Here is a 72,089-nt window from a genome sequence, read left to right as displayed (position 1 = left end):
TGCATGTGATCTCCATTTCTGTGGTTCTGTTCCTGTTCTAGTTGTTGGCTTACTTTGCTTTTGTTTTTGTCTTAGGTGTGGTTGTTAATAACTGTGAGTTTGCTGTCATTTTTACTGTTTGTATTTTTTAAATCTTTTTCTTAGATAAATCCCTTCAACATTTCATATATTAAGGGCTTGGTGATGATGAACTCCTTTAACTTGACCTTATCTGAGAAGCACTTTATCTGCCCCTCCATTCTAAATGATAGCTTTGCTGGATACAGTAATCTTGGATGTAGGTCCTTGCCTTTCATGGCTTGGAATACTTCTTGCCAGCCCCTTCTTGCCTGTAAGGTCTCTTTGGAGAAATCAGCTGACAATCGTATGGGAACTCCTTTGTAGGTAACTGTGTCCTTTTCTCTTGCTGCTTCTAAGATTCTCTCCTTCTGTTTCATCTTGGCTAATGTAATTATGATGTGCCTTGGTGTGTTCCTCCTTGGGTCCACCTTCTTTGGGACTCTCTGAGCTTCCTGGACTTCCTGGAAGTATCTTTCCTTTGCCAGTCTGGGGAAGTTCTTCATTATTTGTTCAAATAAGTTTTCAATTTTTTGTTCTTCCTCTTCTCCTTCTGGCACCCCTATAATTCGGATGTTGGAACATTTCAAGATGTCATGGAGGTTCCTCATTTTTCCAAATTCTTGTTGCTTCATTCTTTTCTGGTTTGATGTTTCTTTCTTCCCTCTGGTCCACCCCATTGATTTGAGTCCCAGTTTCCTTCACATCACTATTGGTTCCCTGTACATTTTCCTTTGTTTCTCTTAGCATAGCCTTCATTTTTTCATCTAGTTTGTGACCAAAATCAACCAATTCTGTGAGCATCCTAATTACCAGTGTTTTGAACTGTGCATCTGATAGGTTGGCTATCTGTTCACTGCTTAGTTGAATTATTTCTGCGGCTTTTATCTGTTCTTTCATTTGGGCCTTTTTTTGTTTGTTTGTTTCAATGAGCCTGTTATGTAAAGGGACAGAGCCTTAGGTGTTCACCAAGGCGGGGTAATGCTGGTCGCTGTGCTGTGATGCTGTATGTGGGGGAGGGGTCGAGATGGAGCAATGGCGCCTGCTCCACTCTGCCAGATTTCAGTCACTCCCTCCACTACCCACAGTCAAATTGTGCCCCTCTGGTGCTGATTCCGAAGTAAGTGGGCTTGTGCACACTCTAGGCCCCCGTGGGTCTCTCCAATGACCTCTCCTGTGAGGCTGGGAGTTTCTCTTGCTGCCACCTCAACCCCCACAGGTGTTTTCAATCAGAGGTTTGAGGCTTTATTTCCCGGAGCTGGAGCCCTGGGGTGCAAGGTCTGTTTCGCTCCCCTGTCATCCCTACCAGTTTATCTATGAACAAATGTGGGGCCGTAAGGTCTGCTAGCAGTCACACTGCCTGCCCCATTTTTTCCACAATCTGCCAGTCTCTGGGTCCAGCCACGTTGCCACGAGTCCCATACACCCCAGCTGCCCGTCTCTGCCCCTCCTACCAGTCTGGACAAATGTTTCTTCTTTATGTCCTTGGTTGTCGGACTTCCTTGTGGTTCGATTTTCTGTCAGTTCTGGTTGTTTTTTTGTTTTTAAATTGTTGTCCTTCTGGTTGTGCGAGGAGGCACACTGTGTCTACCTACACCTCCATCTTAAATTCTCTTCTGAGTTCTTTATATATTTTGGATATCAGACCCTTGTCTGAGGCATCATGGGCAAATATGTTTTCCCATACTGTTTGTTCTCTTTTTATTTTAATGCTGTTTTCTTTAGCCATGGAGAAGCTTTTTATTTTGATGAGGTCCCATTTGTTTATTCGTTCCTTTATGTCCCTTGCTTTAGGAGACGAATCTGTGAAGATGTTGCTGCATAGAATATCTGAGATTTTTCCTGCCAATGTTTTCCTCTAGGACCTTTAGGGTGTCGTGACTTATATTTAAGTCTTTTATCCACCTTGAATTTATTTTTGCGTATGGTGTAAGTTGGTGATCGAGTTTCATTTTTTTGCATGTAGTTGTCCAGATCTCCCAACACCATTTGTTGAAGAGGCTACTTTTGCTCCATTTTATGCTTCTGACCCCTTTCTCAAGTATTAATTGACCACAGAGACTTGGGTTTATTTCTGGGCTCTCTGTTCTGTTCCATTGGTCTATATGTCTGTTCTTATGCCAATGACAGGCTCTTTTGATTACCATGGCCTTGTAATACAGTTTGATATCAGGTATTGTGATCCCTCCTACTTTGCTCTTCTTTCTCAATATTGCTGCAGCCATTCAGGGTCATTTATAGTTCCACATAAATTTTTGGAGTATTTGTTCTATATCTATGAAATATGTCATGGGTACTTTAATAGGGATTGCATTGAATCTATAACTTGCTTTGGGTGGTATGGACATTTTGATGATGTTAATTCTTCCAATCTATTAACATGGTACATGCTTCCATTTGTTTGCGTCTTCCTTAATTTCTTTCTTTAGTGTTGTATAGTTTTCGGAGTACAGGTCTTTTACCTCCTTGGTTAGGTTTCTTCCTGGGTACTTTATTTTTCTTGTTACTATATCAAATGGGATTTTTTCCCCTGATTTCTGTTTCTGATATTTCATTGTTGGTGTACAAAAATGCCTCTGGTTTCTGTACATTGACTTTGTATCCCAATGTTTTGCCAAATTCACTTACTAGGTTGAGAGTTTTTTCACACGATCTAAAAGATTATCTATGTACCCTATCATGTCATCTGCAGACAATGACAGCTTTTCTTCCTCCTTTCCAATTTGCATGCCTTTTATTTCCTTTTCTTGTCTGATTGCATAGGACTTCCAGTACTATGTTGAATAGGAGTGATCTAAACAGGCTCCTTGTCTTGTTCTTGATCTTAGTGGAAAGCTCTAAGGTTTTGCCCATTGAGTATGATGTTGGCTGTAGGTGTCTCATATATGGTCTTTATTATGATGAGGTATGCCACCTCTATTCCCACTTCGCTGAGTGTTTTTATCAGAAATAGGTGCTGTACCTTATCAAATGCTTTTTCAACATCTATTGATATGACCATGTGATTTTTGTCTGTCCTTTTGTTTATGTGGTGTATTACATTTATTAATTTGCAAAAATTGTACCATTGTTGCATTCCTGGGATGAATCCCACTTGATCATGGTGTAAGATCTTTTTAACATATTGCTGGATGCGGTTTCCCAATATTTTGTTGAGGATCTTAGCATCTATGTTGATCAGCAACATCAACCTGAAATTTTCTTTCTTTGTCTTTATCTGGTTTGGGTATTAGGATGATGCTGAATTCATAAAAATAGTTTGGGAGTATTCAGACTTTTTGGAATAGGCTGTGAAGGATAGGGGTTAGCCCTTCCTTAAATGTTTTATAAAATTCTCCTGTGAAACAGTCAGGTCCAGGGTTTTTGTGTGTTGCGAGTTTTTTCATTACTGCTTCAATTTCATCAGCTGTTGTTGCTCTGTTCAGGCCTTCTGCTTTATGTTCATTCAGGGGGTTTTGGGGGGGGGGGTTTGACAATAATAATTTTTTTTTATTTTTATTCAATTTCAGTTGTATGCCTTTTCTCCCCATCCCTCCACCCCACCCCAGGTGAACCCACCTCCCTCCCCCCTCTCCACCCTCCTCCTTGGTTTTGTCCATGTGTCCTTTATAGTAGTTCCTGTAATACCCTCTACCCACTGTCCCCGCCCCCACCCCCCACCACCGCCCTGGCTATTGTTAGATTGTTCTTAACTTCAATGTCTCTGGTTATATTTTGTTTGCTTTTTTCTTCTATTGCTTATGTTCCAGTTAGAGGTGAGATCATATGGTATTTGTCCCTCACTGCCTGGCTTATTTCACTTAGCATAATGCTCTCCAGTTTCATCCATGCTGTTGCAAAGGGTATAAGCTCCTTCTTTCTCTCTGCTGCATAGAATTCCATTGTGTAAATATACCATAGTTTTTGGATCCACTCATTTGCTGATGGGCACTTCGGTTGCTTCCAGTACTTGGCTATTGTAAATTGTGCTGCTATGAACATTGGGGTGCACAGGTTCTTTTGGATTGGTGTTTCAGGGTTCTTAGGGTATAATCCCAGCAGCGGAATTACTGGGTCAAAGGGCACTTCCATTTTTAGTTTTCTGAGGAAATTCCATATTGTTTCCACAGTGGCCTCACCAGTCTGCATTCCCACCAACAGAGCACGAGGGTTCCATTTTCTCCACATCCTCTCCAACATTTGTTTGTGGATTTGTTTATGTTGGCCATTCTGACTGGTGTGAGATGATACCTCATTGTGGTTTTAATTTGCATCTCTCTGATGGCTAGTGATGCTGAGCATCTTTTCATATGTCTCTGGGCCCTCTGTATGTCTTCCTTGGAGAAGTGTCTGTTCAAGTCCTTTGCCCATTTTTTAATTGGGTTGTTTGTCTTCCTGGAGTGGAGTCGTGTGAGTTCTTTATATATTATGGAGATCAGGCCCTTGTCTGAGGTATCATTGGCAAATATGTTTTCCCATACTGTTGGTTCTCTTTGTAATTTGGTGCTGTTTTCTTTAGCTATGCAGAAGCTTTTTATTTTGATGAGGTCCCATTTGTTTATGCTTTCCTTTATGTCCCTTGCTTTAGGGGATGTGTCTGTGAGGATGTTGCTGCGTGGAATGTCTGAGATTTTCCTGCCAATGTTTTCCTCTAGGACCTTTATGGTGTTACGGCTTATATTTAAGTCTTTTAACCATCTTGAGTTTATTTTCATGTATGGCGTAAGTTGGTGATCAAGTTTCATTTTTTTGCACTTAGCTGTCCAGATCTCCCAACACCATCTGTTGAAGAGGCTATTTTTCCTCCATTTTATGCTCCTGCCTCCTTTGTCAAATATTAATTGACCCTGAAGACTTGGGTTTATTTCTGGGTTCTTCTGTTCTGTTCCATTGGTCTATGTGCCTGTTTTTATGCCAGTACCAGGCTGTTTTGATTACAGTGGCCTTGTAATACAGGTTGATATCAGGTATTGTGATCCCTCCTGCTTTGTTCTTCTTTCTCAAAATTGCTGCTGCTATTCGAGGTCGTTTATGGTTCCATATGAATTTCTGAAATGTTTGTTCTATATCTGTGAAATATGTCATGGGTACTCTAATAGGGATTGCATTGAATCTATAAATTGCTTTGGGTAGTATGGCCATTTTGATGATGTTAATTCTTCCAATCCATGAACATGGTACATGCTTCCATTTGTTTGTATCTTCCTTAATTTCTTTCTTCAGTGTTGTATAGTTTTCTGAGTACAGGTCTTTTACCTCCTTGGTTAGCTTTATTCCTAGGTACTTTATTTTTCTTGTTGCTATATCGAATGGGATTTTTTTCCTCATTTCTGTTTCTGCAGTTTCATTGTTGGTGTACAGGAATGCCTTTGATTTCTGGGTATTGACTCTGTATCCAGCTGTTTTGCCAAATTCATTTATTAGGTCGAGTAGTTTTTGAGTGGAGTCTATAGGGTTTTCCATGTACACTATCATGTCGTCTGCAAACAGTGACAGTTACATTTCCTCCTTTCCAATTTGGATGCCTTTTATTTCTTTTTCTTGTCTGATTGCTGTGGCTAGGACTTCCAATACTATGTTGAATAGGAGTGGTGAGAGAGGGCATCCTTGTCTTCTTCCTGATCTTAGTGGGAAAGCTCTAAGTTTTTGTCCATTGAGTGTGATGTTGGATGTAGGTCTGTCATATATGGCCTTAATTATGTTGAGGACTGCTCCCTTTCTTCCCACTTTGCTGAGTGTTTTTATCAGAAATGGGTGCTGTATCTTATCGAATGCTTTTTCCGCATCTATTGATATGATCAAGTTCTTGTTGTCTTTGCTGTTGTTGATGTGATGTATTATGTTTATTTATTTGCGAATATTGTACCATCCTTGCATCCCTGGGATGAATCCCACTTGGTCGTGGTGGATGATCTTTTTAATATATTGCTGGATGCGGTTTGCTAATATTTTGTTGAGAATTTTAGCGTCTATGTTCATCAGCGATATTGGCCTGAAGTTTTCTTTCTTCGTTGTGTCTTTATCTGGTTTTGGGATTAGGATGATGTTGGCTTCATAAAAAGAGTTTGGGAGTCTTCCATCAGTTTGGATTTTTTCGAATAGTCTGTGAAGGATAGGGGTTAGTTCTTCCTTAAATGCTTTGTAGAAATCTCCTGTGAAACCATCTGGTCCAGGGCTTTTGTGTGATGGGAGTTTCTTGATGACTGCTTCAATTTCCTTTGCTGATATTGGTCTGTTCAGGTTTTCTGCTTCTTCTTCATTCAGTTTTGGAAGATTATATTTTTCTAGAAATGTGTCCATTTCATCTAGATTTTCAAATTTCTTAGCATACAGGTCTTCATAGTAATTTCTTACGATCCTTTGTATTTCTGTGGTATCAGTTGTAATCTCTCCACTTTCATTTCTAATTCTGTTTATTTGGATCCTCTCTCTTTTCTTCTTGATGAGCCTACTTAAAGGCTTGTCGATTTTGTTTATCTTTTCAAAGAACCAGCTCCTGGATTCATTGATGCTTAGAATTGTGCTTTTAGTGTCTATGTCATTTAACTCTGCTCTGATCTTGGTTATTTCCTTCCTTCTGCTTGCTCTGCGCTGTCTTTGTTGTTGTTCCTCCAGTTCTTCTAGGCATAGGGTTAGGTTGTCTGTTTGAACTGTTTCTAACTTCTTAAGGTAGGCCTGTATTGCTATGAACTTCCCTCTCAGGACTGCCTTTGCTGTGTCCCATAGGTTTTGGGTTGTTGTGAGTTCATTTTCATTTGTTTCCAGGAAGTTTTTAATTTCTTCCCTAATCTCGTTCTTGACCCATTCATTGTTTAATAGCATGCTATTCAGTCTCCATGATTTTGAGTGTTTTGGGTTTTTACCCTTGGCGTTGGTTTCTAGTTTCAGACCCTTGTGGTCAGAGAAGATGCTTGATATGATTTCAATTTTCTTGAATTTGTTGAGGCTTGCTTTGTGTCCTATCATGTGATCTATCTTTGAAAAAACCCATGTGCACTTGAAAAGAATGTGTATTTTGCTTCTTTGGGATGAAAAGCTCTGTATATATCAGTTAAGTCCATTTCCTCTAGGGTATTGTTAAGTGACACAATATCTTTGTTGATCTTTTGTTTGGAAGACCTGTCCATTTTTGATAGTGGGGTGTTAAAATCCCCTACTATAATTGTGTTGCTGTCAATATCTTTCTTGAAATCCTCCAAGATTTTCTTTATGTATTTGGGTGCTCCTATGTTGGGTGCATATATATTTACAATGTTTATGTATTCTTGGTGGATTCTTCCTTAGAGTATTATGAAGTGACCTTCTGGGTCTCTCTTTATGGGCCTTCTTTGGAAGTCTATTTTTTCTGATATGAGTATTGCTACCCCTGCTTTTTTTTCCTGTCCCTTTGCTTGGAAAATTTGTTTCCACTCCTTCACTTTCAGTCTGTGTAAGTCTTTTGTCCTGAGATGGGTCTCTTGTAGGCAGCATATGTGTGGGTCATGTTTTCTTATCCATTCAGCTGTTCTATGTCTTTTGATTGGAGCATTTAATCCATTTACGTTTAAGGTTATTATCGATAGGTAGTTATTCATTGCCATTATTTCCTACATGTGTTCCTCTGACTTTCTCTTTTCCTTCCTTTCCTTAAAGCAGTCCCTTTAGCATCTCTTGCAGAGCTGGTTTGGTGGAAGTGTATTCTTTTAGACTTCTTTTGTCTGGGAAACTCTTTATTTGGTCTTCTATCTTGATTGAGAGCCTTGTTGGGTAAAGTAGTCTTGGTTGCAGGCCTCTGGTTCTCATTACTTGGAATATTTTTTGCCATTCTCTTCTGGCTTGGAGCGTTTCCATTGAGAAGTCAGTTGCTAACCTTATTGGGGCTCCCTTGTATGTTACTTCCTTTTTCTCACTTACTGCCTTTAAGATCCTCTCTTTGTCTTGGAAATTTGCCATTTTAATTATGATGTGTCTTGCAGTGGGTCTCTTTGGGTTCCTCTTGCTTGGGACTCTCTGTGATTCCTTGATTTGGGTGACTTTTTGTCTCCTCAGATTAGGGAAATTTTCCATCATTACTTTTTCAAACAGGTTTTCTATCCCTTGCTCTTCTTCTTCTCCTTCTGGTATTCCTATTATACGGATATTGTTACGTTTCATGTTGTCCTGCATTTCCCTTATTGCCTCTTCATTCTTTCTGAGCCTCTTTTCCTTTTCTTGCTCTTTCTGGGTGTTTTTTCCTACTTTGTCCTCCAGCTCGCTGATCCGATCCTCTGCTTCATCAAGTCTGCTTTTAATTCCTTCTACTGTGTTCTTCAATTCAGAAATTGTATTCTTCATTTCCTCTTGGCTCTTGTTGATATTTTCTATTTCCTTTTTCATGTTGATATAGTTTGCAGTGAGTTCATTGTAGTTTCCTTGTAGTTTCTGGTAGTTCTCTTTGAGCTCAGAGAGCTCAGTGAGCTTCCTGATGACCATTGCTTTGAACTCAGTATCTGATAGTTTACTTGCCTCTTTTTCGGTTAGTATTCTCTCTGAGACTTCCTCCTTTCCTTTCAATTGGGAATTGTTTCTTTGTCTTCCCATTGTTTGTGAGGCTCTTCTTGTTGGCCTCTGCTTCTTAAATTGCTTTGTTCTGACTCCCTGGGTTTATGGTATGAACTTCTATGGTAGAATGCCAATGGGATTCGGTGGTGCTGTCTCCTTACTCTCCTGTGCTCACTGGTCTTGAGCTGACATTTGTGTGTTTAACACGGTCTAACTCTAGTCTTTTCAGCACTCCCGGTTTTGTTGTCTCACGGTCAGATCTTTCAATGTCCTCTATCTTTGGTCTCTGATCTTCGTATATGCTGGAATACTGTTGGCTGTTCGCTCTGCTCCTCAGATTAGCTAGGTATTTCCCTGCAGAGCCAAATTATTATGTTGCTGTAAATTGCATGGACTTGTTTTCGTTCTAGAAGTACAAAGTCCAGATGTCCGCCATTCATTCAGTTTTGAAAGATTATATGTTTCTAGAAACTTGTCCATTTCTCCTAGGTTTTCATATTACTTGGCATATAGTTCTCTATAGTAACTTCTTACAATCCTTTGTATTTCTGTGTATATCTTTGTATTCCTTTGTATTTCACTTGTAATCTCTCCTCTTTCATTTCTGATTGTGTTTACTTTGGTCCTCCCCCACCCCCTTTCTTTTATGAGTGTACTTAAAGGCTTGTTGTTTTTTTTTATATTTTCAAAGAACCAACTCCTGGATTTATTGATCCTTACAATTCTGCTTTTAGTCTCTATGTTGTTCAATTCTGCTCTGATCTTGATTATTTCCTTCCTTACACTTCCTCTGGCTGTCTTTTTTGTTGTTCTTGTAGTTCTTGTAGGTATAGGGTTTGATTGTTTATTTGAAATGTTTCTATCTTTTTTAGGTAGGCCTGTATTGCTATGAACTTCCCTCTCAGGACAGCCTTTGCTGTGTCCCATAGGTTTTGGGTTGTTGTGAGTTCATTTTCATTTGTGTCCAGAAACTGTTGGATTTCTTCCGTAATCTCATTCTTGACCCACTCCTTGTTTAATAGCATGCTTTTTAATCTCCATGATTTTGAGTGTTTTGGGTTTTTTTCCTTGAGATTGGTTTCTAGTTTCAGTCCCTTGTGGTCAGAGAAAATGCTTTATATGATTTCAATTTTCTTGAATTTGTTGAGGCTTGTTTTGTGCCCTGTCATGTGGTCTACCTTTTAAAATGCCCCATGTGCTTTTGAAAAGAATGTGTATTTTGCTTCTTCGGGATGAAAAGCTCTATATATATCAATTGAGTCCATTTCATCCAGGGCATTGTTCAATGCCACAATATCTTTGTTGATAAAATGTTTGGAAGATCTGTCCATTTTTGACAGTGGGTTGTTAAAATCCCCTACTATAATTGTTTTTCTGTCAATATCTTTCTTGAAGTCCTCCAAGATTTCTTTTATGTATTTGAATGCTCATATATTGGGTGCATATATATTTACAAAGTTTATATCTTCTTGATGGATTCTTCTGTTGAATATTATGAAGAGTCCTTCTGGACCTATTTTATGGCCCTTTTTGGAGGTATATTTTGTCTGATATGAGTTTTGCTACACCCGTTTTTTCTTCCCTGTCCATTTGCTTGGAATATTTGTTTTAGCCTGTTAGTTTCAGTCTGCGTAGGTCTTTTTTTCTGAAGTGGGTCTCTTGTAGGCTGCATATATGTGGGCCATGTTTTCTTATCCATTCAACTCTTCTATGTCTTTTGATGGAGGCATTTAATCCTTTTACATTTAAGGTTATTACTGATACGTAGTTATTAATTGACATTTTTTCGTGCCTGTGTTTTTCTCTCTCTCACTGTTTTTCTTCCTGTTCTTAAAGTAGACCCTTTAGCATCTCTTGCAGTGCTTGTTTGGCAGAGGTGCATTCTTTGAGGTTTCCTTTGTCTGGGAAGCTCCTTATTTCACCTTCCATTTTAATTGAGTGTCTCGCTTAGGTAGAATGGTCTTGGTTGCAGGCCTTTGTTTTTTCATTACTGGGAATATTCCTTGCCATTCCGTTATCCTTGGAGCCTTTCCATTGAGAAGTCAGCTGCTAGTCTTATTGGGGTTCCTTGGTATGTTACTTCCTGTTTCTCCCTTGGTGCCTTTAAAGTTCTGTCTTTGTCTTGCAATTTTGCCATTTTAAATGATATGTCTTGTAGTAAGCCTCTTTGGGTTCTTCTTGTTTGGGACCCGCTTTTCTTCCTGGATTTGTGTGACTTTTTCTCTCTCAATGAGGGAAGTTTTCCATCATTACTTTTTCAAACAGGTTTTTTTATCCCTTGCTCTTCTTCTTCTCCTTCTGGTATCCCTATTATATGAATATTATTATGTTTCATGTTGTCCTGCAGTTCCCTTAATACCTCTTTGTTCTTTCTTAGTCTTTTTTTCCTTTTCTTGCCCTTTCTGGATGTATTTTTCTGCCTCATTCTCTAACTTGTTGGTTTGATCCTCTGCTTCATCTAGCCTGCTTTTGATTCCTTCTGCTGTGCTCTACAATCCAGAAATTGTAATCTTCATTTCCTCTTGGCCCTTTTGATAGTTTCTATGTCCTTTTTATGTTGATGTAGTTTGCAATGTGTTCATCATAGAATTCCTGTAGTTTTTGGTAATTTCCAGTGAGCTCATTGAGCTTCCTGACAACCATTGCTTTGAAGTCAATATCTGATAGTGGACTTGACTCTATTTCATTTAGGATTACTTCTAAGGATTCCTCCTTTCCTTTCATTTGGGGTTTGTTTGGGTTTTTTTGTCTTCCCATTGTTTGTGAGAGTCTTCTGTTAGCCTCTGCTTCTTAAATTGATCTGTCCTGACTCCCTGGGTTTGTGGTGTGAACTTCTATGGCAGCACACCTGTGAGATCCATTGGTGAAGTGTCCATGATTTCCTGAACTTGCTGCTCTTAGGCTGTAATTTATGTTGGCTCTCTGGATGTATTTAGGTTTTGATTGTTGTTGGGTCTCTTTTTGGTGGGTCCTTCCTTCCTCCTGGTTAACTGAGGGTCATTCCACCCAACACATCTTGTATTCTGTTGTGCAGGTGCAGACAGGTTGTGTTGAAGCTGTTCTTCTGTCTTTCCTAGGTTTTGATGGTTCTCTCACTATTGGTCAGTTGTTTGTTTGGGTAATTTCTCCACCATTTAGTTGTAATTTCAGTGGTCCTGGGTGGAGGTTAGTATGGCTTCCACTCACTCCTCCACATTCTTCCTTTATTATATGTTGGTGGTTCCTTTGTTGGTGGGTTGTCTCTTCCAGCAAATATCTTGTTGTTCACAGCTCCCACCTCCCCTTTAAGTGGTCAGTGAGAAGGAGAAGGCAAAATGGATTAAGACTGCTGGAGTTATTCTATGGGATTTAAAGTACCAACCGGTAGAGAAGAGATAGGAGATCCTTTGGATAAGTATAGTGTTAACCGTGATATTTCACCTAACTAGCTACTTTTTAGAGGGGTGGAAAAAAGATAAGACTCTTGTTACAGGGTGAGAACATTGTGAGTTGCATCCAGAAAACAGTGAGTTTGTGGCAGGTCAGACTATGAGATATAGTGAGAGTAAAGGATAGAAAATGGGTGTAGTGTGTGACAGAATAGAGTTAACCACAACAGTAAGAAAGCTCTGGAAGACAGTGAAGTGGGCTAAGATCCAGGAGGGGTGTTGTATAGTATTTGCAATTGTATGGAACAACAATTATTTACAATAATACTGGAACAACTATCATATGACAGATGTATATGATCTGAATAACAAGAATAGGAAGTACAGGACCTACTGTAGTGTGCTATTGCAACACAAGTAAAGTGAAAGAAGGAAAATTAAAAATATATTATGAAAGAGAGAACAAGGAAAACCAGTCAAACAATGCGATTAAACAAATAAAACGAAGAAAACTAAACACAGAGAAATTTTAAAATGCTAATAAAATAAAAGAAGTAAAAATAATGAAATAATAATAATACAAATAAACAATAACGAGCAAGTGCTCTAGAATAAATAAGTGAAATTTGTCTCAGTTTCTCTATTGTTGGGATTAGCCTTGTAATTGTCTTTGGGTCTGACTCTGGACGTTTCACAGCTCCAGGTCTTATTGTCTCACTTGGAGAAAAAATATAAAAAGAAAAAGAAAAAATATATGTATATAGAAAAAAAGGCTCCTGCTGACTTTAAATGGCCAAGCGAGTTCTGCTGGTCTTTCTGGTGGCAGCAAGCTGAGGGGTGTTGGGTTTCACTTTTCTCCTTTCCTATGGTTTTACAAGTATGGGAGCCAGTTCTGGGCTACCCTCTTCACAGTTGCCCAGCCTCCAGCCCAGTTCTTCAGTTCACTGCTGGACCCCCAGTGTCCTTCTGTGCCAGGCCTGTGCCTTCAATCCACCAGTTGTGCTGTCCTTGAGCTGCACCAATTAGGGGCAATTCACACACCACCTTCTTGCCCCTCGCTGTCCTAGATGCTAGGCACTCTCAAAGTCTCTTCAGGGTAATTCAGTTCCTCCACTGAGTTTAGTCTTTCTGGGGACTGCTAACTCCCTGAGCCCTGCTGCTCTCCTCTGAGGGTGGGTGCCTCCTCCTTCCTCTTGGTGAGCCAGTCTGGATGGGTGGGGCGGGGGTGCTACTTTGGCTTATGGCAGCTGGGGTGGGGGTGCAGCAGTGGCAGTGGCAGTGGCTGGGTGGCAGGGGCGGGCATGTGCTCCTGAGGCTGTGGGGCGGTGGGAGTAGGAGGGGAGGGCATGGCCGCGGTCATGGTGTCAGGGGCTGCCGCTGTGCAAGTGTTCCCTAATCAGCCACCAAGAGCCTTTTTTTAAAATAAATAAAATCCTCTTGTTCAAGCCTCCTGCTCCTAACAAGTGCCCAGCCTCTCACACAGCCCAACTTTCCACCAGACCAGAAACTATCCAGGTCAGGGTCTGTCACAGCCCAACTCTTCTCCCTTCTCCAGGCATCACCTGGCACTCCAATTTCTCTGGTAATGACCCAGCCAGCGTCCACAGTCTCAGTGGGTGAATACTGCCCCTGCATGTCTGCCACTTTATTTTTATTTCCCCCAGTGACTTCAAGCATCCGGGTCCATCCTGGTACTGCTCTATCTTCCATGTTTGGCAGGGGAGGGAACCATTGACCTGGCTGTCTTTCAAGAATCCTTCCAGTAGGTGCTGGGCCTGGGGCTGTGGCAGTCCTGGTCCCCGCACTGGTCCCAGGGACCTTACTGTCCCAAAGCAATCTCCTTACTGCCTGATTTTTCAATGTCCTTTACAGTTTTGGCCTCCAACTTTCATATATGTTGGGATTCTGTTGGCTGTTCACTCTGTTCCTCAGAAGATCAGCTAGGTGTCCCACTTGTGCTCAGGGGAAAGTGGACTCCGCTACCACCTACCTCACCGCCATCTTTTGTAGATAGATTCTCCATAATATTCAATAATGTAAACAATTCTTGGTATTTCTATATACTGTATCATTTCCAAAACATTTTCACCTACCCAATATATGACATCTGTCTGGGAAAAAAATCCAGCTGTTATTAGTATAACAATGGTTTGAGTTACATTCATGTAAACTGGAAGCCAAGGAGAGTGGACTGGAATGCGCATGTGTGAACAATGATGACTTCACTGTACTAGTCAGTGGAGGTGGTAGACACCACTGAGTGAGCATGTGTATTATTTGGCCATCACATTCAAAATGTCTGAGCATGTAGAGCAATGAATCTACATCAAATTTGTGTTAAGCTTGAACACAAGCCCATATTTGGTGACTCCATGGAAACTATTCAGATGATTCGGAAGTCCACAGCTATGGGCAACTGGTTATTGACACCTTCATCATAACTATCTGTCCACTCATGCATCATGTCTCATGCAGAAACATCAAATTATCCATGTGACTCAGCCCCACTTCAGCCCATATTTGGTGGCCTACAACTTCTTGCTTTTCCCAAAACTAAAATCACCTTTGAAAAGGAAGAGATTTCAGGCCATTGATGAGATTCAGGAAAATATGATGAGGCAGCTAATTGCTATTGGAAGATCTGTGTAAGGTTCCAAGTTGCCTAATTGAAAGGCACTGAGGCATCACTGTCCTATGCACAATGTTTCTTGTATCTTGTATCTTCTTCAATAAATGTCTCTATTTTTCACATTACATAGCTGGATACCCTCTGGATAGATGCTGTATTTCCAAAACATTTTCATCTATCCAATAAGCAAAGTGGAGACTACGTTCCTCTCTCATAGTGCAATACTGAACAGAGCAGTCATTTTTCCTAAGCAGAGTAACTATAAGAATTCCATGTCCAATTAGAGTAGATAAGGAGAGCTTTGAGATTTTTTAATGATGGGAAGATGTTGGATCATCCTGCTTATATGAGATAAGGATGACTCTGACTTCAAAGCCTGCGCCACAGTCATGTTTGTGCAGTGACAGGGTCCCACATAGACATAAATGTAGGTTTGTCCTTACGCATAGATACATATACAAACACATACATATTTCAGTTAACTAGATACAGCCTTGTCTTGCTAGAGAGAGTGGTTTTGTCTCTTGAACTCTTACTCTTCCACCATGCAGAGAGAACCAGTAAATGTTGATTCATGAAAAAGAGAATGGCACTGAGAGAATGGTGGCTTATTTTGTGTTTCCAGACTGCTGGATGAAAACAAAAGTCATCCTCTAATTAGCTATACCTTCATAATAAGGTGAATGAGTTGTGAGAGGAAAGGAGACTAGCACTGTAGATAACCAGAGCTTTTATCCAGCCTTAAAGACAACTCCTGGTCCCACCACTGGTCCCCCAGTGATATCTGAGCCTCTGTAACTAGGCTCTTGACAGCATCTCCCTCCCCCTTCACCAGGAAATCAAGTTTATATCATTACCTAAAGCTGTTATCCTCCTTCCCATACACACATGCTTATGACACAGTTGCATGTCAGCTCTGGCCTCACTCCATCCACATCAGCCCAGTTTGTCTGTATGTCACACTTTGGTTTCTCAATGTGCCTTGAGAGAGCACAACAGCAGAGGCCACTTTGTAAAGGCAACACAGTTAGTATAATGGGAGAGGGGGGAAGATTTGGAGTATGAAAGGGAGTTGGAAACCTGGAGCACTAGGTATAGGCTGTGGGCTCTTAGAATGTAGAGCTGCAAACACCATGGTCCCTGCCAATGGGCCAAGAAGGGGAAGATAAAAACAGTGGGTCAAAGTTCTGGCCTGGAAATAAAATCTAAAACCACACCTGTGTGAAAGGTGGCCTATCCTCTCAGCCATGATGGTGCCCAAAAAACTGCCATTATTTATGCTTAGTTCTTATTACTCCCTTAAAGTAAGGGATTGTGAAACAAGAGCAAGAGAATCAACTGGGCAGAACTTACACTACAGACTGGGTGGACTCAGGTATAAAATGTGGATGATGATAAAATACAAATGACTTCTGCATCTGTGGAAACACTGTTTCATTTGGGCCAGTGGAACAAGCAATCCTACTAGGTCATGGGGAGACTCTCAGCCCCTAACCCGCTGAAGGTGCTGTTTCTCTTTGTTCCCCTCTGAGTTTCCTACCCTACCCGTGTGGCAGTGTCCAAAACTCAGTCACACACAGCTTTGCCCACTGCAGTTCACAGTTATCTTCCAGGTGGAAAGGCTTCTGCTCCAAATTGCTCCCTTTCCCCTCCTCCAGTGTATGACTATAAGGGTCACTGCTCCTTACTCTTATCCCCAGAGCTACTGAACTCCTGCATGGAGCAAAGAACACCAAAGAAGTGTCCCTCGCTAGAAGTGTAGGTGACAGTGCTCTGTGCCACCACATGCAGTATTGTTTTTATGTTCAAGGGCACATGGGAAGCTGGCATCTCCCAGACTCCTTCCAAAAGGAAAGAAAAAAACAGCAATTCTCTTATTAATCAGAGTAACAGACAAATCAGAGAATTCATCAAAACCACACCAAAGCTTGAATTATCATTAGTGAGAGGTTAGTATTCTATCTGACCACATCTAACAAAGTAATTGGATAATTTTTAAATGTTTATTTGTACTACTGGGCCAAGATCTAGAAAATATATAAATGAAAAATTCAGATCCATCTGAACTTGGCATTTTCAATTGATCTAATGGCTCATTTGTATTTAATCTACTCTAATTAGGAGACAGCAAAGAATTCTAAGTGATAATGTCCGTTGTATTTCAGAATGGTTATAGGGTTTCCAGATGGTATATGGAAAGGTATAGCAAACAGATGCAAGCCTGGAAATAAAATAAAACAAGGGTGTTTGAAGGTCAAAATTAGATATTGCACAGCCAGGTTTGGGTTAATAGCAGTGGTGGAAAACAAACAGTTCCTTGTGACCAGGCTGGGTTGAGAAAATAACCAGGTCACAGCAACTATTCCCAAAGGCCCTGGAGCAATCAGCAGCTGGGAGTGTGCTGGGAATCTGAGAGGCAGTAGCCTGCTGACATGGAAAGGCCAGTTTATGTGGCAGGATTGGGGGGATAAGTTCCTCTGCACTATCCACCCAGCTGCAGTGATGAGATGTCTCAGGAGGAGCTCAGGTGCACCTGGCCCAGGTGGAAAAGTTGATGTGAGGCAGTAGCACCTCTGACCACCACAAATGCCCTTTACCAAGAAGCTCTAGGCCCCTAGCCTCCAAGAGCCTCAAATCTGGGTCAATGCTCAGAGAGTCCATGTATGTAGTATGGGTGAAAACACATGTGCTTTTGAAGCAGGCAGACCTGTGTGTGGAAGCAGACATTCAGATCCCAGTGGTGCCTCTTTTTAGCTTTGTCACTTTCTAGTTGTGATGCTGATAAAGCCTCTCGATCTCTGTTAGTCTGAATGTCCTCATCTGTGAGGGCACAATGGCATCCACCTTGCAGAGGACCTGGAATAACCTAGCACCCAATAGCCTTAGCTGTTTGCATCCTCTCCTGTCCCTGCTTGCTCTCAAATTTCATAGCCTATCTCAGGGCCCCTGCCACCCTATGGCCACTGAAGACAGATCTGTGCCTCATCCCTCTCCTTATGCTCAGAGTAGCTCTGGGTGGGTGTTCTTAGAGAATCACTTTCTGTTCACACTGGCCTCAAATATTCTACACAAAGCTCCAGAGGCCACTAGAAAGCTCAAGGAATTTCCCCAAGAGCCACCTCCCACCCTCTGCTTCAAACCTAATGCCTGTCTGAATTTCCTAGATTCTAGCCACTGTAACTATCTCAAATCTCAAATCTCTTCTCTCCTCCCTCAATCCCTCCTTCTTTCTTTCCTTTAATTTGCACTTATTTTCCTTCCTTCCTTTCTTTTTTGTTCCCTTTCTCCCTCCCTCTCCCTCCTTGCCTTATTTATTCTTGTTGATGACTGTTTGCATGGCATTACAAGCTCTGATCTCATTTTACCCCCAAAGACACTGCCCATTACCTAATTGCCTTGCTCCCAAATTCTTCACTCAGAGCTCCGGGAAGTCTTGCCCTCCATCAGACCCTGCTCCCTTGCATCTAGACACTACCACACAGTTGGCAACTGTAATGGACATTTGTTACAAAAGTGAAGTGGGGGAGAGTATATTCTCTTAGTGAGATCCTAAATATCTGCCTGCTCCAGTCCTGGTTCATCAGCCCACCCTTCAATCCCATGGGCCAACTCACATCCTTCCAATGCATCCTCTCCTGTTCAAGTTACCAAAATAAGCCATTGTTGTTTCCAGCCAAAGAACTACATGGCACCTGTTAAAGAGGGATCAGGGGGCACTAGCCACAAGGGAATGAGACTATCCCAGTTGTCACAATGAGAAATGATCAGAGCCTAAGCCAAGGCAGGATCAATGAGTGTGCAGAGAAGAGGATGAATTAAAGAGCTAATGAATAAGAAGGTAAAGAAAGACACGAGGCTCAAATGTGGAAGATGAACCCACTGCCAGGCCCCTGGTTGGGTGTTGGACAAAAGATAAGATGGGACCCTAGCAAAGAGATCAGGTTTAGGAGAAGGAGATGACGTGATCTTTTATAGGCACAGAAGGACAGATATACCTGTGGAACACCTGGGGAAGGACATCCAGGAGGCAGTGGGTTGAATAGTTCTGGAAATCACCCTAAGAACAGATTATTCCCTAAAGCTGTTAAAGCTATTCCTGCCTGGTCATCTGAAGAGCAGACCCCTAGAGAGGAACTTCAGGGCTGAGGCTAGATTAGACATCAGAGTAATATGACAGAAACCTTAGAGGAGAAGTCTGAGACTTGGCCTCCATCAGGCCTCCCACCACCCTGTGTCCTCAAAGGTAAGCCACTTACTGTTTCTAAGCATCAATCTGTCCATCCATAGAATGAGGGTAAAATGCCTTCCTCATACTTCCATCATACCATCAGGGGGAATCGAAGGTGAGAGGGCTTATTGGCCACTTATAGGAATAGAGATTGATACTGCAGCCAAGGCAGGTCATGGGTGAGGATGGACCACTTTAAGTCAGGATCAAGGCCACAGGGATGAAGAGTAGGAAGTTGAGGGCCCTAACACAAGGTGATGTAATACCATTTTATTGAGGGTTGCCTCCCTTGAGCAACCTAGTACAGACTATTTCTTTTTCTTCTTAACCAAATGTGAAAGCCTCACCAAATACTTGCTGGCTTCCAGCAAGCCCTTGTGGATCCACTGTTTTCCTCTCCAGATTTTCAGATTTAAATCCAAGCTGTTAAAGGCAGGTATTTTCTGGTTCCTGGGATGCACCTGGGAACCAGGATTCAGAACAGCAACAAGGGCTCACAGAGGCTAGGGATGGTCCCTTCTGAAGCTGGATGTCTCGGGCTGAAAGACTTCCCTGTGTCTTCAAGAATATACAGTTCCAAGGCCCATACATGGCATGGGTACTCTGTGGAAGTCACAGAGTATGCAATGAACTAGATAACACCTCTTCCTTCAGCCACTGGAAAACAGAGCCATTGACCAGACCAAGGTAAATCTGCAGACACTCAAAGTGAATAAAAGGCATAATTTCATGTTGTTACCCCTGGAATGGTAGTGTTTTGTGTGTGGTGTCTCATTTTCAGAAAGTTAATGCATGTAATTCAGAACTAGTATAAGCATCTCCACAAGGACAATGAGGACACAGTCCTTGGTTTATCGGGGACCAGACTTAGGAACACTGACAACTTAAGAGATGCCACTGGATTCTGTAATACTGAGGCTGGAAAGACCCCACATCAAGACATCATCTGGACAACAAAGAGAGTGAGACTATCTGAACCAGAGGGAATACAGTATTTACTACACTGGGCTGCTGTACAGTCAGAGCCCCATCCACATGGCCAATGCCCACTTGCAAGACCTTCAACTTTGGGGAACTTACTTTGTCTTTTCCACACTCAGTTTCATTTGGTTCTTAGGGCTGGGATGCACGTAAAGCATTGACAAAGCACTGACACATAGTAAATGCTCAATAAATTGTAGCTCTTATTTTCCTATGGCTTTATACTCTCTTCCTTTCCTTTCTCTCCAGAGGTGATGCATTGCCTCACAACCTTCATCCCACACAACAGCAAAAGCCCAAATAGATGTGCTCCTCCCACTGCTCTCAGTGACCAGCAAAACTTACATGGGCACTTTACCTCTCCAGAGTGCAATTTCTCATCTGCCAGCAAGTTGTGAAAACAGATGATGTGGAGGGCCACTTATTGTAAAAGTCTATGGAACTGAAAATTCATGATTCTCAATATGTACTCATGTACCTATGTAGTTTCAATGCACTAGAAATTTCCCAGCTGGTTTGGTGTTATTACCTAGATATTCATTCTCATGATAAAGTCAGCTTCAGTTCTAAACTGCAATAGACTCCATGCTCAAAAATTCAGTACGAGAGAGGAAGCCCTAGACTCTCTGGGAAAGCATCATTTCCGAAAATATTAATGAATATTTTATTATGTATAAATAATAATGAAGGGAAATGTATGAGTGTCCTTGCTCTTCTGTTATTAGTACTTTAAAAGGCACAAAATAGAAAAAACTCATGAAACAGTCCTAAGTATCAATTTATTGCCTTTTAGTTTTGCTCATTGATGGCATTCACATTTCCATTAAAGTCTTCTTACAAGACTTCTCCATGTCATCTCCCTCAACTCACATTGATAATTTATGTCACCTGCTTCTCCCCTTGGCTTTGTGACATATTCTGGAATTCAGTCTTTGTAAGAGTCTGCCTTGAGAAGCATGATAGATAGTGTCTGACAAATCCATGGAGATGTACACTCACATCATGAGAATGCTGGTAAGGGGGAGGGGGTTCTTTTGCTTTACTTTTTTAAAATTTATTTTTCAATTATGGTATTTTTATCATAATTGAAAAATACTTATGGTATTATTCAATTATTTTTCAATTAATACTAATACAATATTATATTAGTTTCAGGTGCACAACCGATACTGTTTAGACATTTATGTAACTTATAAAGTGATCATCCCAATAAGTCTAGTAGCCATCTGAGATCATACACAATTATTACAATATTATTAATGCTATACTTTATGTCACTGTGATTATCTTTATAACTATCAATTTTCTACTTCTTACTCCCTGAACTTTTTCACAATGTCCATACTACCCCAAACAATCTATAGATTTAATGCAAACTGTATTAAACTACCAGTGGAATTTTTCACAGAACTAGAACAAATAATCCTAAAATTTATATGGAACTACAAAAGATCCCAAATAGCCTCAGCAACCTGCGAAAGAACAAAGTTGGAGGTATCATGCTACCTGATATCAAGCTATACTACAAGGCTATAGTAAACAAAAACAGCACAGTACTGGCATAAATACAGACACATAGATCAATGGATGAGAACAGAGAGCCCAGAAATAAACCCACAACTATATGGTCAATTAATCTATGACAAAAAAGGCAAGAATATACAATGGGGTAAAGACAGTCACTTCAGTAAATGATGTTGGGAAAGTGGACAGATAAATTAAAAAAAAAAAACAACAACTAGACTTCTTTCTTCCATGTACAAAAATAAACTCAAAATAGATTAAAGACATAAATGTAATGCCTGAAACCATAAAACTAGAAGAAAACACGGGCAGTAAACTCTTTTTTTTTTTGTCCTCTCCCAAAGACATGCTTATTGATTTTAGAGAGAGGGATAGAAAGGGAGAAAGAGAGAGAGGGAAACATCAATGTGAGGGAGAAACATCAAATGGTTGCCTTTCATAAGCACCCTAACCAGTAAGTGAACCTGCAACCTAGGCATGTGCCCTGACCAGTAATGGAACCCATGACATTTTGGTTTGCGGGACAACACCCAACCAATTGAGCCATACTGGCCAGAGCAGGAAACTCTTTGACATCGCTTTCAGCAGTATTTTTTTTTTTTGGATATGTCTCCTAAGGCAAGGAAAACAAAGGAAAAAATAAATAAATGTGACTTGTTTTAAGACAAGCATCAGCACATGTCACAAGGCTCAGAGGAAGGCTCTCTTGTCATTCTTCAGTCCTGACACTAGTAGGTGCCACCATTTAGAGGACGACTTAGAGTTATGTGCCCACAGAAAATAGAGGGGCAGTAGGAAAGGGTACCTAAGAGTCAATCTCTGTGATTTTTACTGATGTCACATATATAGTTCCAACTCAAGTTTTCCAATTCTCCAACACCAACTAGAGATCCAACCACACAATTCAATTCTGATACGAACTACCTGGAGGTAAAGCAGACCCAGAAGTTTAAGGGCTCTGTCCCAATTCAGATGCCTGCTGCAAATAGAGCGCCAAACAACCTTCACTTATGCCCAGCTGACCAAGTATTTGTTAAAAAGATTCACAAAACTCATGAAAGCACTCTACTTACAAGTACATTTTTATTATAAAGAATACAAATGAACAGCCAAATGGAAGAAATGCATAAGGCAAGGTATAGGGTGGGGGATGTGTATAGCTTCCATGCCCTCTTTAGTCACACCACCTTCCCTGCTCCTAGATGGGTTCACCAACTGGAAGTTCAGATAGCCTTACATTTCAGAGTTTTTAATCTAAGTTTCTTTTTTTTTTTTTAGGTAGACATAATTTATTAAATTGTGGTCATTGGTAACTGAAGTAAATCTCCAGTCCCACTCTCCTCCCAGAAAGTCAGGGTTAGGCTGACTTCAAGTTAGGCTGAAACTCTTAATCCTCTAATCCTCTGTTTGGTTCCTCTCCCAACCAGCCCCCATCATGAAGCTATCTAGGGGCCTGCCAAGAATTACATCATTCAAATTAACTGAGGTATGGTCTAAAGGGCTTCCTGATGACTAAAAAAGGACACCCCCATTACTCATGAAATTCCAAGGGCTTTAGGACTCCTCTGCCAGGAACCAATGACAAAGATCAAATATATCCAGAGCCAGGTTGAAATGTTGACACAGCCACCCATCACCAGCTGACTGAGTGAGGCACTTGCACTCCTGAAGCATCAGGTTCCTGATCTGTAAACATCCCAAGACATCCCTCATCCTACCTAACAGGTAGGTTGTGTGCATTCAGGAGAGTATGAAAGGTATCAAACAAGTATGTGTTAAAACTCTACACACATTGCCCTGACCAGCGTGGTTCACTTAGCTGGAGCAACATCTCATAATCTGAAAGGTTGTGAGTTCAATTCCCAGTCAGGGCACATGCCTAGGTTGAGGGTTTGAACCTGGTGGGGGCGTGTACAGGAGGCAACTGATCGATGCTTCTCTCTCATATTGATGTTTCTGTCCCTCTCCCTCTTCTTTCCTTCCCCTCTCTCTAGAATCAATAAGCATGTGCTTTGGAAAGGATTAAAAAAGAAAAAAGAAAAGAAAAGAAAAGAAAAGAAAAGAAAAGAAAAGAAAAGAAAAGAAAAGAAAAGAAAAGAAAAGAAAAGAAAAGAAAAGAAAGGAAAAGAAAAACCTCAATTTTTAAGAGGAGTTCCAGCCAAGATGGAGGTGTAGGTGGACACACTGCACCTCATCGCACAACCAAAAGAAGAACAAGAATTTGAAAACAAAAAACAAGCAGAACTGACAGAAAATCGAATTGTATGGAAGTCCGACAACCAAGGAGATAAAGAAGAAACATTCATCCAGACCGGTAGGAGGGGTGGAGAGAGGCAGCCGGGGCAGCCAGGGCGGAGAGGACTCACGGCAAGTCAGGGGCTGGTGGACCCAGTGAAGAGGCGGATTGTGGAATGGGGCATGCCAGGCTGCAGCTAGCAGACCCCACAAGGTGGTGGGGGGAAGACCCTGTGGACCCACATTCGCGCATAGATAAACCGAGAGGAACGGCAGGGGAGTTAAGCAGACCACACAACCCAGGACTCCAGCATGGGGAAATAAAGCCTGAAAACTCTGATTGAAAATGCCATGGGGGTTGAGGCAGCAGCAGGAGAAACTCCCAACCTCACAGGAGAGTTCATCGGAGAGACCCACAGGGTCCTAGAGCATGCACAAGCCCACCCACTCGGGAACCAGCACCAGAGGGGCCCAATTTGATTGTGGGTAGTGGAGGGAGTGACTGAAATCTGGCAGAGAGTGGAGCAAGCACCATTGCTCCCTCTCGGCCCCTCCCCCACATACAGCATCACAGTGCAGAGGCCAGCATTACCCTGCCCCAGTGAACACCTAAGGCTCCGCCCCTTTATATAACAGATGCGACAAGATAAAAAAAAAATGACCCAAATGAAAGAACAGATCAAAGCTCCAGAAAAAATACAACTAAGCAATGGAGAGAGAGCCAACCTATCAGATGCACAGTTCAAAACACTGGTAATCAGGATGCTCACAGAATTGGTTGAATTTGGTCTCAAATTAGATGAAAAAATGAAGGCTATGCTAAGAAAAACAAAGGAAAATGTACAGGGAACCAATAGTGATGGGAAGGAAACTGGGACTCAAATCAGTGATGTGGACCAGAAGGAAGAAAGAAACATCCAACCAGAAAAAAATGAAGAAACAAGAATTCAAAAAAATGAGAAGAGGCTTAGGAACCTCCAGGACATCTTTAAACGTTCCAACATCTGAATTATACGAGTGCCAGAAGGAGAAGAGGAAGAACAAAAATTGAAAACTTATTTGAACAAATAATGAAGGAGAACTTCCCTAATCTGGCAAAGGAAATAGACTTCCAGGAAGTCCAGGAAGCTCAGAGAGTCCCAAAGAAGCTGGACCCAAGGAGGAACACACCAAGGCACATCATAATTACATTACCCAAGATTAAACACAAGGAGAGAATCTTAGAAGCAGCAAGAGAAAAGGAGACTGTTACCTACAAAGGAGTTCCCATAAGACTGTCAGCTGATTTCTCCAAAGAGACCTTACAGGCAAGAAGGGGCTGGCAAGAAGTATTCCAAGTCATGAAAGGCAAGGGCCTACATCCAAGATTACTGTATCCAGCAAAGCTATCATTTAGAATGGAAGGGCAGATAAAGTGCTTCTCAGATAAGGTCAAGTTAAAGGAGTTCATCATCACCAAACCCTTATTATATGAAGTGATGAAGGAATTTATCTAAGAAAAAGATTTTAAAAATAAGAACAGTAAAAATGACAGCTAACTCACAGTTATTAACAACCATACCTACGCCAAAAACAAAAGCAAAGCCAACAACTAGAACAGGAACAGAACCACAGAAATGGAGATCACATGGAGGGTTATCAACAGGGGAGTAGAATGGGGAAAGAGGGGGGGAAGGTACAGAGAACAAGTAGCATAAATGGTAGGTGGAAAGTAGACAGGGGGAGGGTAAGAATAGTATAGGAAATGGAGAAGCCAAAGAACTTATATGTATGACCCATGGACGTGAACTATAGGGGGGGAATGTGGGAGGGAGGGGGGGAAATGGGACAACTGTAATAACATAATCAATAAATATATTTTTTATTTTTTTAATTAATAAAAAAAGGACACATGGACAAAACCAAAGGGGATAGGTTTAAGGGTGGGAGGTGGGGATGGGTGGGACAGGAGGCCATGGTGGGATGAAAATGGAGACAACTGTACTTGAAAACAGTAAGAAATAAAATGAATTAATGAAAGCCCACGATGTCCAAATTTGAGAGGCTGGGCTTCTTGGCGTAGCTCTCAGAACATATTTTAAGAACCACCAATCTAGCCAAACCCTCTCATTTATTGTCTACAACTTACTGAGACTAATAAATATTTTTGTGTCTCCCCAAGGTCACCAGTTAAAGTGACCTTTAACTGTTGGCATAGCAACTCCTGTCCCAAAGAATCATAGTGATTTCCCACATCACATGTCCAGAGACATGTCAGGAATAAAGGAAGTTTCCCATGTGACATGCATGGGTCTGAGCTAAAAATGTCTGGTCAGAATTGAAACCTGCCACAGACTCAAAAGATTTCTAATCCATCTATAATCAGAAAAATAGAAACTTAGAACTCATTTCAGAAGTTGTTTCTGCTAGCGGTTTAAAGACACATCTTTCTCTCCCACATATGCACAAACAGGGACCTGAATGCACACTGTCACCTCCAGACCCCATCAGCCTGAAGTCCAGGTGTAACTGTCTCTGCCCCACCCAGTAAGGAGGGGCCCTAGGCTGGCTGCTTGGCGGACTTCCTCCTCGCAGCCAAAAACAGTTAATTGCCAGCTCCAGGCTGCCTGCCTCCAGCCCAGCCTTAATCAGCCTGATCTCAGGCTGCCACTAGGGCCACAGCAGTGCCTCAAAGTAGTGGGAACATTCTTCCAAGGTAATGATTAAGCTCAGTGCCTGACAAGGGCACAGGCAGCCAAGCCAGGAAGGTGAGCCCTATTCACACCTGGGCCAGGCTACAGTGGCTGGGACTGGTTTGGGAAGGCAAGGCCTCAGGGAATGAGGGCCCCAAGCTGCCTCCCACTGCACACAGGACATCTGAGAGTGTCTCAGGCCAGAGCGTCTGCTGCCAGCTGTGCTGAGACCCTGCCCTTACTCCAGCACCATGAAGCTACAGGTGTTCTGGACTGGGCTGGAATACACCTGCCGGCTCCTGGGCATCACCACCGCAGCAGGTAAGACCCCACCTCCCTGTTGTAGTCTCCTGCACACTGGGCAGAGCAGACAGGTGGAAGGCTTCCTGACAGGTGGAAGCCAGCTGACCAGGGATGGACTGAAACATCTGACCATATCTGCCCTTCACTTTCTTTCCCAAGACCCCCCAAAACAATGTTCTGCAAGGCAGCACCCAGTACAAAGGAATCAAAAGACCTGGTATTAAATCTTTATTTGGCAACCTACCAACCTCCTCATCTTCTAAATGAGTGCAAGGATCTGCCCCACCTCCTGGAGGTCTGTTGTGAGGTGGGGGTGGGGGCTGAAGGTTAAGGTGTAAAAGTCTGATGTCTCACTGTACAGTTATGAAAATGGTCAACAGGGTGCATCCGGTTTATTCAAACCACAGTCCCCTATCTTGGGAGAGAATTCCCAGCATTCAGGCAGGCTGAGCTAGAGGCCTGGTCATGAAGATTTGGGGCTTCCCTTAGTGCACTGTGTGATGGGGGGAAATGGTTCCCTCTGCAGGGCTCCTCTCCCTCACTGGCCTGATCCCAGAGCTGCTATACTTGCCAGGAGGACAGATGGAGCAGAACCAGTGCAACTGTGATCCTGAGTGCTGCCTGCTTACTTCCCCAGGGCAAACCCTGACCCTGAGCTTCATGCCGCCCCCCATATGACCAGGATCTGTGTGGGGGGAGTGAGTAGGCAGCATTCTGAGCTCTTAGCTCTGGGCCACACTGTCCCTTGGGAACAAGGAGGAGACACCTACTGCTCCTCCAGTCCTTCTCCACCTCTGGAGAATGAGAAATGTCCCCCAGCTCAGACTCAAACAGTGATGCTTCCAGCCCCAGCCTGTCACTTGCTAATGTGTGACCTTGGAAGAGCCATCTGGGCCCTTTGGAGTTGAGCCATCTGGTCTGTACAATAGAGATAATTGGACCTGCTGGCCAGTTGTTTTGGAGGATCAAGGATGCGTGAACAGACCATAGCTAGCTGAAACTGGGGATAGAAAAACACTTAGGAGAAGCTCAAGAGATCCATACACTGGTCTGTGGGCTCTGAAGCACGTAGGCCCTGAGTTAGCACAGAAAGGACTGTTTGAGATGATCTACTCTTGCCTCTCCTGTTATAAGATGGAGCATCTAAGCTCAAATAGGGGAGTGACCTTAGCCAAGGTCACATTGCAGGTCAGAGGGACAGCCAACCTGGAGCCTTGGTCCCTTGACTTTCGAAAAGGCCAGGACCCTGGCCAAAGAGCTCTCTGCTTTACAGGGTAGGAAGCCACACCTAGAACACACCAAGAAGGGTCTAGAATTGCTCTGCTGAGAGCCCTGATTAAATGAGCTGGTGGGGGACCCACTTCCAGACTCTATCAAAAACACCTGTCCCCTACGCTATGGGAATGACTGCCAAAGTCCCCAACTACCCATCCTAGAGAAGGGAAGTTAACCCTAAATAGGTTTCTACATCTGGGTTCAAGTTCTGGTCTACAACTGTTGATCTTGACTCCACCCTGCCTCCTCTAAGCCTTGATTTCCAAATGTGGAAGCACACCCCTTTCAGCTCTCAGGTGTCACAGTGAGTCTCCCTGCCACACTCTGCCCAGAGTCGACACTCTGCCTCCTGTCTAGAAACTATTTTAAGATGTATCTGTCCTTCTAATGGATTAGATAGAGACAGTTTAAAAGTCTGATTTATCTCAGCCAGAGGAAGGGTCTGCAGCCATGTACATACATGCACATGTGAGCACTCCTCTTAACCACAACCGTTGTCTTTGTACAGAGGCTGGCTGTTAATGCAGAGGATAGGCCTCCAACTTGGTCTTAATATAGGATCTAGGCTAAAAATTGTCCATTAACTGTCTTCTATTGGCAAGGCTTTTCAATAATCTTGTTGGGGCTTTCTAAAGTGATAGGAGCAAGTAGGAAGCTAGAGAGAAAGGCTTTGGTGTTCTTGGGAATGAGTTTTCATCCAGTATCACTGAACTCCTGGCCTGTTTCCAGTGTATAAGATTTGCAAATTCTTTATTCCCTTAATCCTTTTTATGATGAAATTGCTGTTGCAAATTCCAGGCTTCATTGACAGGGTCATTGCTGTTAAGAAGTAAGACTTGAGACAGAGGCTCTTAATTTGCAGAAATCAGAGAGACCTCCAGTAGCCTTTGGTCCTGCTGTGGGGAGGAGTGTGATTCTCCAGAAGCTTGGAAAAGTATGTGACCCTACATCATCCAGAGAGTCACATGCAAGAACCAGGCAGCTCCCATCAGCTGGCTTCATCCCCTCTGCAGACAGGATCTGTGACTCTCAGAAGCTGCAAAGGTACAAGATCCCAGGGGACTCTACCAGGATGGCAAGGCCCAGCAGCTTGGCCACAGTGTGCCCTGCACAGGTGCTGGCTGAGTTCATCACTCCCTCTTCACCCAGGCCCATATGCATGAAGTTTCATTAGGATGCCCAGTGGTCCCACCGGCCATGCTGCCCCAACCCTTGTCCAGCCCCATACTACAAAGTGGACACAGACAGAACATTTCTACCAACAAATGGGAGTAAACAGGCCAGGGACAGACTGCACCCAGCCAGAAGTGTTTCAAAAATTAGAAAATTCTCTTCCTTTGCATCAATCATAAGGTTTCTAGGTCACCACAAACCCACTCTTCCCCACTAGTATTACACTTAGCTGGCTTCATTCATTTGCATGACCTCCCGGGGACTGTATGTATGTCCCTAGGTGTGACCTCTCAGAGCCTGTTATGGAGAAGCAGGACACACTAGGGAACTGAACACAGGTTGTGAGCACACCGCACTTCCTGCACAGATGCTGGACATCTACTTGTTTGTCCCTCAGAGCAGGTCTTCGATGTGTCTGCCTGAGAGAAGAACTGTGACAACCTGAGTTAGAAACTCAAGCTCCAGGGGAGCATTCACCATGCAAGTTGTTCTCTTTGTACACTAATCATCAAGAAAGGGAACCTGATAAAGGAGGTTTTTCTTTTTCACTTTTTTTTAATTGTTGTTTCAAGTACAGTTGTCTCCATTCTGACCCCCACTCCCCTCCAGCCCAGCCATTCCTACTTCCCACCCTTGATCCTACCTCCATTTGGTTTTGTCCATGTGTCCTTTATAGATGTTCCTGAAAATCTGGGAAAGGAGGGTTTAACTGAGATGGGAGCACAGAAGCCTGGGGCGTCCCTCCCCTATAGAAAGGTAAAGAGCTGGGCATGGGGATTGCTCCCCATTCCTGCTCTGGAAAGGCAGAGTGGTTTCTCTTTGAATTTCTGCAGTCCTCTCTAGCCCTGAGGTTGAGTCTCTATGCATTTACTCACCACTCCTCAGCCCTGCCCCAAGCCTGCGAGAAATGTAATGGGAAGAGTTCCCTGTGTCAGGGCAGATGTTGTACCTTGAAGGCCCCAGACTTGGGTGGGTGTGGGAAAAGAGGGAGGAGACTAATTTTCTTAGGCCCTTTCCTCATAGCTACATCCTTGCACATGATGGGCATGGGCTTCCCCAAAAGAGGAGATGCCAAGAAAATGTCTATGGGTCCTTTGCTGAGGCCTCCCAACTTTCCTCAGAGCAAAGGGGTTCAAGCTTGAGGCTCTTCACTACCAGCACTCAAGGGCATTTTTTGCTCTTCTAGCCTCTGCTCTGGGTGTAATAGCTGACAATGAACATTATTATTTGAGTAGTTACTGTAAGCCAAACTCTGTGCTACATGTTTTAAATGTAATGTCTCATTTTATCCTCATAACTACCCTTTGGAGCACCATTATGTTTGGAGCACCATTATGTTCATCCTCATTATATGTAGGGAAAACAGGTTTAGTGGGTAAAGCAATTTGCTCTAGTTCTCACCACCAAAATGAGGGGATGCAAGATTTGGACTGATGGTGGTCCACTCCTAACACTCAATTCTTAATCAATATGCCCTTTGCCTAAATCAATCTAAAGGGACACGTCCTTCCAGATCTTAGTGATCCCAGGATTTAGGATGCTAAACACGCAGAGTATACCAGTGAGGTCTAAGACCACCCATCAGTCTGCCTTAGTGCCCTGCCATCAGTCATCTCTGACAGGCAGAGGGACCATGGTGAGGATGGACATAGTTACAATGGAGCATAGTCAAGAATGAATAAACACTTCTTAAATCTAAAGACACTAACAAATGATACAGCCACTCATTCTGTCTCTGAGTGATTACATGATTTGACTGGTGCTACCATGACCATCTGCCAAACCCACTCCTGGACCTCACCCAGTGACAAATCTGTGCACATTTCCAGAGAGAACTATCACAGTAGCACCTTCCATTTATGGATCCAGCATTGCATACCTGTCAACATGCTATAAAGTCATTATCTTGCTGAAGCCCCACCAATGTCCGTAAGGGCCAATGTCTGGGATCACTTAGGAGCTTGTTTTTTTGTTGTTTTTTTTTTCTAGGTTTTGACCCATTAACCTCTCCTCTACACTAAGAGCAGAGCCATATTTCCTGCACTTCTACTCTTGCCACACGCCATTTGAAATGGCAGCTTATAAATATATACTAGGGCAAAAGAAGCATTTAAACCCAGATGTTCTCATTATTTTTTAAAGAATACAGTAAATGTGTATTTGACCTTAACCCTATTCAAAGCCTTTAGAAACAAACTAATGTTCCCAAAGCAACCATCCTGGGCTCTCCATTCTAATTTCCACTCTTCCTAAATGTATATCCTTGTGACCACCTCTTGCTCCTGCCATGTAAGGAAGCTTCATGCACCCCAACACATCAACAGGTGGAGTTATTAACCACATTGTTTTCAGATCCTCCATGGATGTTGACCATTTTTTTTCCCCAATCTGATAGTCTCAGTGAGTAAATGAAATATCCCTCCCTCTGGTCCACCCTCATACCACTGAAAACTAACATGACTTAGTCCAAGCATTTCTTTCTTTATTTCTTTGTACTTGTGCCCTCCTCCTTAGATTAAGAACAAGAAACCTAGAACTCCACTTAGGATTTATTTATTCAGCAAACATTTGCAGAGTTTCCACTTTGTACAATGTAGACACATATACTGGAAAGGCATGACATCCATCTAGAGAAGCATATCGTGACCGAGGAGACAAGCTAGAAAATACACATCCTGGCATTAAGCACTATAGCATAGTGTATGGGTGGATGAATTATGTCCTTCTCTACCACTTGTTAGGTGTGTGACCTTAGGCATGTTACCTAACTCCTTTAAGTGCTGATGGAAGACTTGACTTGGCGGGGGAAGAGGCGGTAAACACACAATACAGTATATAGATGATGTGTTATAGAATTACATGCTTGAAATCTATATAATTTTATTAACCAATGTCATCCCAATAAATTTAATAAAAATAATTTTCTCATCTATGAAATGGGGATAACAAATGTATCTATCCTGTGGGGTTGTGAGCATTCAATGAAATGATGACTAAAGGAGGAAAATAGTCATCATTTCATTGAATGCTCACAACCCCACAGGATAGATACATTTGTTATCCCCATTTCATAGATGAGAAAATTATTTTTATTAAATTTAAAATGCCTGGCATACAGATTCTCACTCAGTGCTTGTTAATTTTAGAGGGATTTGCAGAACACAGGGACCTCACAGCATGAGTGATGGGCTCTTCCTGAAGTATGGAAAATGAAGGAGGGTCAGAGGAATATAATAAGGCAGTATTTGACCCTTGAAGCTGGAGAGGGGAGAAAGGACTGGACTGTGAGAGGCCTTACACTAACATTTCCTTCCACATTTTGAGCTTCAGTTATTAAGATCAGCCCACAAGAACTTGGTTATTTCTTTTTTATTATTAAATTGATTGGGGTGACATTGATTAATAAAACTATATACATTTCAAATGTACAATTCTATGATACATCATCTGTATATTGCATTGTGTTCCCTCCGCCAAAAGTCAAGTTTCCTCCTATCACTATTCACTCAACCCCCTCATATTGATCTAACCAGAAGATGATAGCCTTGTTTACTTTTCATAGGATGACAGTTCTTTGAAAATTATCCTGAGTTCTGTACAACCATCTACAAGAGGTTATTATCAAAAAAAAGAATGTAGTTATATACAAGTGGCTGACGCTGGGGAGAGAGGGCTTACATGGTGTCCAAAGCAGATCACACTTCTGAACCCAGATTCAAGGGTTGGGGAAACAGACTTCACTGCAAAGTCAGAACAAAATGTGTAGATACTGAAAGGGGTGAAGGTTTGGGGGCATCACAACACTCTACCACAGTGACTTTCTACAGGACCAAACAAAATCAGCCTCTTGGCTGGTCAGCTTTAATCTATGGCCCATGTTTAAAGAATCTAGTAAAGAATGAGTGAACTGTTTTGCCTTCGGAAAATTCCCCAAACAGGCATGTGAGAGTTATTGGAGGGTACTGAGTGCCACAGTAAATTCTAAAATCTCTTCTAACTGATTATTTAAAACTTTCTATTATAAAATTTTGGTTTTTAATCACAGTGTCTCTGAAACCTGGCTCATAAGTGTTGGTTGAAGAGCTCTCAATGCACAGGTAAACCTCCCTACCATGCTTAGAACCTATCAGGCCTTCTGAGTCAAGAAGCCTGTAGCTACTACCTTATGTCTTAGCAGATTCTTAGCAATTGGCTTCAACATCTCCATGTTCTTAAAAACAGTGAAAATCTCTTTCACCTCTACAACCAGCTGTGCCCTCTTCTGAACCTAAACCACCACCAGCCATTGTCATCAACCCAGTGCATCCCTACCTAAGATGCCCCTTCAGGCCCTGATGACCCTAATATCAACAGGAGATAGCCCATACCTGCAGATGAAAAGGAGCAATAAATAAGACATGGGGAGTTTATGAGGCTACCCTCAACAGGAGCGAGTATGACATTCTCATCCAACTGCCCTGGTAGCCAAGACAAAGATCACTGCCTGGCAAGAGAAGCCAGTTAGTTAGTGAGGCCTCTAATGATCTCTGTCAAGTATCCTAAGTTGTCATGAGGGCAGTGAATGCAAGACAGGTGTCAGAACTCAACACAGCAAGGGAGTCAGAACAGACAACCTACAATCAACCACGAGGTCTATCTTGAGGCAAAAGCAGCACAAGGCCTAGCATCAGGGAAACAGCCCCTCAGCAGTCAGCACCACACACAAACCCCATCCTCAAGAACACAATGGTGCAAGCCCTTAGGGTCCCTAGGATACCACACAGAGGGCGTTACAAAAGAGATGTGTGATGGATGGGCTGGCAGAAGAAACTGAGATAAGAAAATCAATGAGCAACATTGGTGCATAGAGAAGAGCTCTTAGTCACAATAAAATTGTGTATTAATGGAAGAAAGATGAAAATAAAACCTCTTTCTCCCATGAGACCACTAATGGGAACAACCTGCCTCTCATAATAATACTATTAGCCATCATCTACATTTGCAGAACACTCTATAATTTACTGAGATTGAACTTTCATAGCCAATTACACAGTTTTTTTTAAGATTTTATTTATTTATTTGTTTGTTTGTTTGTTTGTTTATTTGGAGGGTCAATCTTTTTTATTTTTATTTATTTTTTTATTTCTGTTCAAGTACAGTTGTCTCCATTCCCCCCCACCATTCCCCTCATCCCAGCCATGCCCACCTCCCACCCTCAATCCTACTCCCCTTTGGATTTGTCCATGTGTCCTTTATACATGTTCCTTGACAACCCTTCCCCCCCTTATCCCCTCTCATCTCTCCTCTGGTTACTGTCAGTTTGTTCCAATTACACATGTTTTTATTATTCTCATTTTCCAGAAGAGGAAGCAGATAAGAGTTATGATTTCTTTGAAGAGCCAGGATTCAGCCTGCCTGATCAAGCCTCACATTCTCTATACTATAGCACAGCACTCTCCTAGCTTTTGTCCACCCACATACTAGGGCCCACAAAATGTTCACAAAGTGTCTGCCTGGCCAAAGCCTGTAGCACAGCCTCTTAGTCCACAATCTCTTACCATGGCTGAACCTAAACTAGAATAAACAGTATGGGAAGGTAACTCAAATGAAAACCCTAGCCTCTGGGAGAAGAAAATAGTTCTCCAGGCGCTGGACACAGCCCAGACAGGAGAGACAGGAAAGGGGATAGGATGAGGAGGCCAGGCTTGTCCACAAATGCTTGAGGAGGAAGAGCTGGCTCTAACTGGTCTTGTGCAAGAGGCCTACCTAGGGACTGCAGGAAACTGTAATGGAGGGGTGAGGATGACTTGCTGGGATGGGCTTGTAATGTGCTTCTGTTGGGCTGGGATGAGGGATAATGGGATCTTGAGGGGCAGATAATGGGAAGGGATGAAGTAACAGGCCCCTAATAGCAATGTAAAAGCAGCACAGAACAGCTCTGCCAGCACCTGCCACCTGTAGCAAGAAGCACTATACAGCCAGTATCAAGGCTGTTCTGGGGGCAATTCTTTCTTGCAGAGAATTTATTATAATGAAGCCCTGTTTTGTGGGATGTGTGCGGCATTTGTCTCCCTGTCTCCATGTCAAGCTGTCAGCTCTTCTGACTCCGTGCCAAGTTCTATACAAGGACCTCAGGGTCCTTTGTTGGGGTGAATTGCTGATGGGAGTCAACTATTTTGTGCAGAACTAAAGCCCTTTGAAAGCAGAGTTTCAGAGACTCCAGCCAGGCTGCCACATAAGGAAGGAAAAGAACCAAGAGTGCAGGCCCCATTTCATCAACAGCCAGGGCCCACAAATCATAGGCCTTGAGCATGTCTGGATGCCAAGGCTGGAGCCATGGCCCTGAGAATGATGCCTCCTTCAGTTTAGAGTGAGAACCTATTTAAATGTTGTGCCCCGGTGCCTTGCTCAGTTCACCCTGGTCCTGGCTCAGCAGATGCTATAACTTCTGTTTTACTCACAGCCCTGCCTACAGTTGAAGAGCCAGCAGAGTTCCTTAGTCTAACACCACAAAGTGAGGACTGAGCCCATCCTCATTCACAGGGATGATGTGAGGCCTATAGAGAGCAGGTAGTCCACCCATGCAGTCCTGGGGAGACAGGAGAGAGGATGGCTGACCTTATCACATACCAATTCCATTCTTCACCCTCTAATTTAAGGCTATACTCTATGTTCATTTTCTGACTTCTAAAGTGTCTGGTTTTGAAGACTAAACCCTGAAAAATTAGGAAATTCCAGGCCCTCAGTCAAAACAGTTTTGGAGTTGTACATTTATGTCATGTGGAGCTATGGTGCCTTCCAAAGACAGCTGGTTCCCAGCACATGTCAGTGGGCAGACGTCAGTGAGAACACAGGAGAGGGCCTTTCATGGCAATGCCTCATGTGGCTATCTGCAGTGAGTACTGGATATAGTTCACAATATTCTCTTGTAGTGGGAGATCTCACTTTTTGCTTTCTTCACTTTTTCAACTGAGCATCTTTGCAAAATGAAGTTGTAGAAGGGACCAGCTTTAGTAAGGCAGAGCCTCACAGATCCTCTAAGAAATCCTAAGATATGAAACCACCATAGAATTCTATGGCCCCGAACAAGGCTCCAGACACTACTCCTATTACTAGGTGACTGTATCTCTAAGGCTGTGCACCCATATGGGCAGGAGGACAGATGCTGCAGGACCTAGGAGCCTTGGAATTGACTTCATGACAACCAAGTTGAACACCCAATGAGAAGGGCCAGAGGCCATGAGGCCTTTGGAATATTCACTCCTGAAAGAGTCAAAATATAGACCAGGCCAGACACTGGAACTTCTGGATCAAAAATCTCAGGTAGTTAGAGGATAGGATAAGCTGATTTTTCAGTTATCTGTGGCTACATAATGAATCCACTCAAAACTTAGTGGCTTAAGACTACAACTCTTTCATTATGCTCAAAATTTTGTGGCTCAGGAATGCAGGCAGGGCAGAGTGAAGACAGCTCACCTTGGTTCCATAACGACTGGTGCCTCAGGTAGGGCGGCTAGAGTGGTCATATGTTCTGTTAGCTAGGTTCAGCAGTTCTGCACTTTGTACTTTCTGGGGCTGGGATATCCAAGACAATTTTCACTTACATGTCCCATGCTTGACTGACAGGTTCTGGGACTCTCTCTCACTCTCTCTCTCCCTCTCCCTTTATCTCTCTCTCTCTCTCTCTACATAATTATCTTGGGATTTCTCATACATAGTGTCCTCAGAAGCATGAGACTTCTTATATGGTAGGTAAAAGGTTTTCTTAGGCTCCACTGACGAAGAAATGCCAATCAGCCACAAAATTAGGCAGTACAGAGCTTTATTGGGGTTTGTGCTACCAGGCGAAATTCTCCAGTCCGCCAGCAGCCTGAAGAAGTCCTACACAAGCTGGGAATATGGCGGGGGGTTTTAAGCACCAAATTCTGATTGGCTCCCCTCAGGGGCTAGGGATTGGTCTCCTGGAACAAAGCCGCAGTCCATCATTGGTGGTTTGATAGGATAAGGGGCGGACTGAGGTTGCCAGGTGGATATCCCCACCCATCCTAACAGTAGCTAGTTTCTCCCAGAACAAGCATTTTAAGAAGTCTCAGTAAAAGAAGCTGTTTGCAAATTAGCCATGTAAGTCCAAAAATTTACTTCTCCATTATTCAGACAACTGAGTCACTACGCCAGACCACATTCCAGGAGAGGAGAATTACACTATACCTCTCAGTGGGAAGAGTTGCAAATAATCTGTGCCCAGCTTCAATTTAACACATATTGCTGTTAACAAAGAAGCCCCACATTGCATTGTTATAATTAGGTTTATCTCTCAACTAACACTCTGAAGTACTGTGGTCAACTCCCCTTTGCTGTCACAGATCCAGCAGGTCTGTGTCAGAGTTACTGCTTGGGAGGTCAGCAGGAATGTTTTCACAAAGAGACACTGATTCCTGGCTCACTTATCTTAGAGATGGTAACTGGCACAACCTTGAGAGGCCTGGGAGAACTTTGGGGAGATAAGTGTTAGGACTAGAGTAAGTCCTTGCTGAAGCAGTGTTCCCCAGGCACTTGGCTACACCCAGACTGCTGATGAAGAGGTTTTCCCAGGACCACAGGGCATAGCTGTCTCATTGGGCCTGGCTCCCTTGGAGAGGTGGGAGGAAGTTGTCAGGTGACAGAGAACATAAGAGGACGCGTGGGACCAGGAGACCACACTGTCACTGCTTCAGTGTGGCCATGTGAACTTGCTCAGCCCCAGGAGTTACACCGAGAGGCACCCAGAGACTAAGCCATGCCCTTCATCTGCACATGGAGTCATGGCTGTCACACTTCCAAACTCTTAACTCATGCTTCTCCATCCTCCTGGTATCACCTTGCCTTTCCCCTCTGCAGAGATCTCCTCAGTTTCCAAGGAAATGCAGCCTGCCTTCTTCCTGTTCCCTATGCTGTAGCTTGTTCCCACCTTCGATATCTCTATTTCATGGCTCTTCTCAACTGACTGCTCAGACTCTGAAACATATTTCCTTTGCACCCCTGTACTTTACCTGGACTGGCACAAAGGATGTGCTGTGAATGAGCGTATGGACTCACTACTGGGGACTTTGGACCTTGAACAACCAGGGCAACCCTTGGGTGGCTGGGTGGATCTGCCCTGGGTGGTGAGATTCAGGTTGCAACCACTTCTGACACTCAGAAGAGAGCTCTTCCCAAACTGAGGGCTCTTTGCCAGATCCAAGGGTAAGGAGTGAATGTGTAAGTGCCACGCGGGTCACTGAGGTAGGGATGGGGCAGTTTTCTGCCTCTTTCTGATGGACTTGGGGGATGTAGTAGTCCACTGCCCATGTAACACAGGTTTCATCCATTTGACACCCCCCTTTCTTATTAAAGTCCCCAGGAAATGTCCTGTCCCACCCGCAACATTCTCTCCAGGGTCCTTCCCCAATCTCTGCCAACAGGGACTTTGGAATCACTGAGAATAAGTCTTGACCTCAGCTTCCTTCTGCCTTTACTACCAGTGGCCTGGACCAAGGTACTCACTTCCAGAATGCTGGTTTGGATTTTTTCATAAATAACATGGGGTTGACAATTCCCACCTTGAGGAATGTTGTGAGAGTAAACAAGATGTGTGTAGGGGACTTACTGCAGTGTACAGCATGTTTTGGTACCTCCCTGAGAGGCAGCTGGGGTGACCTTCCCAGGGAGCTTCCAAACCCAAATGTCTTGTGCTTACTTGTGACCATCTTACATCTCTGCTTCCACGACCCCAAAAAAGGCAAAAGACCATCATGCAACAATAGGTCATGCTCTTCACCTCTCTGTCTGAAAATTTTCCTTGTCTGAGCCCCCAGACAGAGCAACCCTGCCCTCTCCCAAGCGCCCTACCTGCAGATTCTCTGGGCACACCATTAAGAGCCACAACCAGAAATTTGCTTTAGGTCAGACCAACAAAGAAAATGGAGGTTACTAGTGTGCTGGGAGAGGGTAAGGCCAGAAACATCTAGAGCAGGGTCCTATACCTTGGCTACCATGTCACATCTGCCAGAAGCCTTAGCCAAATATCACCAAAGCCTCTTACCCCTCTGCCTGAAGTCAGGGAGCTTTCTGAAATGCCAATCTGAACACATCATTCATCTGCTCTAAAACACCCAAGGTCTCCCATGCCCAATGTGTGGAGTCTGGTACTTAAAGATCCACAGTCTGGCCTCAGTCCACATATACTGCCCACTGCCCACTGCCCCACTCCCTGTGCCCCTGCTCCACAAGAAATAATTTGCTGTTATGCTTGCAAGGAGGAGTCTTCCTGCAGTGCCCTGCCCCTTCATTTATACATGTCTATTTCCTACTGCCTTCCCAGTCCACCTTGGTTTAAAGTCTTCAGATGGTTTAAAGTCTTCAGGCATGGCCCTTGTTTCTCTGGCTCTCAGAGCACTTCAGTGAGCCTCTCTTGCAGTCTGAGTCATGGTACTTTTTTCAGTTTCTACATGTCATGTCTCTCCCCCTGGACCAGGCGCGCCCCAGAGAGAAGCCCAATGCCGGACTCTAGCCCACCATGGGGCTTGACCCCACATCACTCCAACAGAAAACACAGAAGATGAGGTAAAAGATACCATCTTAAAAGAGCTGCCAGGAGTGCAGCCAACTCACTCCAAAGCAGAAGCAAGGTCACGGGTTGAGGCCACAGGCAGACAGACAGATGTAGGGGACAGACGGAAGGACTTTATGTTGGTCCATCTTGTCTCAACCTTCCATACTGACCCTTTGCTTCAGTCAGCAGGTATCAAAATAGCTCTCCACAGGCCAAGTGGGTTCCAGTTAGGGAACCAGGCTAAGTTTCCAAAACTGTTCCCTGCCACCTGTTGAACATTTGCTACAAGCCCATGCAAATCTACAAAGACTCTGATATGAATGAAGCCTGGGCCAAAAATTAACAAGCTATTTCACCGAGCAACTGTGAAGTACTTAGCATAATTAGCTTACTTAATCCTCGTAACCATTATGTTCAAAAAAGATAATGAGGAAACTGAGGCTCAGAAAGATTGAGTGACTCAGCTATCAATTAACAAAGGAGAGATTAAAATGTAGGATCTAACCTAAGCATTCATGGATGGTTGGCTTATTTGTTTTGTTTACATTCTCTGTACCTCAGCTTCTTCTTCTGTAAAATGAGGATAACATAGCACTTTCTCAGAGGAATTTTGTGATAATTAAAGAAGTTAATAAATGTTAAATGATGAGAACAGGACAGGATACATCATGAAAAATAAATAAATGAACATTTGCCTGCAACACACACACACACACATATACTACACACAACACAACACACATAACTCATACACCATCACACACATCACTACACAACAACACGCATATACCACACACAACACACACATACATATCATATGCAACATGCTAACCACACACATGTGTACTACCACCACGTGTGTTCGTGCTATGTGTAACACATACCAACACATACATACCACACAAAAAACACAATGTAGACATTACATACCATACACATACACTGGTAGACAGTAAAAACCAGGAAACTGCTCACCCCTGTGGCCAGAAATCTCAAGTTTGGTTTGTAGGTTCTTGACATCCTGGCTTGTGTGTGTCCTTGTGAGAACACAGACTAATTTTCCTCCCTGTGAAATGGGAGTATGGAATTCTCTGTATCACGGGGCTACTACAAGGAGCCAGAATACATGTGACCATTATATGTAAACCATTAAGCACACTACAGGTTGTACTGGTACTGTGGAGGGGTGTGTGGAGGGGCTAACTAGCATTCCCTGCTCCTCACTGGGGAAGAGTCAGTGAGCAGCCAGGACCTGCTGAGGACAGAGACACAGTGTCCTCCACCACTCTCAAACACAGGGGAGCCTCCATCACTAGGAATACATGGGTGCTGTCCTTCCTTTCCTAGATCAAAGCGCTCTGTCCCTATCTCCTTATAGCACTTCCACAGTTCCCCAGATGTAAGGGTGGAAGTGCTGGTGGCATAAGAGGAGGGTTCTAGACTGCATTTCAGGAGGCAGCACTTCTGCGGTGGGCAAAGAGCTCAGGCCACCCAGGGCTAGAAGCTTACAAGCTTCTCTGCCAGGGAAGAGAGAAAGCATCAGGCCTGGGGATGCCCGTGAGCAGCAGAGGAGAATGACCACTCACAAACAAATCTGACAACCCAACCCACCATCTTTGAGTTTTGGGGGTGGGATAGGACAAGGTGGCAAATAGTAAGGTATGTCAACTGAGCCCAGAGAGAGAAATGTAGATGCATGGAGTATGATCACTTATGTCCAGAAAGAGGTCTTATTTGTGGGCCAACATGGTCCTGGAAGAAGGTCTATGAATATCTGAGTGCTGTCCGGGAAATGTTTCCATCAGTGAGTACATGGGGTCACAGCCATAGCTGGTTGACTGAACCTGTTAGAGCAAGAGAGTCCTGTGAGCAGATAACAGGGAACCAGCAAGTCTGCAAAGCTGTGTTCAAGACAAAATTCACCTTGGAAAAATGGAAGAATACAGGTTTGAGCACAAGCGTTTGAACACCAACTGACAAGAAAGGACAAAAGGGAGATGAGGCTGAGTACTTGCCATGTCAGAGCAAAACCCCAGGGGCTTAATTGGCACTGGGTCCAAATCAATGAGTCAGGAGTGTGAGATGTAGCTGCCAAACCAGCAAGTGAAAAAAAAGGTCATGAAAACAGCAAGAACAGGCAGGTCTCACCCATGTCTAAGCACTGACGCCCAGACACACAGCACACACATGGGCATGGGCCTGCAGGACGGTAAGGGCCCTTAAAGCCAGGACACACAGAGGATAGCTATAGGGCAGAGCATGTGGTGTCCTGTCATCATGGGCTATCTCTGGGGGTGCTCATGGATGGTGGCATGACCAATGTAGGTAGAGAAGGATGGCATTTGTGCTCTGGACTAAAAGACCTGTGGGGTTCTGCCTGAAACCACTCTGGTTTCCAGAGACCAATTCAGAAGGCTCCCTGATCTCTTGTATCTTCCCAGCCACCAATCTCTGTGTCCCATGGGGAATAGTCCCCAGGGAAAAGGCTCACTGTATGGCCAAGGAGCCCTCCTCAGGGCAGTGCTGTGGCTGGAGCACCTGAGCCACTCTCCCCTCTCTTCTTCCCCTTAGTGTTGATCGGCATGGGTGCTGAGACGTTCCTCCAGGGACACTTCAAAAGCTTGGCTTTCTACCTGCTGTGAGTATGTGGACACATGCCCTTCCCTGCCTGCATATTCTGCCCCAGCTCACTCTGAGTCTATCTTCTCAGATTAACCCAGAGCACCCCGCCTTTTCCTATAAATCCATCCTATCCTAGAGGTGGAAGGACTAGAGAGGTCCTAGCGTATCCTCTGCTTTCAAAATGGCTTTAGTCGAACCATCCCATAAATCAACCAACTGTCCTTCCATCACCCACCCGCCCACACAACCTCTCATCTGCCCATCCATTTATCCACACGCCCATCCATCCATCCATCTATCCACCCATCCATCTATCCACCCATTTATCTCTTCAATAATTTCTTAGTCAGAAAACATTACCTGAGCTCTTCTTTAGAGAGAGGAGAATCTGAAAGGACTATAAACTTCAGCCCATCTTCATGCCAAGCACAGTTAAATCATGTCCTTTAATGACAGCGCTGTAGAAGTGAATAGTGTCCCAGTTTTGCAAATGAGAAAATTCAGTGGGAGTAAGCCGCTCAGCCCATATCACCAAGCTCATGAGCAGCAGGGCACAGACTCGTGGGGCCCCAGTCCTTTTAGTTCCCCAGCCTCTGTCCTTTCATCTCTGCCAGCTGCCTCTGCAAACACACCCTGGGAGGGACGAGATCACGGTGCAGTGATGTCCCAGGGTGGGAGGAAAGCCTAGCATCCCTGCAGGGTCTGACTACCCAGCTTCTCAGCAGCCCAATTCTAAAGGACACAGGGAGCCCAGGATGCCTGTGGGGTCAGCAAGATGCGTCATCTCTTCCCCCACCCCTCCCTCTTCATATCTACCTTCATCATAGTGGCCTCGTCTGCATGCTAAGGAGCCCACCCTACTCAGACAAGCTCTTCAGTGTGCAGAATGAATCACATCCACCATCTTCCAACCATGTTCCAACCTCCCAGTGCATTTCCACAATGCCATAACATCAGCCACCTAGAAACATAAGGCCCTCTGACAACTTTCAGTGGCTGCCACGGCCTCCAAGCCTCACTTCATTGTAATCTTCTAACCTCCTCCTTATTTCTTGTCACTCAGTTTATACCCCAGGAGATTCTGACTCTTTCCCAAATGTATCCACATCACCTCCCCTTAAGCCTTTGCTCATCCTGTCAGATACCTGTGGTGCCTTTTCACCCACTTCAGTATTCCCAAAGAATTCCTTCCTGGCATTCTGCCCTGGGACCCCTGCCTGTGCCTGGGACCCCCACTGGCTGGAAGTGACTTCTTGTTCTAATGGTCTTCCATGTCTTACTGACCATGTCCCAGCCACTATGTACTGTCTCCCTAGAACCCAGAGGCAGGCTCTGGACTCCCTCCTCTCCCTATGGTTTCCTCGTTCACCCACAAACATTACTAAGGTAAGAGCTGTGGGTTATTATCTTACTGTACCAGGTCAGGTTGTGACCAGTTAATGCTGCCTGCTTTCTGCCCAGCACCCTGCCTCTTCCTGATTGCTCCGCCTGCCTTAAGGAGACACTGTGCCTATTTGGTCATTTCATGGTCCAGTCCTAGAAGAAATTACTTCTGACTATTCCCTGCTCTCCAACCCCGAGTGATTAGTACCCATGGCCCACCGTGCCCATCCTTCCCGCACTCATGCCCATTCACTCCTCAAGGGCCACCCAGATGTCCAAATGTCCCGCTTCCCTCTCCTCACTCCTTCCTTCCATTCTCTCTCACAACATATACTCTCCCCCATGCAGATCTTGGACTCCTGGCACTGTGTTCCCTCATACTTAAAGCATTCATCCATTGGAGCACACACCCTATATGAATGTCACTGCCTTCTCTGTGTCCCTAGGACCAGGCATGGACCATGGTCAAGAGTAGGCACCGGAAGGAACTGACCTGTCATTAGCTTTCGCATTGTTCTTCTCCACTTCTCCTTTACACTTGCTTCCTCTCCCTTCTTCCTCTTTCCTAAGAGGCCTCTCACTGCCTTCCTCTCATTTACCCAATGTCTGAAGGTATTACCACTTAAAATCTGAAGAGTAAGAGTTAGGAAGACACCGGGAGGCATAGAGAGAGTGGAAGAAAGTAGAGGTAAAGTACTAAATAGTCACAGTGAGAGAGAGAAAGCAATGATAGTAACTAATACATACAGGTGTGGGCAAAAGTAGGTTTACAGTTGTGAGTATGCAAAACACAGAGTTTATTCTTGTACTGTTATTTATTAACATGTATTTTTCCATATGAACAACTATAAACCTACTTTTGCCTAACTTGTATCTGTATATAATGAGAATTATGCGCCAAGTACATTTGAAGGACTTTAAAAATATCAACACACCTAGTCTTTATAACAATTTTATTGTTGAAACACAATAATTACTCTCAGAAAACTGAGGCACAGAGAGGACAAGTCCCTTGCCTATGGTCACACAGCTGATCAGGGACAATGCCCAGGACCCCGAGGAAACCCTTCCCCTGCAAGGCAACATCTCCTCTCACTCACTCATTTACTTCAATGCAAGTCCACAGAATACTTAAAAATAAGTCTTTCCCAGAGTAGGCCCAGGCTACATGGAAGAATTAGAGACCACCAGACAGACAAGGGGAGAAGGGAGAAGTTCTTCCAAAAGAAGCATGCCTGTGAAAAGGCTCTGTGGCACCTGGTAGTTTCCTGTGTAGTCAGAGGAATATGGAAGCTCATGTAGGCCTTTAAAAGGCATGCTAAGAAATTTAAATTCTGTAGGTCAGTGAGATTCTCCAGTTAAAAAAAAAGAAAATAGAAAGCCTGGGACTGGCCCAGGAATCTATCATTTTATATATTCCCCAGGCGATTCTTATCAGAAGGTCTCTGGACCACACATGGAGCATGAGGACGCTTTGAAAAATTCTAAATTGGGAAGAATATGACCAAATTCGGGTGTCAGAACAAAGCCTTTGGGAGCCTCTGGTGATGAAGTGGAGGAGTAGGGTGCAGAAGGTGAGGGCCAGGGAGTCAGTGAGGCCAAAAAGGGGAAGGTACATATGTCCCAGGGGCAATGTCCAAACTCAGGTGATATAGGTGAGGCCAGAGAGAATGGAACGAATTCTAAGGCTATTTAAAGAACACTGTCAGCCTGTCCTAGTGACTTTTTGGATGATGAGAAAAGAGGGAGAAGAAAATGAATTCAGCTTTAAGACTCTCAAGTCAGGGAATGACTATCTCTCCTAGTGACAGTAGGTAGAAGAACATCTGCCAGTGTCCACACATGTGTGCTGTGATCAAGGCGGTCTCTCATGCTGGCCTGCAGCATCCTCCTCACCTATCTCTGAGCCCCAAACCCCAACTCCTTCACCACCACAGCCCAACCCAGCACAGGCCCTGGCATCAAGACAGCTCCTGGTGGAAGCTGGTTGGGTGATGGGGTTAAGTCAAGAAACTCCTGATCAGTTGGTTAGCTGTAGCTACCCAGGAGGCCAAGGTGATATGAGGAGAAGGCCCACAGAAAAGTGAAGTGAGAATCAAAGGATGCTCAGCTTCCCTCACCTGTCTCCATCATAGGTTTACAGGAGTCACCGTCTCCGTGTGTGAAGGGGCCTATTTTGTGGCTCAGATGTTGGCCATCTGCTTTCAGTAAGTACTTTCCACTGCCAAGGGATCCTTGCCTTTTCTCTGGGGCCAAGGAGGGAAAAGCCCTAGGCCTAAAGGGGCATTTTATCAGCTCTGGAACCCTCATCACCCAGCTAGGGTCTGGTCACAAAGGAATTGACCACCAGGGGGAACCAAAGAGCCATGGCAAGCAGTGGGGTGTGGAAGGAGGGCCAGCCCCCATCACTCCCCAAAGCCAGCCTGGGCAGGATGAAGCTGTGCCCTGCTCCAGGCCAATTTGGAGAATGATGAAGATGGACCTAAAGGCAAGTGCTTCCTTCCTTTGAAACCTGGAGATAGCAATGCTGAATAAACCTGCTCAGTACCAGGCCTCTTCCAGGCCTATGTATGGACTCTGCATGCCAGTTAAGAAGCCACTCTGGGCCAATGCCATTTCATTCCTAGGCAAGTCTCTGGGAGCAGGGTGCAGCTGGATTCCAGCCTGCTCACCCACGTAGCCAAGCCCTTTGTGCAGTGCACAATCTGTGTAACTGTTCCAGCCATGTGTCTCCCATACTGCCTACCTTCTCCACTGTACTGCGGACTTCCCAGGGGACCCCTGAGTCTCCTACTCTCCTTTCTACTGCCTTTGCAGCCCCCCTGGAGGGGCACAAGCAAGAACCCTAATTATATAACTGCTGAGAACTCCCACCCTAGAGGTGTTCGGCCCGCGGCCACTGTAGAGAACATGGCCACAGCAGAACACCACCCCAGCCTCCAATAGCCTCATGGAATGCTAAGGCTTTCCTGAGTCATTTTCTGCTTGCCACTAACCCTAAACTTTTTCCTCCCAGGTGTCAGCCAGGGTCCCTGGCCTATAGAGCAAGGGAGAAGGCCCAGTGGTTGGGCTGCTTCCAGAAGTTCCTGGCCTATATGCTGCTGTCTGTGGCCTGCTTCCTCCACCCTGTCCTGGTCTGGCATGTGACCATCCCAGGTAGGAGTTCCAGGAGGTAGTGGAGGCAGGCAGCCCCCACCACAAGTAGGCAATGAGCAGGAAGGGTTGAATCCTCACCTCAGTTAGCAGGGACATTGGCTCCAGGACCCCACTCACCCTGCTGCCTGCTCTGGCTTAGGGCTTGAGGATGAGGACCTATCAGACTTCTCCATGCTGATTAAGTATCAGGAATGTCCCTTAATCTTTCATGTAGGCATCCAGAAGCTGCACCTCTAAAAGGGACCTGGCCTTTCTCTCAAAGCCTGTGTAGAGACTGAGCTTTCAGAAGGTGAGAGATGGCCATTGCTCTGCCCAAAGCCACCCATGTCTTCTCAGTGCCTGATTCAATCCAAACTCTTCAGCTTGGTGGGGAAAGCACAACATGAAACAACCCCAAAAGACCCTCACAGCCACAACATCTTCCCCCACTTCACCTCACAAACCCTGCTGGTCAGCCTGGTTCCTGATCTCAGAAGCCAGGACTCACACTTCCACTTCCTGGGTTTTGTCCTGACCTTTTCTGCTAACAGCCTCCTCTGCCCTCTTTCTAGCTGTGAAACTATGCCCCTTCTCATGACCCATCTAAAATGCCAGGAGACAAGATTGAAAGCCAGAGTCTCCTTTTCCTTCTGCAATTTCTCATAAAGTTCCTGCCATGGCTTCTGAAGGCCACTCTGCTAGGCTCTCCAGTGGACTCCTGAGCAGGATTCATCACTGTAGAGGCTAGAGCAAGCCACTACCTCCTGCTCCTTGGAAAGGGAGAGAAGCCCAAGAGGCTCTGGCCCTGGCAGGCAGGACATCCACCTTCCCCTCTTCTTCTGGACAGGGCAGGATTCCCAGCAAAGAACCCAGAACTGCAAGTTTCAGCCTGGAACAGAGGGGTCTGGAGGCTGAGTGAAGGGCCAGGAAGGGGGCTAATGCTACACCAGCCTCACCCAAAAGTATCTGTACTTTTCTCTATGGTTATTGGGGAGGCTAAAAAATGAAGGCAATTTCCCACTTCTGGAATGGGAAGGAAGTCCAGTTCAGCAGGTAGGGCCTGGTATCCAGTGTAGAATCCAGACACATTGAAGGTGTCACAGGTCCAGCTCCAATAAGCTGTACTAAGAGGAAGGCTGAATGTGGTGATAGAAGTCTGTTCAGGCAGCACCAGGGTCAGCTGTTAGTAGAAAGGGAGCTTCAGGCGCGAGGTTAGAGTTATCTAAGAGTTAGGAGGAGGGCCCTAGCATGGCACTGGCCCTTCTGACAAGCCCCAGCCAGGAACCGAGCCTACCCCTTGAATCTGATGTAGGTGTGTGAGTCCAAGTTAGGTGAGAGGGCTGGAGCACAAGCAGTTTGAGTGTGGCCACATAGGTGTGCTGCCGTGGCCTTTTGGAACAGTGGGCTTGAATAGCCTCTGGCTTTTCTCTAGGACACATCTAGTATCCTGACCTCCCAGATCTCTTCCAGGTTCCATGCTTATCATCACTGGTTTGACCTACTTCCTTCTCAGCAAGCGGAAGAACAAAGCTTCCCCTGAGGTGCCAGCCCCCCAGCAGCAGTACACAGACCCCTCCAGCAGTGCCATGAGCACCATCATCTCTGGGGACACTGAGCAAACCTACACCTTCCATGGAGCCCTCAAAGAGGGGCCCAGCTCCCTCTTCATGCACATGAAGTGCATCCTAAAGGGGACCAGGAAGCCCAGTACCCTCCAGCACCCAGATTCTCTGATAGAGTTGACTTTGGAGCCAGCTGACTCACTAGCCAAGAAGAAGCAGGTGCACTTTAAAGATCATGTGGTCAGGATCATCCCAGGACTCACTGAAGGCCCAGACAATGAGGACAGTGAGCCAGAGGAAACCACCTCTGACACCACCCCCATCATCCCTCCACCCCAGGCTCCACTCTTCCTGTCTTCTCTCACAGATACCATCCTCTTCTGAGATGCTTACTCGAGCCTTGGAGATGCTCGGCAAGGGGTTGGCATAGATTAATGGCCCTGCCTGGAGTTTTCTGATATCTGTGGATCCTCCAGGGAGCCCAGGGTCTTTGTGAGTCAGCTCTTCAAGGGGTGACCAAACATACTCCAATGGGCCTCTGGGGTCATTGAGCGGCATGATAGGTCCTGAAGTACCCTTAAGGGAGATACAAATGAAACCCACACTGCAAACCAGAACAGGTTCTTCCTCCTGGACACAGAGTGAAGAAATCCTTGTGCTTTCTCCAAAGAGATCATCACTCCCACTTCACACAAGGCTGCCTCAGCCCCAGGAGAAGCCACCAGACTTCTGCTACTCCTGACACAGGTCTCAACACTCAGCAAGGACTTATGTCCACCCCTTTTCTGAGGCAGCATCCCAGCTCTGAAGGCCCAAGGATGCACTGGCAACTTATGCATGTCCACAGACAAGTATTGAAGGTGGCCATGGGTCCCAACCTCCAAATGAGATTGCTCAGATTGAGAGAAAAGGGCAGGCTGCAGGCCCTCAGGACAGGGGAGTAGTGCCCAGCAGTGGGCTGCATGCTCTTTGTGCTCTAGGGCTAGCGCTGGGCAGCAGGAATCACAGAGCCACTGAAGGAAAAAGTGCCACTTTGCTCACTGCCGGGAAAGCCAGGTCAGATGAGTGGTGCTTGTTCCAAAAGCACCACTGAGGCCTCTCTGCATCCCCACCACATGAACTTTTCCAAGACTCCAAGTAGATGATGTAAACTAAAAGTTCCTGAAAGCCAATGACAGATTTCAGACATGAATGCCACAGCACAAGATGCAGTGTCTGCTATACACAAGGACCACAGAGGTGGTGCCCTGAAGATTCACCCAGCAAAGAGAAGTGGCTCTGCCACTCTTAGGTGCCTGGTAGCAGAATAGGTGATAAATATATGTTTGTTCAAAATGGGAGGGAAGAGGAGGGAAAGGGGGAGGGTAGGAGGAAAGTGATCAGGCAGGTTAGCTTAGCTCTCTGCAACCAAGTCATGGAAGCGGGAGTTAACCCAGATTAAGCAAAGAAATTTGAATCAGATATTCTTTAGTTAAAGGACTTGCAATATGTTTTCATCTCTAAAAAGTGTTCTTTGGCTCACAGGGTTGTTATAAGGAAGAGCAAACATGCTCTTCTTCATAGACAATCTGAATTAATGGGAAATCCAATCACATGCTCCCAAGTTTGTGTGTGAGCAGACACCAAGATCTGCAGAACAGCCCTCAGAGCACATGCTTTAAGGTCTAGGTAAGAAATGAGTGTTCATTCTTGTGTATTTTTCAACATCCCCTACAAGTTAATTTGCAAATGTATGGAAATAGCCAACTAGAAGCTAGTATCATTTTCATGCCTAAAGACAGGAAGTGTCTCATATTAGCAGATGTCTTCCTGCAATAACAGTTCTTCTGTAAACCAAGTGAAAAAGACACATTTCCATAAGCCCTTCATGGTGGAAGTAGTAGAGCTGTTTCTTTAACTGCCACTGAGAAGGGACTTCAGGATCTGAGAGTCACAGTCAAGAGACAGTGAATAATATGGAACGTGAGTATGGGTATATGGGAATTGGGCCCATTTCTTAATGGGGATGAGTCTTAGACAGGCCACGTGTGCACAGAAGGAGCCCAAGTGGGGAGGAGTCCAGGCTCTTGCACATGTCATGTGGAGAAGGAGAATGTGATGAGCACAGCACAGATGCAGCCGGCCTCTGCAGACCCTGATGTTCCTGCTCTATTCTCAGAAGCTTAGGCAGCAGAGCTGGATGGATGACCAGCTTACATGCAAGAAGCACACCCGGAAGTATAATGTCAGAGCTCTCATATCTCATTTAATAAACATTCCTGTAAACCCAAGAGCATTGTTTTTGTTGTGTCTTAGGGGTGAATGGGAAATTAGAAGCTCCAGGTGACATGCTGTGCCTGTGACTCTGAGACACCTAGGCTTCTTTGTGCTTGTCATCAGTTAAGGGAGAGTCTGATGCAGCATTAGAGGTCCAAATGATTATGATCTCACCAAGATTAGCAAAGTATAATTTTCAAACACTCTCATTGCTGGAAAAAGAGAAAAAGACTGAGGTGAGATCATTAAATAGACCAAAGTCTTCACCTCTGTCAGTGGACCAAGCAAGAAATTTCCACCTCCTCATAAGCAGGTGTATACCATGTGTCACCAGTTGATTCTCAGCCCAAGACAACCATCCCTATTCACTCCCTGCACAGAACCTCATTCTTGCTGAGAACAAAATAGAAGGGCTGACCCCAGTATGGCCCACATCCCTTTCTCAGAAGAAAGCAGATCAGACGTTTTGTAGATGCGAAACAGTAACAGAAGTAGAAAGAACTCATTAAATCTTCCACTAACATGAGTAGAAAGAAGTCATTAATTCTTTCACTAACATGCTGATTGACCTTGGCCAGACCCCTTTATCTCTCTGGTCTGTTTCCCCTATTAGGTGGAAATAGCAGAATTTCTCTCAGGATTGGTGGTATGACCTCTTAACCAAGAAAGGTAGGGAAGTGCTCTTCAGACCACAAATCATCCAATTCAGTGTTAAGTGCACTTTTCTTTTACTGTGGGATCCTCACAGTGAGAAAACCCCAACATAAGGAAGCACTGAGGAAAACACCACCAAAACTTATCTCTGAAGCAAGGCCAGTGCATCTCCAAAAGCTTCTTTCTCAAATCCAGATTCCAATGCTTAAACCTGGAGAAGATGCAGCCAGCAACCCTCCAGCTTAGAGAGCCATCGTGGACCCCCAATCCTGAAGAGCCATGCCTTGGAGGCTACCCAGTATAACCGCCCTTTCCCATCAGTCCTAAGGGATTTTTTTTTCAGTTTTTTAAATATTTTTTTTTTAAATTTTTTTTATTGTTATGCAATTACAGTTGTATGCCTTTTCTCCCCATCCCTCTACCCCACCCCAGGTGAACCCACCTCCCTCCCCCCTCTCCACCCTCCCCCTTGGTTTTGTCCATGTGTCCTTTATAGTAGTTCCTGTAATACCCTCTTCCCACTATCCCCGCCCCCACCCCCCACCCCCGCCCTGGCTATTGTTAGATTGATCTTAACTTCAATGTCTCTGGTTATATTTTGTTTGCTTTTTTCTTCTATTGCTTATGTTCCAGTTAAAGGTGAGATCATATGGTACTTGTCCCTCACTTCCTGGCTTATTTCACTTAGCATAATGCTCTCCAGTTTCATCCATGCTGTTGCAAAGGGTATAAGCTCCTTCTTTCTCTCTGCTGCGTAGAATTCCATTGTGTAAATATACCATAGTTTTTGGATCCACTCGTTTGCTGATGGGCACTTCGGTTGCTTCCAGTACTTGGCTATTGTAAATTGTGCTGCTATGAACATTGGGGTGCACAGATTCTTTTGGATTGGTGTTTCAGTGTTCTTAGGGTATAATCCCAGCAGCGGAATTACTGGGTCAAAGGGCAGTTCCATTTTTAGTTTTCTGAGGAAATTCCATATTGTTTTCCACAGTGGCCTCACCAGTCTGCATTCCCACCAACAGTGCACAAGGGTTCCCTTTTCTCCACATCCTCTCCAACATTTGTTTGTGGATTTGTTTATGTTGGCCATTCTGACTGGTGTGAGATGATACCTCATTGTGGTTTTAATTTGCATCTCTCTGATGGCTAGTGATGCTGAGCATCTTTTCATATGCCTCTGGGCCTTCTGTATGTCTTCCTTGGAGAAGTGTCTGTTCAAGTCCTTTGCCCATTTTTTAATTGGGTTGTTTGTCTTCCTGGAGTGGAGTCGAGTGAGTTCTTTATATATTTTGGAGATCAGGCCCTTGTCTGAGGTATCGTTGGCAAATATGTTTTCCCATACTGTTGGTACTCTTTGTAATTTGGTGCTGTTTTCTTTAGCCATGCAGAAGCTTTTTATTTTGATGAGGTCCCATTTGTTTATGCTTTCCTTTATGTCCCTTGCTTTAGGGGATGTGTCTGTGAGGATGTTGCTGCGTGGAATGTCTGAGATTTTCCTGCCAATGTTTTCCTCAAGGACTTTTATGGTGTTACGGCTTATATTTAAGTCTTTTATCCATCTTGAGTTTATTTTCGTGTATGGCGTAAGTTGGTAATCGAGTTTCATTTTTTTGCACGTAGCTGTCCAGATCTCCCAACACCATCTGTTGAAGAGGCTGTTTTTGCTCCATTTTATGCTCCTGCCTCCTTTGTCAAATATTAATTGATCGTATAGACTTGAGTTTATTTCTGGGCTCTCTATTCTGTTCCATTGGTCTATGTGCCTGTTTTTATGCCAGTACCAGGCTGTTTTGATTACAGTGGCCTTGTAATACAGTTTGATATCAGGTATTGTGATCCCTCCTGCTTTGTTTTTCTTTCTCAAAATTGCTGCAGCTATTCGAGGTCGTTTATGGTTCCATATGAATTTCTGCAATGTTTGTTCTATATCTGTGAAATATGTCATGGGTACTCTAATAGGGATTGCATTGAATCTATAAATTGCTTTGGGTAGTATGGCCATTTTGATAATGTTGATTCTTCCAATCCATGAACATGGTACATGCTTCCATTTGTTTGTATCTTCCTTAATTTCTTTCTTCAGTGTTGTGTAGTTTTCTGAGTACAGGTCTTTTACCTCCTTGGTTAGGTTTATTCCTAGGTACTTTATTTTTCTTGTTGCTATATCGAATGGGATTTTTTTCCTGATTTCTGTTTCTGCAGTTTCGTTGTTGGTGTACAGGAATGCCTTTGATTTCTGGGTATTGACTCTGTATCCAGCTGTTTTGCCAAATTCATTTATTAGGTCGAGTAGTTTTTGAGTGGAGTCTATAGGGTTTTCCATGTACACTATCATGTCGTCTGCAAACAGTGACAGTTTCATTTCCTCCTTTCCAATTTGGATGCCTTTTATTGCTTTTTCTTGTCTGATTGCTGTGGCTAGGACTTCCAATACTATGTTGAATAGGAGTGGTGAGAGAGGGCATCCTTGTCTAGTTCCTGATCTTAGTGGGAAAGCTCTAAGTTTTTGTCCATTGAGTGTGATGTTGGCTGTAGGTCTCTCATATATGGCCTTAATTATGTTGAGGACTGCTCCCTTTATTCCCACTTTGCTGAGTGTTTTTATCAGAAATGGATGCTGTATCTTATCAAATGCTTTTTCCGCATCTATTGATATGATCATGTGATTTTTGTCTTTGCTGTTGTTGATGTGATGTATTATGTTTATTGATTTGGGAATATTGTACCATCCTTGCATCCCTGGGATGAATCCCACTTGGTCATGGTGGATGATCTTTTTAATATATTGCTGGATGCGGTTTGCTAATATTTTGTTGAGAATTTTAGCGTCTATGTTCATCAGCGATATTGGCCTGAAGTTTTCTTTCTTCGTTGTGTCTTTATCTGGTTTTGGGATTAGGATGATGTTGGCTTCATAAAAAGAGTTTGGGAGTCTTCCATCAGTTTGGATTTTTTCGAATAGTCTGTGAAGGATAGGGGTTAGTTCTTCCTTAAATGCTTTGTAGAAATCTCCTGTGAAACCATCTGGTCCAGGGCTTTTGTGTGATGGGAGTTTCTTGATGACTGCTTCAATTTCCTTTGCTGATATTGGTCTGTTCAGGTTTTCTGTTTCTTCTTCAGTCAGTTTTGGAAGATTATATTTTTCTAGAAATGTGTCCATTTCATCTAGGTTTTCAAATTTCTTAGCATACAGGTCTTCATAGTAATTTCTTACGATCCTTTGTATTTCTGTGGTATCAGTTGTAATCTCTCCACTTTCATTTCTAATTCTGTTTATTTGGATCCTCTCTCTTTTCTTTTTGATGAGCCTACTTAAAGGCTTGTCAATTTTGTTTATCTTTTCAAAGAACCAGCTCCTGGATTCATTGATCCTTACAATTGTGCTTTTAGTCTCTATGTCATTTAGTTCTGCTCTGATCTTGGTTATTTCCTTCCTTCTGCTTGCTCTGGGCTGTTTTTGTTGTTGTTCCTCCAGTTCTTGTAGGCGTAGGGTTAGGTTGTTTGTGTGAACTGTTTCTAACTTCTTAAGGTAGGCCTGTATTGCTATGAACTTCCCTCTCAGGACTGCCTTTGCTGTGTCCCATAGGTTTTGGGTTGTTGTGAGTTCGTTTTCATTTGTTTCCAGGAAGTTTTTGATTTCTTCCCTAATCTCGTTCTTGACCCATTCATTGTTTAATAGCATGCTATTCAGTCTCCATGCTTTTGAGTGTTTTGGGTTTTTACCCTTGGCGTTGGTTTCTAGTTTCAGACCCTTGTGGTCAGAGAAGATGCTTGATATGATTTCAATTTTCTTGAATTTGTTGAGGGTTGCTTTGTGTCCTATCATGTGGTCTATCTTTGAAAAAGTTCCATGGACACTTGAAAAGAACGTGTATTTTGCTTCTTTGGGATGAAAAGCTCTGTATATATCAGTTAAGTCCATTTCCTCTAAGGTATTGTTAAGTGACACAATATCTTTGTTGATCTTTTGTTTGGAAGACCTGTCCATTTTTGATAGTGGGGTGTTAAAATCCCCTACTATAATTGTGTTGCTGTCAATATCTTTCTTGAAATCCTCCAATATTTTCTTTATGTATTTGGGTGCTCCTATGTTGGGTGCATATATATTTACAATGTTTATGTCTTCTTGGTGGATTCTTCCTTTGAGTATTATGAAGTGACCTTCTGGGTCTCTCTTTATGGCCCTTCTTTGGAAGTCTATTTTGTCTGATATGAGTATTGCTACCCCTGCTTTTTTTTCCTGTCCGTTTGCTTGGAAAATTTGTTTCCAGCCCTTCACTTTCAGTCTGTGTAAGTCTTTTGTCCTGAGATGGGTTTCTTGTAGGCAGCATATGTGTGGGTCATGTTTTCTTATCCATTCAGCTGTTCTATGTCTTTTGATTGGAGCATTTAATCCATTTACATTTAAGGTTATTATCGATAGGTAGTTATTCATTGCCATTATTTCCTACCTGTGTTCCTGTGTCTTTCTCTTTTCCTTCCTTTCCTTAAAGCAGTCCCTTTAGCATCTCTTGCAGAGCTGGTTTGGTGGAGCTGTATTCTTTTAGACTTCTTTTGTCTGGGAAGCTCTTTATTTGGCCTTCTATCTTGATTGAGAGCCTTGCTGGGTAAAGTAGTCTTGGTTGGAGGCCTCTGGTTCTCATTACTTGGAATATTTTTTGCCATTCTCTTCTGGCTTGGAGCGTTTCCATTGAGAAGTCAGTTGCTAACCTTATTGGGGCTCCCTTGTATGTTACTTCCTTTTTCTCCCTTGCTGCCTTTAAGATCCTCTCTTTGTCTTGGAAATTTGCCATTTTAATTATGATGTGTCTTGCAGTGGGTCTCTTTGGGTTCCTCTTGTTTGGGACTCTCTGTGATTCCTGGATTTGGGTGACTTTTTCTCTCCTCAGATTAGGGAAATTTTCCATCATTACTTTTTCAAACAGGTTTTCTATCCCTTGCTCTTCTTCTTCTCCTTCTGGTATTCCTATTATACGGATATTGTTACGTTTCATGTTGTCCTGCATTTCCCTTATTGCCTCTTCCTTCTTTCTGAGCCTCTTTTCCTTTTCTTGCTCCTTCTGGGTGTTTTTTTCTACTTTATCCTCCAGCTCGCTGATCCGATCCTCTGCTTCATCAAGTCTGCTTTTAATTCCTTCTACTGTGTTCTTCAATTCAGAAATTGTATTCTTCATTTCCGCTTGGCTCTTGTTGATATTTTCTATTTCCTTTTTCATGTTGATATAGTTTGCAGTGAGTTCATTGTAGTTTCCTTGTAGTTTCTGGTAGTTCTCTTTGAGCTCAGAGAGCTCAGTGAGTTTCCTGATGACCATTGCTTTGAACTCAGTATCTGATAGTTGACTTGCCTCTTTTTCGGTTAGTATTCTTTCTGAGACTTCCTCCTTTCCTTTCATTTGGGAATTGTTTCTTTGTCTTCCCATTGTTTGTGAGGTTCTTCTTGTTGGCCTCTGCGTCTTAAATTGCTTTGTTCTGACTCCCTGGATTTATGATATGAACTTCTATGGTAGAATGCCAATGGGATTCGGTGGTGCTGTCTCCTTACTCTCCTGTGCTCACTGGTCTTGAGCTGACGTTTATGTGTTTAACACGGTCTATCTCTAGTCTTTTCAGCACTCCAGGTTTTGTTGTCTCACCTGTGGGAAAAAGAGAAAGGGGGGGCGAAAGAAAAGAAAAAAAAAAAAACACACACACACACACACAAAACAAACCAAAAGAAAGATGGGAAGGAGGGAAAAAGGAAATAGGAAAGGAGGAAAGGAAGGAAGGAGGGAAGAATAAAGAAAGATCGGAGGCAAGATAAGAAGGAATTTTAGCAAAAATTAAAACATAGAAATAGATAAAAGAAGGCAGGAAGAAGACATAAAAATGGTAAAGGATGGGAGGAAGAAGGAATGAAAAAAAAGAAAAAAAGAGAGAGGAAGAAGGAATTCAGGGGGAAAGGAAAAAAAAAGAAAAAGGATAAAAAAAAAAAAAAAAAAAACCTTCTGTTGGCTTTAAACCGGTCAGGTTATTTCTGCTGGTGTCCTGTCTGTGCAACGGGAGGGGGTGTTTGGAAGGATTGGTTTCACTTTTCTCTCTTCCTGGGTCACACTCTTCGCTGTTTTGTAAGTGTGGTCCCTGGCAGTCAATCAGTCCGTTGATCAGCCAATCCAGCTGCTTTGGCTAGTGACGCGTGCGCGCGCAGCAGGGGAATCCAGCCGCTTTGGGTCTGTGACGTTATTTTGTGCCCTGAGCGCGCAGCCGGCGGACCAATAGAGCCGCCAGGGCTTGGAACGCTGGCGCGCAGGTGGCGGATTCAGCCGCCTTGGGGTTAGGACACTCGCCAGCAGCTTTGTATTTAGAAAACAGGCACCCAGCCGGCCCTGTGCTTGGTGAGCGCGCGCAGCCCGCTGAGCCACAGGCTCTGTGCTTGGGGGCCTGATCCAGCCGCCCTGGGCTTGAGTCTCTCGGGCGGGCGGGACCGCCCTGGGACTGAATCACGCGGCACTCGGTTCCGAGGTTTTGGGCCTGTGGGTAGAGCAGCTAGACTCTGGTCCAAATTATCTCGGAGGTTTCAGGTGTGGGCGCCCCTCCGGGGTTTCAAGTGTGGGTCCCGTTCGCTAATCTGCTCGCGCGCGCGACCGGACCTCAGGTGAGCGTAGCAGTCCAGGGGTGGAGGGGGAGGGGCGCCAGGGGCCTCGGCTACTACCGAGAGTTCTCTAATTAGCCCCTGAGTGTCTCTATTTTCTTTTTCTTTTTGAGAAATTCCTCCTTTTCAAGCCCCCCTGGTCTAATCAAGCACCTGGCTGCTCACAGCGCAGCCTGGCCCTCTCCCAAGACTCCTGCCGCAGCCCCTGCGCCAGGGCTGGCGCTTCTGCCGCCCTTGTACCGCGCGGTCCTGGGTCCCGTGGACCTTATTGTCCTTCAGCACTCTTCTTACCGTCAGATCTTTCAGTGTCCTCTATCTTTGGTCTCTGATCTTCGTATATGCTGGAATACTGTTGGCTGTTCGCTCTGCTCCTCAGATCAGCTAGGTATTTCCCTGGCGTTGAGGGGAAGTGGACTCCGCTCCCACCTATGTTGCCGCCATCTTCCCCAAAAACTTAAATATTTTTTAAAGATATAATTTACATACCATAAAATTCACCAATTCAATTGTTTTTTAGTACATTCATTGTCAAGTACATCACAATTCAAGTTCACATTTCATCACGGCTCCCCAAAAACATTAACAATCACTTTTCACCCCATCCTAAATACACCCTAAGCAACCACTAACCTACTTTATGTCTTTATAGATTTCCCTTCTGGACATTTCCTATACATGGAATCAGATAAGACATGGTCTATTGTTTTATTCACTTATCATAATGTTTTCAAGGTTCACTCATGTTTCAACATGTATCTTTATTTTTTTCTTTTTTGTGGCTGAAAAATATTCCATTATATGGATATACTATATTGTGTTTATCTTTTCATCTGTTGATAGACATTTGGGCAGTTTCTACTTTGTGCCTATTATAAATAATGTTGCTAATAACATTTATGTACAAGTGTTTGAATGGACATATATTTTCATTTCTCTTATATACCTAGGGGTGGAATTGCAGAGTTAAGTGATAACTCAATATTTAACTTCTTAATGAAGCATTAAACTTCCAAAAGGGACTGCACCATTTTACATTCCCACCAACACTGTATGAGTGTTCTTTCCACATCCTTTCCAACACTTATTATTGTCTGTCTTTTTTTATTATAGTCATCCATTTACTATTATTTTGATATGTATTTCTGTGACTAATGGTGTTGAGCATCTTTTCATGTAATTAATGACCATTTGTTTGTATATCTTCTTTAGAAATATCTATTTAAATGCTTTGCTTGTCTTTTAATTAGGTATTTTTGGTCTTTTTTTTTTTTTTTTACTTGTAAGAGTTCTTTATATATTCCAGATACCAGATCTTATTCAGATACATAATTTGCAAATATTTTACCCTGGGTTGCCTTTTCACTTTCTTAATAGTGTCTTTTGAAGTACAAAAGATTTAACTTAGTGAAGTCCAATTTATCAATTTTTTGTTGTTGTTGCTTTTTCTTTTGTGATCAAGTCCAATAAATCATCACTTTTAACTGAAGCTCATTAAGATTTATTTTTATATTTCCTCCTAAGAGTTTTAGAATAAATATTAGCTCCTAAATTGAGAAACATGATCAATGTTGAGGTAATTCTTGTGCATGGTGTGAGGTAGAGTCTAACTTAATTCTTTTACATGATATCCTGTTGTTCTAGCACCATTTATTGCATTGAATTGTCTTGGCACCTTTGTCAAAAACTTATAGATCATAAATTTCCATTTTCAACTCCATGCCATTGATCTATATAGCTGTCTTTATGACATTACAACACCGGTTTGATTACTGTAGTTTTGCAGTGAAGTACATATTGAAATGAGGATGTGTGAACCTCTAACTTTGTTCCTTTTTTTTTTTTCAAGATTATTTGGCCCTCTGAGGTCCCTCTCATTTCCTTAAGAATTTTAGTATCAACTTGTCAATATCTGTGAAAAAGCAATCTTGGATTTTGACAGAAATTTCACTGGCTCTCTATATCATGTTTGGGAGTATTCCTATCTTAAATTATTTAAATCTTTCAATCCATAAATATAGGGTGACTTTCCATTTATTTAAATCTTTAATTTCTTTCAATAATGTTTTGTAGTTTCCTTTGTGCAAATTTTACACTTATTTTGTTAAAATTAATTCTAAGTATTTTATTTTTCATGCTTTTGTAAAAAGAAGTTTTCATTTTTTCCAACTTTATTGAGGTAAGATTGACAAATAAGTTATATCTATTTAAGTGTTCAATGTGATGATTTGATATACATATACCTTGTAAAATGATTTTAACAGTCAAGTTAATTAACATATCTATCACCTTACATAGTTAGCTTTCTCTCAAACTTCATTTTCAGATGCTAGTGTGCAGAAATGCAATTGTTTTTGTGTATTGATCTTATAGCTTACAAACTTGCTGAACTTTTTTTAAAATTTCAATTATATAATTCAGTGTTATCATCTCTAGTCACCACGTTTTACATTAGATCCTCAGACTTTTTTCATCTTATAGCTGAAAGTTTGTGCCCTTACCAACCTTCTATTTTCCCCGCCCCACAGCCTTTGGCAACCACTTTTCTGTTTTACATTTCTGAATTTCATTTTGAAGGGGTGAAGATTTCACATTATGTACTTTATTTTCTCGTTGTTATATCAAATGGGATTTTTTCCCTGGTTTCTGTTTCTGATATTTTCATTGTTGGTGTTCAAAATTGCCTTTGATTTCTGAATATTGACTTTGTATCCCGCTGTTTTGCCAAATTCACTTATCAAGCCAAGTGTTTTTCTTGGAGGAATCTATAGGATTTTCTATGTACATTATCATGTCATCTGCAAACAATGACAGTTTTGCTTCCTCCTTTCCAATTTGGATGTCTTTTTTTTTTTTTTCTTGTCTGATTGCTGTGGCTAGGACTTCCAATACTATGTGGAATAGGAGTGGTGAAAGCAGACATCTTTGTCTTGTTCCTGATCTTAGTGGGAAAGCTCTAGGTTTTTGCCCATTGAGTATGATGTTGGCATGGCCTTTATTATGTTGAGGAATGCTCCCTCTATTCCCACTTTGCTGAGTGTTTTTATCATAAATGGGTGCTGCACCTTATCAAATGCTTTTTCCACATCTAAAAATCATGTGATTTTTGTCTTTTGTTTTGTTTATGTGATGTATTATGTTTATTGATTTTCAAATATTGATCCATCCTTGCATCCCTGGAATGAATCCCACTTGATCATGGTGTATGATCTTTTTAATGTATTGCTGGATGCAGTTTCCAATATTTTGTTGAGGATTTTAGCATCTATGTACATCAGTAATGTTGGCCTGTAGTTTTCTTTCTTTGTTGTGTCTTTATCTGGTTTTGGGATTAAGATGATGCTGGCTTCATAAAAAGAGTAAAAAAAAAAAAAAAAAACAACCGGATTTCACATTATGTGATTCCATGTAGTATTTGTCTTGCTCTGCCTGAGTTATTTAACTTAGCACAATGTGAAATAACTTAGCATAATGTGGAACAACATGGTCCATCTATATTGTCTCAAATAGCAGGATTTTCTTCTTTCTTGTGGTTGAGTAATATTCAGTTGTATGCATACATATCATATCTTCTTTATCCGTTCATCAATTGACCAACACTTAGGTTGACTTCATATCTTGGCTATTATAAATAATGCTGCAATGGATGGTCATGTAGATATATCTTTGATACTCTGTTTTCATTTCCTTTGGATATTGAGCCAGAAGTGTATTTGCTGGGTCACATGATAGTACTATTTTTAATTTTTTGAGAATCCTTCATACTGTTTTCTATAGTGGCTGCATCAATTTGCAATCCCACCAATGGTGCATGAGGCTTCTCTTTTCTCCACATCCTAGCCCTAGCCTGCACTTATTTTTTGTATTTTTGATAATAGTCATTCTAACAGTTGTCAGGTGATTTCTCAATGTGGTTGGTTTTGATTTGTATTTCCATGATGATTAGTGATGGTGTGATGAGGATTCTGGCTAACGGTATCCGTGTGTTGTGGCAGCAATGGACAAATACACATGGACTACAGAAATCCTGTGGAGAAAAAGGAATGGCATGGCCACTCTCTAAGTGAGAGAGAGGGCGAGAGGGCCAGAGAGAGCCCAAGAGAGAGAGCCTACCCCCGCCTGGACAGGCTTTTATTGCTTTTCTGGGCACATTACATTGAGGATGGTCCTCATTTACTATGCACAGGTTCACTGTAGGTGATTATCTTTTACAGACAACAAAGGACAGAATGCTGCTAATTACTTCGAAGAGGAGGATGTTACAGCTCAAGGGGGAGAGTGGTTGAACTGGTCACACTCCATACTTGGGAGGTTTAGCACAGACTTTAGGAAGTCAAAGATACTCAGTAAACATTCACTGCCTCAATCCAGGGTGAGGGAGTTTTAGCAAAAGCAAGTCTCATAGCAGCCTAGGTACAATGCAGGCCTGATTTTGCATGGAGAACCTGTCCGTGAGCATGGGTCCTGCCTGCCAGACCTCACTCCCACTGGCTTTTCCGAGTGAGAGCTGAGTTACATTTCCCACGCATGGAACAGTTCGCTATAATGGTGAGCACATTTTCATGTACCATTTGGCCATTTGTATGTTTTCTTTGAAAAAAATACCTATTCATTTCTTCTACCCATTTTTTAATTAGATTGTTTGGTGTTTTTTTGTATTGATTTGTGGGAGTTCTTTATATGTTTTGGATACTAACCCCTTATCAGACATACGATTTAAAAATATTTTCTTGCATTTTGTATGTTGCTTTTTAAAATTTTGTTGATTGTTTCCTTTCCTGTGCAGTCTTTTACTCTGATGTAGTCTCACTTGTTTATTTTTGCTTTTTTTTTTTTGCCTTTGTTTTTGGTGTCAAATCCAAAAAATCATCACTAAAACTGATATTAAAGAGTTTACCTCCTATGTTTTCTTCTAGGGCTTTTATGCTTTTAGGTCTGTATTCAAGTCTCTAATTCATTTTGAGTGGACATTTTGTGTATGGCATAAGATAGGGGTCCAGTTTCATTTTTGCACAGGGCTGTGCAGTTTTCCCAACACCATTTATTGAAGAGACTATTATTTCCCCACTGTAAGTTCATGCTCCTTTGTCATAAATTAGTTGACCATATATGCATGGGTATATTTCTGGGTTATCTTTTCTGTCCTGATTGATCTATGTGTTCATTTTTATAACAATATCATACTCTTTTGATTACTATAGCTTTATAATAAAGTTTTAAGTCTGGAAGTGTGATGCCTCTAATTTATTAACTACAAGACTTTTTAATCAATTCTTTATTATTATCTACATACAATATTATGTCATTTGCAAATACAGGTAGTTTTACTTCTTTCTCTTCTACCTGAAAGTCTTTTATTTTGTTCTCTTGCTTAATTTCCCTGAGTAGAACTACCACTACAACACTGAAGAGAATAAAATCAGACATCCTTGCCTTATCCCTGATCCTTGGGGAAAGCATTCATACTTTCACCATTGAGTATGTTAGCTGGGTTTTTGGTAGATTTCCTTTATAGTATTGAGGAAGTTCCCTTTTATCTCCAGTTTGTTGAATGTTTTTAGTCATGAAAGGTTATTGGATTTGTTAAATGCTTTTTCTGCATCTTTGAAGATAATCTTTTTATTCCCTTTGTTCTATTGATATGGTTTATTACATTCATTAATTTTCAAATAGTTAAAAACCGTGGTATATTTACACAATGGAATTCTACGCAGCAGAGAAAAAGAAGGAGCTTATACCCTTTGCAACAGCATGGATGGAACTGGAGAGCGTTATGCTAAGTGAAATAAGCCAGGTGGTGAGGGACAAATACCATATGATCTCACCTTTAACTGGAACATAATCAACAGAAGAAAAAAGCAAACAAAATATAACTAGAGACATTGAAGTTAAGAACAACCTAACAATGGTCAGGGAGGAGTGGGGAGGGGACAGTGAGGAGAGGGGATTACAGGAACTACTATAAAGGACACATGGACAGAATCAAGGGGGAGGGTGGAGGTGGGGAAGGGAGGTGGGTTCAGCTGGGGTGGGGTGGAGGGATGGGGAGAAAAGGCATACAACTGTAACTGAATAACAATTAAAAAAACAATGTTGTATTCATAAAATAAGTCCTACTTGCTCATGTCATATAATTCTTTTTATATGTTGCTGGATTTTGTTTTATAGTTGCTGTATTTTGTTGAAGTTTTTGTGCCAATATTCATAAGGGATATTGATCAGTAGTTTCCAATTCCTGTGATGTCTTTGCCTTGTTTTGATAAAATGAGTTAAAATGTGTTCCCACCTCTTCTATTTTTTGAATGAGATTGTGAAGAACTGATATTAATTCTTTATGTTTTGGTAGAATTCACCAGTGAAGCCATTTGGGCATAGATCTAATTCAAACTTTTTACATTCTAAATCTGTAAAAACTTTCTTCTTGAATTAGTTTTGGTAGTTTGTGTCTTTCTAAGAATTTGTCCATTTCATCCAAGTCATCTAATTTGTTGGAATACTATTGTTCATAATATTATCTTCCAGTCTCTTTTATTTCTATAAAATCAGTAATACATATACCTTCTTTTTATCCCCAATTTTAGTAAATTGAATCTCTTCTTTTTTTCTTAGTCAGTCTAGCTAAAAGATTGTTAATTCTGTTGATCTTTTCAAAGACTCAACTTTTGATTGCATTGAATTTTTTCTTTATTTTTTCAATATTCTCTATTTCACTTATTTCTGTTTTCATCTTTAATCTTTCCTTTCTTCTGCTTACTTTGCATTTACGTCTTATTTTTTTATTTTCTTCAGATGGAAGATTAGTTTATTAATATGAGATATTTCTTACTTTTTAATATATACATTAACCTCTATAAATTTCTCTCTGAGTACTACTCTAGCTGCATCGCATATGATTTATGTTGAGGTTTTTTTCATTTATCGGAAGAGTATTTTCAATTTCTTTTGTGATTTCTTTTTTGAGTCATTGGCTATTTAGGAGTGTATTATTTTAATTAATTTTTCTAATTGATTTCCATCATTGTTGGAGAATGCATTTGGCATGATTTCAATCCTTTTAAATCTATAGCTTGTTCCATAGTCTGTCTTCTACTATGTTCTATCGTGGAGGGTGTTCTACATGATCTTAGAAAGAATGTGTAATTCTCCTGTTGTTGGATAAAGCACTCTCTATGGAGGTCTGTTGAGTCTAAGTGGTTTGTAGTGTCATTCATGTCTTCTAAATTCTTGTTAATCATTTGATATTTGTTCTATCCATTACTCAATGTGTGATTTTGAAGCTTCTAATTATTATTGTTAAGTTGCCTATTTCTCTCTTCAATTATGTCAGTTTTTCTTTCATATATTTGGGGCTCTGATGTTAGGTACATACATGTTTATAAATGTATACCTTCTTGATGCATTGACTAGCATTATAAAATGTTCCTTTTTATCTTTAGTAACATTTTTTTTTGTTTTAAAGTAGATTTGGCCCTGGCTGGTGTGGCTCAGTGGATTGAGTGCCGCCCTGCAAATCAAAGGGTCACTGGTTTGATTCCCATCCAGGGCACATGCCTGTGTTGTGGGCCAGGTCTCCAGTAGGAGGTGCATGAGAAGCATGCGCCTCTTTCTCTCTCTCTCTCTCTCTCCCTCCCTTCCCCTCTCTAAAAAAAATTAATCAATAAAATATTTTTTTAAAAAATAAAGTATATTTGTCTGATATTACTGTATCCACTCCAGCTTTCTTATGATTATTATTTTTCTAGTATATATTTTTCATCTACTACTTCCAACTTATTTGTATCTTTGAATCTACAGTGTTTTTCTTGCAGACAGCATATAGTTAAATCTTGTTTTGTTACCTAATCTGTTCACCTCTGCTTTTTTGTTTACATTATTGACTTCATTTACATTTAATGTTATTGATATGGTAAAATTTATATCTCCCATGTTCTTTTTTGTTTTTTATATGTCTCATGTATTTTTTTATTTTTCTGCTCCTCTTTCATGATTTTCTTTTGTATTAAGTATATATTTTCTAGTGTAAAAATTTGACTTATTTACTATGTTTTTAATTACATTTTGAATGGTTTTCTTAGTAGTTGTCTTAGGGATTACAGTATGCACTTTAAAGATATCAAAATATATTTTACATTTATACTAACTTTATTCCATTGAAACAGAGAAACTTTACTTCTATAAAGCTCCATTCTATCCCTTCTATTTTATGGTACTATTGTTACATATATTGGGTCTATAAATGTAACAAACCTGACACTAAATTGTTGTAATTATTACTTTTACAATCTTAATATCTTTTAAAGAAGCTTAGGGAAAAAAGATATCAAGTATATACTTATCATTTGTTATATTAACCTTCTTATTTGCTATTTCATCTTCTCCTTTAGGTTCAAGTTACAATCTGGAGTTTCCTTAATTCAAATTAGTTTTGTTTCTAACTGCTCTATTTGTGCTATCATTGTCACTGCCTGAAGAACTTCCTTTAGTATTTCTTGTTAGGCAGATCTTCTGGTAACAAATTCCCTCAGATTTTGTTTGTCTGAGAATATCTTTATTTCATTTAGTTTGAAAAGAATTTTGCTGGATTTAATGTTAATGTTCTTGATTGTGATACACAGTGGATTTAATTTAATGTAGTTGAGAAATTTATTTATTTCTTTATTTACACTTTGCATCAACTTTCAACACTCTAAATATGTCCTCGCTGCTTTCTGGCCATCATTGTTTCTGATGGGAAGTAAGCTAGAAGTAAGGTATTATTCTTATTGAGTTTTTCTTGTACAGGATGAGTCACTTTCTCATTGTTATTGTCTTTCACCATTTTGACTATGATCTGCCTGAATGTAAGTCTCTTAGTAATATCCTAATTGAAATTTATTGAGCTTCCTGGGTATGTATGTTAATGTTTTTCATCAAACTTGTAAATTTTTCAGCCATTTTTACTTTTCCCACTTTTCTTTCTACTCCCCTTCTGGTAGTCTCATTATGCATATATGGTATGTATAATGGTGTCCTAGATTAGTATGAGGATCTGTTCATTTTTCTTCATTCTTTTTTCTTCTCCGTTTTTCAGATTTCATAATCTCTATTAATCTATTATCTTTAAGTTTATTTATTCTTTCCTCCTCCATGTTAAATTTCCTGTTGAGTCTAGTTAATTTTCTTTTATTGTACTTTTCAACTCTAGAATTTCTATTTGGTTCTTTTTTAAAATTTTATTTATTTATTTTTAGAGAGAGAGAAAGGGAAGGGAAAAGAGAGAGAAATATCAATGTGTGGTTGCCTCTCATATGCCCCTTAGTGGGGATCTGGCCTTCAACCCAGGCATGTGCCCTGACTGGGAATTGAACCAGCCGCCCTTTGGTTCACAGGCCAGCACTCAATCCACTGAGCCACACCAGCCAGAACTCCATTTGGTTCTTTTTAAAAACAATTTACATCTTTCTGTTTTATTTATTTTATTTATTGTTAGTCTATATTGGGTAAGACATTATGCTTTTTTTTTTTTAAACATGGTTTCCTTTAGTTCTTTGAACATACTTATAATAGCTGCCTTGAAGTTTTTGTTAGTTAAATCCCACTTCTGGGCTCCTTCCAACACTGTGTCTATTGACTGCCTTTTTCCACTGTGTATCACATGTTATTTTTTTGTTTATCTATAAACTGGGCATCTCACAAGATACATGGTAGCTACTCTAGATACTGGTTCTCCATCATCCATGCCTAGGTCTCTTGTTGTTCATTTATTCATTTGTTTATTTATTCATTTCTTTGTTTACTAACTGGGCTGGACTAATTCTCTAAAGTCAATCAAGTTTCCCCCAGTGTTGAGCCTCCATATCTTTGCACGGATTTTATTTCTTGTGTTTAATATTTTATCCTGGTTACATAGTTTCTCCAGCATCAACATAAGCCACTTATTTGTCAAAAGTTGTGATTAAGGCCTTTGATAAGTTATGCACCTACCCCTTACTATTGCATGTGTGTGTGAGAGTGAGAAACTTGAAGACTTCTATCATAATTCCAGAAATTTACATTTTTTTCCTACATTTTCCTATAGTAGCTTGTATATTTCTTCTTTGATCATGCCAGAGGGGGCACAGATTTAGGCACACAAAACTGTGAGCCAAACAGTCAGGGATGTGTGTAATTTTATTTTCAACCCTGGATTTCTGGAAGTTGCCCTAACCAGTATTTGGTCAGAGTGTGATTAAGCCCTCTGAGTGTAGATTGGGATGTTTTCAATTCTGTCCCACATCCTGCTGGTTGCTCCTCAGTGGGTGCAGCCTGGCACATGCACACAACCTTCCTGACCCCTGAGGTTAACTGTGATCTCAAAAGGACTCTTCTTGACTGTTGCTTTACCCAGTTCTCTAATAAATTTTTGGTTATTCTGTCCTTTTGCCTGTTGTTACCAGTACTATGGAGTTATGAGCATCCTTTTACTTGCTTTACAGCAAGATTTCCATTGTTTTCAACAACTCCTTGATGTATAGAATTCTCCACATTCTATTCTAGACAAAATTAGTCCCCTCAGGCATAACTGTGAGTTCTTCATCCCTACGGTCTGCTTTTTCCACAGGCAGAACCTCTGCAACACTGCACAAGAGCCAGAGATGAGGACAGATATCTGCTTCCCTGGAGTGACACTCCTGCTCAACAAGTGGGATGTGAGGCCCTGGTATTCCCAGCTTGTCCCTCCCAGCATGGGACCCCCAGAATTCTCAGCTTGCTGCATGTGGAACTTCAGTTGTATGAGTGAGGGCAAGGTAGAAGAGGGATCTCAGTCATTTTGGTTATGCCCTCCTAGAACAGAATTTTTTCAACACAGGACCTCAGGGGATGAGAAACACTAGCATCTTGCCCATCTTGGGGCAAAACTGTAACCTAAACTGGGAGTTGGAGAGAGAGGGAACCCCTATGTTATTGACCATGCCTTCCCAGAGTAGTGTCTGGTATAATTTCCAGGAGATGGAGCTGAGAGGGACTGAGGGAATGGATGGTGGTTCAAATGCCATAACCTCTCTGTTCTTACCAAGATGTAGTAGATTTTCCTATGAATGTTTCTCCATTTGCTATATGCCCTTAGGACAAATTGCCAGAAATTTTAAATAATTGGTATTTATAATTTTCTTAAATAGCTGTTTTGTTGGAAACAGCATTCTTTTTTGCCATGACCATGAAGAAATGGAATGCATTTAGTTATAAGTTTGAGCCTCAAGAGCACAAGACCTAGGCTTGAGCCCTAGTTCTGTTCTTTACCAGCTATGTGGCCAGAGCTCATGTAAACCCCCTGAGCATCAACTTTCCCATTTCTAAAGAAGGTATAATAATATTACCTACCTCCAAGAATGGACCGAGAGTTAAATAGGATGACATAAGTAAAGTACAGTACCTGGTAGCTGGCAGGGACTCAGTAAATATCAGGACCCTGGTCTACCTGGTCCTTGAATGCTCCTTTCCTGGACATGGGTGCCTAGAACCACTCTAGAATCTTTTACTTTTTCCTTGGTCAGTTCTGGTAGAATGCAGATCTCTCTGCAGGCTGCACATTACTCTCAACAAGTGCTCCTTTCACCTTAGTCTGGAGCCAATTCCTTGCCAACAGCATGCTTGTCTCACAAACAAACTTCAGCCTCTGGGGTTCTGTCCATCCTAGGCATCACTGATGTCTCAGAAGTAACTACCATTTTGTGTATCTAAATGAGAAAACCTCTTGCCCCCATCCCCTGCCTGTACAAAATGTCTAGATTTCTCTGTAAATTATTCAGTCACCCAGCCTGCATTTTGTCCTCAAAGCCCTGGGCTCAGCTAGAGTGGACAGACATTGTTTGACCACCTGGAGGAGGAAGAAATGTCTCAGGAGATAAGGAAGGACTGTCCCTATTAACGGAATGTGGGCTGCTCCCAGGGAGTCTGCCTGGCTGTTATCTTCTCATTGTCCTGAAAAGAAGGAAGAACTGATAGATAAGTCAATGTTACAGAGCAAGAGGCTGGGGGTGGTTCACGATAAATTATTACAGAAAGGATTCCGCCTTTCTGTCTCTGGAGGTTCCTTCCCCCCACGCCCACCTGCTAGGTTCGCAATGCCCGCCGCCAGAGGAAAGACGTCTCTCAATGCCAGAGACTGGTGAAAAGGAAAGGAATTGTTTATTCAAAAGTTACACAAACTTAGAATAATGACCTAATGTCTTCAGTAAGATACTAAAGTCCTCTAGAATACCCACAGATGCACAGTCCTTCCCTCTCCCTGTGCCCAGTCCGGGGTACCGTGTCTCAGGAAAAGAAGTAGAAGTCCGTGATTCAGGCTCCCAGCACCATCAGCTGTGTGGCTGCTGCGATCTCCAGTTAATCCAAAGCCATGTGGCACCTTCTCATGGCCCAGCAGCAAGAGTCCTTTCTCCCCTTTCTCTATGGCTGCAAAGTCTCTCCTGCTGCCTAAGCCGCGTGGCAAGAAGAAGCACTCCAAAACCTCGTGGTCCTCTTTACTCTCCTTCAGAACCGCGTGGTCCTTTTCCCCACTTCAGAACCACATGGACCTCTATCTATCTACTTGCTTCAGAGCCTCGTGGTTCACTCCTTCCTTCAGAGCTGCATGGTCTCTTCTTTCTCCCCCATAACCTTGTGGTCCTCCCTACTCTTTGAAGCCGCGTGGTCTCTCTCTTACTTCAGAGCCGCATGGTCTCTCCTTCCCTTCAGAGCCACATGGTCTCTCTCTTCCCTTCAGAGCCACATGGTCTCTTCTTCCCTTCAGAGCCACATGGTCTCTCCTTCCCTTCAGAGCCACATGGTCTCTCTTCCCTTCAGAGCCACATGGTCTCTCTTCACTTCAGAGCCGCATGGTCTCTTCTCTTCCCTTCAGAGCCACATGGTCTCTCTCCTCTTACCTATGGCTGCCGGGCCTAGGTTTAAATCCCAGTTCCCATCTTCCTTTGCAGCCCATTTCCGACTCCTCCTACAGTCAGCTACACCTGCCAGCATCCCTGTATTCTTCCAGCTTTACTGGGCTGCCATAGTAAGTCTGGGCAGGTGTGGCCCCATGGCTTGGAGCCAATCATCTCCAAGCTCTCACGCAGGCCCTGTAACCAGGGGGAGTTGCTTCCCAGTCCCATCTTGGGTGGAAGCCACTCCCATCTCCCTGGCTCAAAGCAGGGCCACAGCTACTTAACACATCCATGAAACCAGTTAAAGGTTATAGATATGTTAAATGACTGTGCCAGGGGTTAGCTGCAAAGCTCTTGCTACCCAAAACAACTCTGAATGGCCCTGTTCCATGTGTCCCATCCCCCTTGGCTCAGGCCTGTGGGGGTGAAGACATCCTACATATATTTTTCTAATATTTCCTGGACACCCTGAGTCCTGGACCCCATTACAAATCCCTTCTTGGGGCCCTCCTCTTGGCTGCACCCTGCTTCATCAAGACCTTTACATAGGGGTAAAGTGGAATTGGGAGAGGCACAATTTCATTTAAGTGTAACATTATGTTCTGAGTTTCTTTCACATTATGTCAAAGGTAAAATCTTCACAGAAAGAAGCTTCTAAGAGGCCAACAATATAGTTTCACTTGGCTCTGCTGAGATTTGGGATCTTGGACCATTCCTCATAGCCTGAGGGAATGAGGGCACCTCTAAAGGACCTGCCAGCTCTAAGCCTTAGGTAGAGATACCCAGCTGTGCACATTAACAGGGAGCATTTGCCCAGACTTCAGAGCAGGCCCGAGGAAAATACAATACTGACTCTAAAAATAAGCAGTGCAATTATTTTTTTATAGCATGAGATTCTAGGAAATTTGCATAGTCTCTTAGTACAGTGATCTGGAAAAGTAGGGAGCATTACAACTGGACAAATATACTGGGAATACACTGGGGCAAGGGCAAAAGCCAATCCAATGGAATGTTTACTACCTAATGTATATTAAAGGCCCCTGTAAGTCTCAAATCGAATTTCCCTTCAAAGAGAAGATAGCAAGTGAATGGTCAATGCCTATGATGATTCATTTGTCCCTACATAGTCATGTCTGTCTGAGGCTGCACATAGCCCACAGTGGGGTGAGGGTGCCACCAACTTCAGTTTCGCTTCAGTTTTCAGTTTCCAGGAAACTCAGTAGGATGTTTGCAGCCCCCAAATCGTGTTCTTCTTTCCAGGGTACAACGCTTCCTTTTGATTGGGAACTCAAAAAATGAAAAATTTTAGTTTAGATAATAGCTAATAAGCTGAGTAATCAATGCATGTAAAAAGCTACTGTTCCAGGAACTGAAGGTATGACCCACCTTGACTCCAGGAGACCATAAGCAGTTACACCTTTGTGCCTCAGGGGGACTGCAAGCAATCAAGACAGTATCTGAGCCATTGTACTCCA

The 72,089-nt window shown here is 42.7% G+C and overlaps 1 protein-coding gene across 4 annotated transcripts; it reads left to right on the top strand.

Annotated features, from left to right (window-relative positions):
• Window positions 1-26,360: 26,360 nt before the first annotated feature.
• On the top strand, window positions 26,361-50,459 carry TMEM72 (transmembrane protein 72). Of its 4 annotated transcripts, none has more exons than XM_024561114.3 (5): window positions 26,361-26,514; window positions 42,065-42,131; window positions 45,634-45,705; window positions 46,515-46,654; window positions 48,104-50,459. In XM_024561114.3, exons 1-5 carry the CDS (start codon window positions 26,445-26,447, stop codon window positions 48,577-48,579), a joined length of 825 nt encoding a protein of 274 aa, XP_024416882.1. In that variant the 5' UTR covers window positions 26,361-26,444; the 3' UTR covers window positions 48,580-50,459. The 4 variants fall into 4 exon arrangements, with proteins under 4 accessions (XP_024416882.1, XP_045052020.1, XP_045052021.1 ...); XM_045196086.2 differs by having other exon boundaries at window positions 26,452-26,514; window positions 42,065-42,135; XM_045196085.2 differs by lacking the exon at window positions 42,065-42,131 and having other exon boundaries at window positions 26,394-26,514.
• Window positions 50,460-72,089: the final 21,630 nt, after the last annotated feature.

Source organism: Desmodus rotundus, chromosome 4, assembly GCF_022682495.2.
Source record: "Desmodus rotundus isolate HL8 chromosome 4, HLdesRot8A.1, whole genome shotgun sequence".
Taxonomy (NCBI): domain Eukaryota; kingdom Metazoa; phylum Chordata; class Mammalia; order Chiroptera; family Phyllostomidae; genus Desmodus; species Desmodus rotundus.
The sequence above is the reverse complement of the archived record's forward strand: the minus strand, read 5'-3'. Positions and strand labels throughout refer to the sequence as shown.

Excerpts from the sequence above, each read along its gene's own strand:
- TMEM72 (XM_024561114.3), top strand. The coding sequence starts at position 26,445 with ATGAAGCTACAGGTGTTCTGGACTGGGCTGGAATACACCTGCCGGCTC. Across the intron at positions 42,132-45,633 it reads AGCTTGGCTTTCTACCTGCT|GTTTACAGGAGTCACCGTCT; the intron begins GTGAGTATGTGG and ends TCTCCATCATAG. Across the intron at positions 46,655-48,103 it reads CTGGCATGTGACCATCCCAG|GTTCCATGCTTATCATCACT; the intron begins GTAGGAGTTCCA and ends GATCTCTTCCAG.